General features: G+C 36.1%; 3 protein-coding genes and 1 long non-coding RNA gene across 5 annotated transcripts; 3 read left to right on the top strand and 1 right to left on the bottom strand.

The window, feature by feature from the left end:
- The first annotated feature begins 41,912 nt into the window (after window positions 1–41,912).
- On the top strand, window positions 41,913–45,128 carry LOC133834817 (uncharacterized). Its single transcript, XM_062264571.1, has 7 exons — window positions 41,913–42,181; window positions 42,271–42,302; window positions 43,043–43,140; window positions 43,249–43,331; window positions 43,511–43,588; window positions 43,695–43,796; window positions 44,538–45,128. The coding sequence occupies exons 1-7, from the start codon at window positions 42,086–42,088 to the stop codon at window positions 44,826–44,828; spliced, it is 780 nt and encodes a 259-aa protein (XP_062120555.1). The 5' UTR covers window positions 41,913–42,085; the 3' UTR covers window positions 44,829–45,128.
- A 3,886-nt stretch (window positions 45,129–49,014) lies between these two features.
- Window positions 49,015–52,520, bottom strand: LOC133834816 (uncharacterized). The gene is made up of 4 exons (XM_062264570.1): window positions 51,878–52,520; window positions 51,628–51,734; window positions 50,349–51,536; window positions 49,015–50,215 (listed from the first exon to the last, which is right to left on the bottom strand). The coding sequence occupies exons 1-4, from the start codon at window positions 52,095–52,097 to the stop codon at window positions 49,451–49,453; spliced, it is 2,280 nt and encodes a 759-aa protein (XP_062120554.1). The 5' UTR covers window positions 52,098–52,520; the 3' UTR covers window positions 49,015–49,450.
- A 6,366-nt stretch (window positions 52,521–58,886) lies between these two features.
- On the top strand, window positions 58,887–59,708 carry LOC133780388 (uncharacterized). Its single transcript, XR_009869279.1, has 3 exons — window positions 58,887–58,981; window positions 59,067–59,117; window positions 59,606–59,708. It is a non-coding gene; the product is annotated as an uncharacterized LOC133780388 (long non-coding RNA).
- A 587-nt stretch (window positions 59,709–60,295) lies between these two features.
- Window positions 60,296–63,179, top strand: LOC133780387 (nucleobase-ascorbate transporter 2-like). 2 transcript variants are annotated; one of them, XR_009869278.1, is made up of 7 exons: window positions 60,296–60,598; window positions 60,707–60,754; window positions 60,857–61,133; window positions 61,686–61,782; window positions 61,999–62,175; window positions 62,309–62,409; window positions 62,978–63,179. XR_009869278.1 is itself a non-coding variant. In XM_062220164.1 (6 exons), the coding sequence occupies exons 3-6, from the start codon at window positions 61,741–61,743 to the stop codon at window positions 62,994–62,996; spliced, it is 339 nt and encodes a 112-aa protein (XP_062076148.1). In that variant the 5' UTR covers window positions 60,499–60,754; window positions 60,857–61,133; window positions 61,686–61,740; the 3' UTR covers window positions 62,997–63,179. The 2 variants fall into 2 exon arrangements, 1 of the variants encoding a protein (XP_062076148.1); XM_062220164.1 differs by having other exon boundaries at window positions 60,499–60,754.
- Window positions 63,180–72,089: the final 8,910 nt, after the last annotated feature.

The following is a 72,089-nucleotide window of genomic DNA, read 5'->3' as shown; positions in this document are numbered from 1 at the left end:
ATTCCTCAATCAAGACAAATTTGTGGTTCTCACATATTAATACAATGTTCAAGTTTGGTTTCAATTTCATCTAGTTTGCACCAGTCAACTTTTCATTTGAAAGTAAAGAAGATAAAGGATTTGAGCTAGACGTGATTGTTGAAAATAAATAAATAAACAAAAATGAATGTATGCATATAATAAATATAAGTTATTTTTGGAATAGTAAATGTGATGCATGAATGCAACAATTAAAGAACACATAAAAAATAATTACTAATTCCACGATTAATTAATTTGATCATTAATGGACCGGCCTTAGGGTAGGTCAGACTAATTCCAAATTAATTTGAGACAAGTTCTTAAATTTATAAGTGAAAACTTAAATCAACATTTCTCTTTTGACTTATAAACAACCGCTTGTTTGGTCAAGAATGCACTAGTCCGCTCGAAAGCCTAATGTACCTTGTGAGTGTAACCCATTATTTTAGATCAATGACTTAACTCAAGAGTGTGCCTTAGGGTCAGTCAAACTTGAAATACATCATTAAATCCTGTTCTTGAAAAAGAAGTTTGCCTAGAGAATAACACAGTCGGAAGCCTTCCTTAAGGGACACAAGCAAGGGTATTGCAAGGCCCTCTCCATGCTGCCTTGGTGCTAACTAATAATGGAGACCATGAGACTTATTGTCATAACTCCCTCTCCCAGTCACTATGTATAATGACCCACTAATCTAGACTCTTGGACCATTATCGAACTATACATACAAAGTCTTACTAAAACATACATTTGCGAAAATACCATAATTTATTATAAACTTGTAGAAACAAAGGTTACTTTCATAAAATTTAGTAGGATATGGGTACCCATTGTCTTTACAACAAAAATAACTTAAGGGAAAAGAGTTACATAGAAAATGCGGAAAATACATTTAAAACCATAAAAACATAAACAAGACTACATCCTCGAATCGAATAACGCTCGGCCCCTTGACTCCATTCACCATCGATACACATCCTCTAAGCGTCACGAATCTTTCCGCCTCTAAAGCTTATTTCCTGCACATAAACAGAAAGGAATGAGCCTAATGCCCAGCAAGGAAAAATCTAACACATAGTCATACACATAAATTTCATAATAACGTAAAGACATATCATAACACATAATACACTTATTATAATGGCCATTATTACTTGGGGTCCCTTAGACTAAACAAGCTTATGCCCATGAGATTAGTGGGGTCCTACCAGCTAAATAGGCATATGCCCACAATCTTTTTGGGGTCTTGTTAGTCAAAAAGGGCATAAGCCCAAGCCTACAAACATACACATTCATAACATATTCATAACATATCATAACATAACACATAAGATAACATAAACATAAACATATAGATTCTAGCCTATTTTCCTTACCAAAGTTACCGGGATATAATGGACTGAGTTGGGACTTTTTGGAACACTCCTAAAACCATAAGAAAGAGTGAGTCTAAAGAAGAAGGGAGATGAAATGAAAGGGATGGAAAGACTAAACAATTAAAAGTCACACTTACCAAACTTATGTGCTTCAAGAACTTAGATCCCCTAACCAAAATGAAGATTTAAGGTTAGAGATTGAGTAGAAGACTATGAGGAAGAAAATAACATAATACAGAAATGAACTAGAGTTTTGGTTACCTCAAAGACTTGCAAGACCAATCTACACCTCAATCGAAATACTATTGAATCTCACTTCCCAAAGTGTTTGATAAGCTTATGATGTTTAAGCTTATGATTTTCCCAAACCAGGTGTTTATACTCTCACACTCACTTAACACTAGCAGCCTCTGAACTTAGAGCAAAAGGTGAATAATGGCTGGGTACTAGGTCCTATTTATAGAGTTTAGGAATGAAAGTATCTTGATTTTACTTGAATAAAAATAATGGCTTTTTAGGTGAAAATCATTTGAATAATCGTTCAGCAGAGGCTGAAGACTCGTTCAAAAGATGCTGGACTGTTGAAGGAGTTTGAATGGCTGAAAGGAAAAGAATTCAAAAGTGTTTGAAAACATGCTGGTGGAGGCGATATATCGCCCCCTATAGGCGATATATCGCCTGGACCACTGTTCCCGAGGCGACCGTGCATCGATTCGTGTTTTCCATATCTACGTGCTGCGATATATCGCCCCCTATAGCTGCGATATATCGGCATACGCTGAATATTTAAACACGAAATTACACAATTTTAGCTAAGTTTGAATGGGGTAAACAGCCTTGACTAAGCCCTCAACGTATTCAAAGCTGCTGACTGACCCTATAACATTCAAACTTTACTCCATATTAAATTTAATCCTCAAAAATACTTAATCCTTAATTACCCATTCATAACATGTGCTTAAAATCCTATTGGTTGATATCTAAACCTTATAATATAACAACTATTATCCTTAATATCAGTCATATAATCAAACCTTAGGCTATACTTAATATTCTTAAACTATAGGTTAAACTTAGAAAATCTATAAGTACTACTATGAGTGTCCAAATAATTCCCGGTCTGAACCAAAAATCCACAGTAACAAAGATAATGCTATAAATACTATCATACTATTATCTATCTTAGCTAAGTAAAGTTCTTGGACTCTACACTATGTTAAAATATGTGTTTTCTCAAAACATCCTATGCTTTTTAATTGGTTTGTAAAAATAAAGTAATCTATTTTTTACCAAATGATATTCTAATAATTACTAATCAAATTAAGCAAAATTAAAATTATAGAACTATGCCCTAATTAATTCAATTTTAATTTGCTATAATTACTAGAAATATCATTTGTAATTAATAAAATAATTTTATTAAATACTAGAAATTAAACAACTTTTAAAATCTATTTCCGCTCTTGAACTAGTTGAAACTAGATTTATTATTATATGGTCCATCACATAAAGCATATAATCACAAAGGACAATCCTAAGGCATGTTTCTACTCATTAGAGATGCATGCATAATTTTAAATATGCATGCATCTCAAATGATATTCTAACAATCCTAAGGCATGTTCTAGCATTCTAGTGCCAAAGTTTTGTTCTGTCTATCTCTAAGAATTTTAATGCCCATAACATACTTGGCTTCTCCCAAATCTTTCATTTGGAATTATTCAACTAACCAGTTCTTTACCTTTGATAATGATGGTACGTCATTTCCAATCAGTATTATATCATCAACATAAAGAACAAGGAATACTACTACACCATCTTTGATTTGTTTATAGACACAAGGCTCGTCAACGTTTTGTTCAAAACCAAACGTTTCAATTGTGTCATCAAATCTAAAATTCCAAGATCTAGATGCTTGTTTGAGTCCATAAATTGACCTAAGAAGCTTGCAAACTTTTTGCTCTTGACCTTTTACTTCGAACCTTTCTGGTTGAGACATGTAAATGGTTTCGTCAAGGTAGCCATTCAAAAAGGTTGTTTTGACATCCATTTGCCAAATCTCATAATCCATGCACGCAGCAATGGACAAGAGTATACGAATGAATTTTAGCATGGCTACAGGAGAATAGGTTTCTTCATAATCAACCCCTTATTTCTATGTGTAGCCTGTGGCTACAAGCCTTGCTTTGAAAGTCTCCACTTTCCCATCCACTCCTCTTTTCTTCTTGAATATCCACTTGCAACCAATGGGTTTGATATTCTTAGGTGGATCTTCAAGAACCCAGACAGAATTGGTATACATTGATTCCATTTCTTGGTTCATAGGGTATTGCCATTTGTCCTTGTCAGAATCATTCATTGCATCTTGAAATGTCAATGGATCGTCTTTGTTTGTGTCAGACACAAGCATTTGAACTTCGTGTTCATAGCGTGTGGGTTGCTTACTAACCCTCCCACTACGACGAGGCTCTCTACTATTCTGACTAGAACTAGAAGTTTCCTCTTGCCATTTTTCATTGGTTGTCGCTGATGACTTTGCAACTTCATTTGAGACCATCTCCTCCAGTACAACCTTACTACGAGGTTTGTGATTAATGACATAGTCATGTTCAAGAAAAGTTGCATTTGTCGATACAAATGTTTTATTTTCTTTTGGACTATAGGAAATTCAACCTCTAGTATCTTTGGAATATCCCACAAACATGCACACTTCAGAGTGTGATTCCAACTTCTCAATATTTCCTTTAAGCACGTGTGCAGGACACCCCCAAATTTGAAAATGGTGTAAACTAGGTTTACAACCATTCTATAATTCCATGGCTGTCTTCTGGATAGACTTAGATGGAACAACATTCAATATGTATAGAGCACATTGAATCGCATAGCCCCAGAATGACAGTGGTAATGCTGAGAAACTCATCATTAATCTAACCATATCTAGTAACGTTCTGTTCCATCTTTCTAAAATACCATTCTGTTGTGGCGTTCCAGGTGCAGTGAGTTGGGATTGAATACCATGCTCACGCAGATGGTCCTCGAATTCAAAATCCAAGTACTCTCCTCCTCGATCAGATCAAAGAACTTTTAGTGATTTACCTAATTGCTTTTTAGCCTTTGCTTGAAATTCTTTGAACTTTCCAAAAGTTTAAGATTTTCTTTGCATTAGTATATGTAACTATATCTTGAATAATCATCAATGAAAGTGACGAAGTATTCATAACCTCCTCTTGCTTGTACATTAAGTGGACCACAAACATCCGTATGTACAAGCTGAAGTGGTTCTGTAGCTCTTGAACCTTTAGTAGAGAAAGGTCTCTTGGTCATTTTGCCTTCTAGACAGGATTCACAGACAGGGAGAGATCCAATAGATAGTTTTCTTAAAGGACCATCTTTAAAAGCCGATTAATTCTGTCTAGACCAATATGGCCCAATCTCAAGTGCCACGGATATGTTTCACAATCAGAATCAGTCTTTTATCGTTTATTAGATCTAGGATTAGTTGTTTTAAATAATTCAGAATTATAAGCAGATTTCTCTTTAGCTTGCAGTTTATGAAGTCCAACAATAGATTTTGCAGAACATATCTTAAAACCATATCTTGAAATAACAATCGAAATATTATTAAAATAAATTTTAAAACCTTGTTCATGCAACATAGAAACAGAAATTAAGTTTCTAGAAAATCCAGGAATATAATAAACGTTCTCTAAAACAAGAAATTAATTCTTCTCAAATTCCAGACGGGCTGTCCCCACTGCTGCTGCAGAGACAATCTGACCACTGCCTACACTCATAGCCACCTCTCCATTAGCAAGCTTCCTCGTTGAACTAAGAATATGTAGAGAAAAACAAACATGGTTAGTGGCTCCTGAATATACTATCCAGGATGAGGAATTGTCTTCCACTAAACAAGCTTCTAACACAAGTAAATCAAATTTACCTTTCTTTTTCTCTTTTAGATTAGTGAGATACTTTGGACAGTTTCTCTTCCAGTGACCATCTACTCCACAATGAAAACAAGTCCCTTTAGGGTTCTTCTTTTTGGAGCTTTTGGTGTTCTTGTTTAGTTTGCCTTTGGATGACTTTTTAGGCTTCCTTGAATTCTTGTCTTTTTCTTTCTCCTTGTCCTTTATGTTTCCATTTTTCCTCTTTTTGGTTTTAGCCTATGAAGAGGATGGGTTAGAATCAGCAACATTTGCTTCTCCTTCTTTCTCATGAAATAATTGGTTGTGAAACCTTTAAAAGCTGGAGAAAGAAATTCAAGTATATGCTCACTTGAGTTCTTTCATCAATGATTGCCACATGGATAATGGCGTCATGCATATAACACTTTGCTTTGTTGTTTGATAAGATCCAATTATCAAACTTTTCCCTTGCAGTTTTGGCAGCAGTAGCGGGGGGGGGGGGGGGGGGGGGGGACTTCAAGACATTCCTCAGTCAAGAGAAATTTGTGGTTCTCACATATTAATACAATGTTCAAGTTTGATTTCTATTTCATGTAGTTTTCACCAGTCAACTTTTCATTTGCAAGTAAAGAAGATAAAGGATTTGAGCTAGACATGATTGCTGAAAATAAATAAATAAACAAAATTGAATTTATGCATATAATAAATATCCGTTATTTTCATAATAGTAACCGTGATGCATGAATGCAACAATTAAAGAACACATAAAAAATAATTACTAATTCCACAATTAATTAATTTGAACATTAACGGACCAGCCTTAGGGTAGGTCAGACTAATTCCAAATTAATTTTGAGACAAGTTCTCAAATTTGTAAGTGAAAACTTAAATCAACATTTCTCTTTTGACTTATAAACAAACGCTTGTTTGGTTAAGAATACACTAGTTCACTCGAAAGCCTAATTAAATAGTAGAAATTAAACAACTTTTAAAATCTACCACTCTTGAACTACTTAAAACTAGATTTACTATTATATGGTCCATCACATAAAGCATATAATCACAAAGGACAATCCTAAGGCATGTTTCTACCCATATGAGATGCATGCATAATTTTAAATACTGTCAAAAATGCATGATAAAGTATTAAACAATTTAATCACATTCAAACATTTAAATAAATAAATACAAATTAAAATAAATAAATAAATGTGGGCTGGGTGCCTTGTGTACTTCTAGAAAAATTATAGCACTTGCAAAATATACGCAAAATTGTAAGAGACTAGATAAAACCTAAAGAGATCTATATCTTCAACTTTGGGCCTTCATAAGTAGTCTTGATCCATTACGCCATTTGGCTTATCTTAAACAAATTTTAAGAATAATTAACTTGGGCTTTAATGCCCAATAAGTTATTAGGCCAATTTTTGAATTTGGGCTCAAACAATTAATTCAAAATAAAACAATTTTTAATTATGGGCTAAAATTAATTAGGCCCATAATTTAAATGGATAACTTTAGATGCAAGCAGTAGGGTTTAGAAACCCTAGGGGCGGCTGCATGTGGTGGCTCGGCGGGGCACGACAGCTGGGAGGTGTGCAGATGCTGGCTGGAGACTGGCGCATGGGCGTGAAAGACTGGTAGGCGTGGGTGCGCGCGAGGCTGGCAGCACAGATGTGCGTGGTGCACGCATGACAGGCACGGGGTACGCGGCAGGCCCAGGTGCACGGCTGGGTGAGGTGCGTAGGGGCACGCAGCTGGGCGAGGCTCGGGCTTCGGGGCACGGAACCCGAGGCTTGGGCATTATAGAATTTTTTCAAATAATTTAATGCAAAAACTTAATTACAAAAAATTTCTATGCCCAAAATGGCTTACATTTTTCATCTAGAAATTTAAGAACAATTTCTAAACCCAAAACACCATATAATTAACGACCCTTAAGAATAAACTTTAAACATACATACAGCCATCCATTCACGTATATTACAATAACATAAGAATGCATACGATGCCCACACAGTAATTAATGTATGCAGAGATTAATGACCGCTCTGGTACCAATTGTTAGGAACGAGTTTCCTAATATGCAGCGAAATGGTGGTGGGTTGGCCCAGTGTACAACAAAATTTTTGTTACATATTTAAACTACCTTTAAATGTGCGGATCCATTAATATACATACATGAATCATAAGCAAGAAAATAATAGAAAACATACCTCTTGATGCCTATCAAGTGTCCTTGCTATCTTTTCGTAATTTGAATGAACTTCCTATCCAAGTTGCTCCCAGGTACTCACACCAAGATCTTCCACAACGTTCTCTACACCTCAAGAAGTGTGTGGGCACTTAAAGAATAAATGATGGTTAATTTCTTATTCAACTTGATGTACTCAACACATGAGATCAAGAGAATAGGCTTGAGATTGGTTCTTTATCTTTTTCAGGGAGAGATAGAAAAGTATCGTTCTTTTCTTTAGAGCGAATTCTCGAGTATCTCTTAATTTTCTGATAAGTCTTACTTAAAAATAAAATATTCAAATTTTAAAAAATAAATCTATAACCAACTTACAATTTATCTTTTAATTAATTAATTATATTATTAATGAAAATATCCAAAAACTAATTTTTTTTAATTTTCCATTAATTAATTAAATAAAATTGAAAAACCTATCCCTGTCCATGGACTGCGTGTGGTCGTGTACCACCCTATATTTTAGGGATATTTGATTTTTCTATTTTTATTTAATTATTTATTCAAACTACTTTATTAGATAAAAATTTAACAACCTGATAATTAATTCAAATTTGAATTAAATATCTTTTTAACTAATTATCAAATATAATTAATTATTTGAATAAATATCAATCTTTTAAATTCAAATCCAATTTGAACTTATCAGATTATTATCTCTCACTCAAATTAAGATATTTAATTAATTCTACCAATTAATTAAAACCAATATAAAATTTGAAATTAAATATTTAATTTATTATAATTTCGAAAATTATAATTAATTAATTATTTAATATAATATCGAAAATTAATTTCATTATTTAAGATAATTTCAAAAATTACAAAATAATTAAATATTAATTAATTTTGTTAATTACAATTAATTTGTAATTAATTAATTAGTCACTATTATCACATAATTGCATATTTGGCCCAAAGAACAAATTTCTTCTTAAATATGTCTTTCAACAATTTTTCCCTTTATATCAACTCTTGCCTTGAATAGTGTTGATAGAGCCGCTGTGGGGACCTATGGACCTATAATTCCAAGCTCCAATAAATTTTAGATTATTAATTAAATAATCTTAATTTATTAATCTCATGATTACTCCACTATAAATATGAGACTGCACTCTTGTAATTATAGACATTTCATTTCCTGAGTACTTTATAAAATAAAACGTCCATTGATATAATCATTACATACAAATTAATCATCTAATAATGGTTCATAATTAATCGGGAATAAAATTACTGTTTTATCCTTTTAATTATATCTTGTTTCCTTAAGTACCAATGACTTTACTAGTGAAGGTTAATTCATTACTAAATTATGAATTTGAACTCAATAACGTTTTCAGTCCCAAAAGTCAACTCTTAAGAGAACCATTATTCAATCTCTTATGAGAAGGTATAGATTCCATATCTGTATACTATGTCCCCAGCCATTTACATTAATGAGTTCCTAAAATAAAAGTTTCTAGCCTGATCATTCTGACAGACCCTAACGAGTGAATCAAAGAATTCATATAACATAAACAAGAGTTCATAGTAACTTCAGGATTAAGATCTATTTGTATATGATACTTCGAAATGGTATTGAACTAAGTATTAATAAAGATATCTGGTCCAGTTCTATATATTCTCTAATATATAAAGTACATCCACTAAAGTGTCCTACTATACTAGTGATCTGGATCTAGATCACACGTATTCATAATGCTAGTGGACCGTACTTGCATTAATTAATCTAAAGATTCCATAACTTTATTTTACTGCGAACTATTCAAGTTCATTTATCTCAAACACAATCCTCCTGTACCAATACGTGGTTGAGATCACATATATGAACTTAGGAATTTTTCATATATTTACTTAATATTATCACATAATAATATAGTCCATAAAATATATGCATAACAAATTCAATTTATTTATTTATTTCTTAAAACAATGTCAACTAAATATATTTTTAGGGCACAATTCCCAACATCGAGTGGTACCAGCATCATCATTGTAATGTCCCAAATTTCCTAATGTGGCTTAATGCTTGGATTAGGGGGCCAGGATAGTCATAATTGATTTAATATGCAATTATATGATTATGTGAGTTATATTATTATATGATGATAATTGCCTGCATGTGGGCCTACTTCTTATTAGAATGGCATTTTCGTAATTTTGGTCCCTAAAGGGCATAATTGTATATTTATGTTCATAATTGTGATTTATGGGTGAGACCACATTATTATGTGGATATGTTCGAGGAGCTATTCGGCATGAGACGATCCTAGGATGCAAGTTAGCAGTTTGGTCATAAAGGGGTTAATTACTGGGCTCGGGGTGAGTCTGGGGGTAATTTGATGATTAGTACATCACCGAGAATAGATGGGTAATGGGATATGATTTAATAAATATTTGAGAATATTGGGAATAACGGGAATCGGAGGACGTTAATTATGATTAACGGGATAGGTGGGATGACCGTTTTGCCCTTGGGTGGCTTTGAAGTTTTTAATGACCCTAGGGGTATTTTGGTCATTTTGACCATTAGATATGTTTAAAGTTTAGAAGGATGTGGAGTGTAATAGGCAGTAAAATAGAGTTCTTTCTCCTCATCTCTCTCTCGATCATATCTCTCTCTCTTGGGTTGGAATTTTAAAGGAAACTAAAGGGTTCAACTTGAGGATTTAAGGCTTGGGAGTTTAGGATTGTATTGCAACAACTGAAGGGTTCAATTCAGGGATTGAGGTAAGGTTTTTAGCTTGAATTTTTAAGGTGTTTGCTCTATTTTTAAGGTTATGTTTAAGCTTGATGTTTGATTATGTAATTGGGTGTTTGATGATGTTTCAAATGGTATAAAGCTTGGGTTTTGATGTTAGATTGGGGGATATGTTGTATAAATATTTGGTTGTGATTTTGGGATTGATTTGGTGAAGATTTGGCTGAGTTTTAATTGAGAAAAATGCAAGGGAGCTGGGTTCGTGGGGTCAAATCATGACCGAGTTCATGCAAGTCGCGACTTGAAGGTATCCCAAAACCTCCCCTGGTCTCTATCAAGCAGGCGCGCCACGACCCACAGGGTCAAGTCACGGCTTGCCCCTAGCACCCCAGATAGGGGGCTCTCTGTCTTGGGGGCGTGTCGTGGCCACTGGGGGGCAGGTCGCGGCCCTCCCATCCTTTTGTGCCAGGTTGGGTTTTAACTAGCCTTTAAGTGCAGGTTTTCATTTCTCTAAGCTCAAGATCGAATCTACTAACTGTTTTAGTAGAATTCAAGGTCCTGGGAGCGGGGTTTTAGTCCATGAACCTTTTATTGCCTATTTCATTGATGGTATTTCATATTTGGTTATGACTAGTTGACCGCTAAGGGACTTAAGGACTGATCGTTCTCAAGGTTCGTTCTTTTATTATTTCACGCTCGAACCAGAGGTAAGAAAACTGCACCCAATATGTGACTTGCATGGTTATTGATGAGGCATGTTGAGTGTTCTATTTATGGACATTGGTTGCATTGTAAATGTCTGGCAGCTTTGCTTACTTGTGAATGACACTAACTTATTAGTCTGAAACGACATAGGTGTTTAGTATTAGTCTTGAAGTTCTGACTTATCAGTCGTGATCGGCAGTAGTACTGAACACTGGTCATATGGTATTGGCTTATGAGTCAAGAGCAACATTAGGGTGTTTACCACAAGCCGAAATGATTAGATCTAATCAACATGAGCATTAAATGCTTGACCGACCTATTGGTCGAAGAAAACTAAAGCGCTTGTCTAGTATAAAGGCTAGTTACTTAGAGCTAAGGCTATAAGGCTCAGGTGACTGAAATGTCACATGGCTTGGGGCGTAAAACCCCAAAGAGACTTATTAGTCATCTATTCAGAGAGACTTTTTAGTCATCTATACAGAGAGACTTATCAGTCATCTATCTATATAGACTTATTAGTCATCTACCCAGAGAGACTTATTAGTCATCTACCCATAATGACTTATTTGTAATGACCCAACTATTTCTAAGACCTTGGACCATTAAAACTACTAGATATTGCTACTACTTTTTGAGAAAACATACATAAGAAATAATCATAACTTTATTAAAACTCCAAAATAAATATTGTGCAAATTACAAAATAAAATGTAAAATGTGGTATGGGTACCCATTATTTAATAAAACATAAAACATAACTTTAAATCAATTGTTCAAAAACTAAATGCGAAATTACAAAATAAACATAATTCAAAAGACTAATAAATAAACGTCACCCTCGATCGACACGCAGTCCATTCATTCCACTCATCCTTAACACATAAGCCAAACTACCAAGAATCCTTCCGCCTTGCATATCATTTTCCTGCATCACACTAAAAATAAAGGAGTGAGCCTAATGCCCAACCAGGAAAATCTACTAACAACATACATCATAAATCAAAAGCATAAGAGTATATCATAACCACATACTATAAAACATATATCATAACTCTAACTTATGAAAATAGTAATATTGGGATTTGCTATCTAAGCAACTATAAGCCCCAAGTAACATAAAAAAAATATTGGGGTTTGCTAGCTAAGCAACTATAAGCTCCAAGGATTACAAGACATATTCATATATATCATAACATAAACATATCATAACATATAGGCATATAAAATCTATCCTATTTTCCTTACCAAAAGTCAGGATATTTGGGAACAAGAACAAGATTTAGAAAATCCTATAAACCAATAGTTGAAAAGGTGAGAATCTCTAAAGAATAAAGATGAAATGAGAACTAAACCATCAAGAAGAATCTTACCAAGAAGGACCTTAAGTTTCAAGAACTTAAATACCTAATCAAGAATGAACAACAAGACTTAGGATCTGAATAAAAGATACTAAAGAAAACTAAATAATTATATAAAACTGAACTTAGGAATAGAAATACCTTGAATGACCTTACGGATTGGTCTAAACCTCAATACCGAAATCACACTATTTCTCACTTCCTAAGTGTTTATAAAAGCTTAGAATGATAAAGTTTTAACCCAAAACCCAAGTGTATCTCTCTATAGTAACACTAGCACCTTGGAGGCTCTGATCAAATGCTTGAAGAATGAAGAAAATGGCTGAGCACTATGTCCTATTTATAGAGTTCAAGGAGTGAAGCTAACCCCTTTTAATTTGAATAAATAAATGAATATAAAATGAAAAAGATTTAAATTTTTGTTCAACTGACCCCCAGAACTCGGTCAAAGTCGTTCAAAGGCAGGTCTAAGTGGTTAAGGGTATTTTTAAATTCATAATCATAAACTTGTCAAAAATTATTACTAAGGGTGATATATCGCCCCCCCCCCCCCCCTATAGGTAATATATCAGCTCTACCCTAATCCCGAGCCCTCGTTCAAACATTCATGCAAAGTCGACGTATTTTCCGTATCTTCCGTAGGCGATATATTGGCCCCTAAGCTGCGATATATCGACATACGTTGATACATTAAACACGTAATTGCATTTTTTTCAGCATAATTTGAATTGGATAAACAAATTTGATTGAGTCATAATACGATCCTAAGAACTGCTGGAAGGTTCTAGAGCTTCTAGATCTTTCTTTTATTAAAACTATTCATCAAAAATACTTAATTCCTTAATAATTATGATTATGACAAGTGTCATGCTCTTATTGGCTCTATCTAAACCATAGGTTATAATAAATAATATATCTAGGACCAGCAATATTAAGCAAACCTTATGTTATAATTAATATTCTTAACTATAGGTTAAACTTATAAAATCCAATACTGTTGCTATGAGTTTCCAACTAAGTCCCGACTTGAAGCAAAATCCACAGTAACTAACATACTACTAACTAATACTAACTACTACTACTACTACCATCTAGCTAGCTAAGTAAACATTATGGGACTCTACATTAGTCATAATCTGATTAGGGCTGCATGTAGCGTCTCAAAATTTTACTTAGCTAGATAGTAGTAGTAGTAGTAGCTTGTAGTATTTTATTTTTCATGATTATTGGTTCAAGCTGGGATTTAGTTAGAAACTCGTAGAAATAGTAACGAATTTTATAAGTTTAACCAATAGTTTAGAAATATTAATTTTAACATAAGGTTTTATTAATATAGCTAGTCCTAGAAATGATATTTATTATAACCAAAGGTTTAGATAGAATAATTAAGAATGTGACACTTGTCACATGCATGTTTATTAAGGATTTAAAGATTTTAGATGAATAAATTAATAAAGGATAGATCTAGAAGGTCTAGAACCTTCCAGCAGCTGTTAGGATCACGTTTTACTCAGTCAAGGTTGTTTAAACAAACTTCAAGTTTGCTGAAAGTGTGCAAAAACATGTTTAAAATATCAACGTATGCCAATATATCGCAGCTATAGGGGTCGATATGTCACCTATGGGTGATACAGAAAACACGTCGACTTCGCACGAACGATACCACGGAGGCTCAGGACATAGGTGCAGGCGATATATTGCCTATAGGGGCGATATATTGGTTCATTGTGGTATTTTTGAAACTTTGTGGAATCTGAGCTTAAAACAGCCCTCAACAACTTGGACTTGCTCTTGAACATTTTTGACTGAGTTCTAGGCATTTGTTGAACAGAAAATTCACATTTATTCAATTATTATTCATTTATTTATTATTTTTTTAAAAGGGGCTAGTTTCACTTCTTGAACTCTATAAATAGGACCTTTCACTCAACCATTTCATTCATCATTCAAGCATTCTTCAAAGCCTCCAAGCTGCTAAGTTTATTCTAGAGAAAAAACACTAGGGTTTTGGGGTTAAAGGCTTTTCCATCTAAGCTTTATAAACACTTGGGAAGTAAGATAGAGTGATATTTCAGTATTAGATTGAAGTTCTAGTCTATCCAAGGTATTCTTATCCTCGGGTTTAGTTTATAATAGTTCTTTTATTTTCTTTCAGATCCTAACTTGTTATTATGGCTTTTGATTAGGTGTTTGAGTTTCTTCAAACTTAGGGTTTTCAATAAGTTTCTATCTTGGTGGTTAGATATTCTTTTCATCTCTATTTCTTTAGAAAACATATGATTGTTACTGTTTGGTTTTAGGATCTTCCAATCTCATTCTTGTCTCCAATATCCTAGTTTTTGGTAAGGAAAATAGGTTAGATTTTATGTGTTATGATTATTTTTATATGTTATGTTATGTTTATATGTTATATGTATATTTGTATATATTTATGTTGTAGTCGCTTGGGAAATATAGTTGCTTATATAGCAAATAAGCAAATCCCAAGATTTTTATCATTATCGTAGATTAGAGTTATGATTAAACCTACCTCGAATAGTTGCAAGAGGACCTAGATGGTTTGTCATATACTATTTTGTAATCTAACCTACCTCGATTAGTAGACAGAGGACCTAGATGGTTTTATCACATACTACGGTAATGATTTAATTGCCATTAATATTGTAGTTCTATGTTTTTTTTATGATTTACGTTTTTACGACATATGTTTTATTATTTATGTTTTAGTCTTATGTTTTATGATATGTTTTAGTAGATTTTTCCTTGCTGGGCATTAGGCTCATTCCTTTTTATTTTAGATGGTGCAGGAAAATAATCTTGGAAGGCGGAACAGATTCATGGTAGCTTTGGCATGTGTATTGGGAGAGGACTGAACGAATGGGCTGCTGGAAAAAGATCGAGGATGAAGTTTATATTTTGAGTATTTTTTAAATTATGAAATTATTTTTCCGCATTTAGTATTTGAACAATTAAATAAAAGTTTTGCTTTCTTATGATGTTATGTAATAACAATGGGATCCCGTATTTTGGATTTTTATAATAAAGTTTTATTATTTTATGCATGTGTTCCAAAATAGCAGTTATGCTTGGTAGTTTTAATGGTCCAAGGTCTTAGAATTAGTTGGGGCATTACACTGCAAGCCCCATAATCAATTATTTATAATGTATACATGCAGTAATAAGTTTTCTTGGTGATTCTTGGCTCACGGGTGCTATGTGGTGCAGGTAAAGGGAAAGAAAAGCTCACCCAGCCTTGAATGGAGAGCTTAGGTGGTGATGTGTACATATGCGACCGCTTGACCACCACGGCCAAGATGTTTCTCAGGGGAACTAGGGTTTAACCTTATTTTTGACGCTTAGGTCGGCAGGTTGTAACTTTTATACTGTAATGACCATTTTGGATTGTAAATAACTTTGTAAACACTTTTATGGGCCCATGTACAGATTAATATTTTAAATAAAATATATCCATTCCTTGTGACCGAGATTTTCACCCTGGCATGTTAATAACACCTATATGCACGTTTACAACCTAATGACTCGTTTAGCGAGTTAGGCACTATTTAAAGTACACAGTGTGACAGTCTTTGGCTATCCAGGGTGTTACAATCATCATCAAAAATCAACCTGAGTAGGAGGTGGCAGAGGTGGCAAAGCTGGTGCCTAAAAGAACTGTGGAGGATACTGGGGAAGTGGGGGCACCAGTTGTCCAGGGTTTTGCTGTGACAACAAATTAGCCATTTGAGCCATCCAGGCTTGTTGTGTTTGAAAATAACTCTAAAATTTCCCCTGTTCTTGCCTTCGTTGTTCCTCTTGTTGCCTCCGCCATTCCTCCTATTGCCTCTGTTGTTCCTCAAGCTGCATGCGAAGTTGAGTAATTTCTTCTAGGTTATATTGTGTCTGATTGGAACTTGAACCAGAAGAGATATTAGACGCTCGTTTTCCACCAATAGCCTTCAGTCTTGGTTGTTGGCTATATCCTCTCGTGTGACGAGATCGCTGACCTAGTACCTCTGTCATAATGTGTAGGTCTCAAGGAGCAGAGTTGGTGAAGTATCACAAGAAGAAGTAGACTCAGTAGTCGGCGTTGGCTAGGAATTACGAATCTGACGCATCTCCTCCTAGTAGTCAAAATAAAATTTGAAATCAAGTTAGAAATATACATAAATAATATATTAATTTACTAAAAATTAATTTTAACTTACATATTTATTCTTCGTAAACTCATTTCGCCAATTTTCACCTTTGTGATGGAATTTTTCGAAGGTGTCAATGATACTTGAAAGCTCTCCAGTCTCCGAATTAGCCTAGTTAATAAATAGTGTAATTATAAAAATGATTATAGAATTAATTATTTAAAACAAATGATATTATAATAATTTACCTGATCATGAAGGTGAACTACAATAGATTTTGATCCCCATCCTTCTTCTATTGGCATTTTGCTCCGATTTGCAGCATTTTGATTAGAATGTTTCTTCAAAACAATATTATACAATTTATTCAGGATTTGATTTTAGGATTATTTGTACCTGATGTTTTTCAGTCGTCCAGTATGCGATCAGAAATTCACAATCCTCCTGGGTAACTCCTGTGGCTGGACTCTTACTTGCTATCTTAGCACCCATATCCTCAACTTTTTTCTTCCTTCTTCAAATCGGCCCTATAATCTCGAAGACCCTTCATCATGGTACAGGCAAGCTCATCCATGACTTTAACATTGTCTTTTGGATAAATATATTTGATCTGCAAAACATTTAAGCATTGAAAAAATATCATAATTTTTAAGAATATAATACGATTAATTGTGTGAACTTTGCAATGAATATAATAGATTTATTACGTCCAATATGTACAACACTGCCTGGATGTCTGTTGCAGGCACTTGTTTCCATTCAAGACACTGAAGTGACACAGTAGCTCGAACGATGAATTTGCAGAAGTTTACGAACATCTTCCCATGTTTATGGATAGGCGTCCTAGTGTCTTCGCTGAACTCAGGAGTCAAATGAGTAACCTTCAACTTACGTAGTTCCTCCTCAATTACCCAGCTAGTGTAGGCCTCTCTCACCCCCTTTTTCTTGTTACTGACATTACTTGCACCCCATGAAGAACTAGGAGCAGATATACTATAAACACAATGTATTTATTAAAATATGACATTGAATTAGCAAGGAAATACATTGAATTAACAAGAAAATATGCATTGAATTAACAAGGAAAATCAATAATTCATTTCAAAATATGAGTTCAAAATTACAACTCGTCATCATCGATTTTATCGTTAACCAATACACAATTGTCATCACTATCAGTTTCTACATCCACTTATTCTTCACTAGAATCCTCATATTCCCCCAACATTTCATCTTCAAAGTCATCATCATCAACCAAAAAGTCATTTGAAATTTCTCTTTCACTCATGAGAATTACATCATCAATTTCATCAACTTCGGTTGGGGCGACATCCTCACGTATGAGGTCAAAATTTTAAGTGTGGAAGTTGTACAACTAATTGAATTCTTGATGAGTTGTTTTCTTGGAGTATTGGAATAGTGTCCTCCACTTCATCTGGGAAATCCCAAACATTGTGCGGGATGTAAGTGTTTATGAGCCTCCAGTCAATGCCTTTTTTTTTTCAAATCATTGATGTAATAGATCAACTTCGCTTGGGATGCAAGTATAAATGGTTCATTTTGATACCATTCACGATTGACATGAACACTAGTAAAAGTAGGATCACTTTCAATCCTACCGTCGCTGACATTTGTGTCAAACCACTTACACTTGAACAGTAAACGCACTACATTCTTTCAAATAACTCAATTCAATTACTTCTTGAAGGATAACATAAAAATTGATACCATCTTCATCAAGCACCATAACATCGCTATTCTGCGTTTTATGATTTATATCTCTGCTCTCAATGAGAAATTTGACACCGTTGACGATACATCCGGGATAGGAAAACACAACAGCCTTTCCTGGGTTCGCAATGGCATACAACTCATCAGACACTTGATATGGACTAATTTGCCGAAGTTGATTAATCTACAAAGTGAAAATTAAGGGGTTAGGGAAGTTGATTTATTTGTAAACATGTACAAGATTATAATAATGTAATTTATGTACTTACTCGATTCTTGAACCAATAGGGGAACTCATTTTCTTGCCTTTTTTTAAGATTAGAATCGCCCATTGTTCTGAGCTCGCTCATATTCTCACCACACAGAACAATTTCAAACTATATGGTATCGACTCTCAACGTATAAAAAATATCAACACTTCAAATGCAACAAGGCTTACTTGACATAATTCTCGATTTCTACACAATTATTCAATATGTACCACTACGTTGTACGCTTCAAATTTATTAGCATTGTATAAAAAAAATTGGCACCAATAGGCCATCCCACATGCATAAATATGGAGAACTCGCGATTCGAATTGTTTGCAATGGCATCATTGTTTCGTTCTGGTCGATTAAATCTAGTTTCCACACCTCGAAAATACCTAGAACAAAACGTTAGCGCCTCATTAACCACATATGCTTCAATAATAGAACCTTTTGGACGGGCCCAATTTCTAACATATTGCTTGTACAAAGACATAGAGCGTTCAATGGAATACATCCACCTAAAGTGCACTGGTCCACCTAGAATTGCTTCTTTTGGAAAATGCATAACTAAGTGGACCATGATGTCAAAGAAAGTTGGTGGAAAAATTGTTTCTAATTTACAGAGGATGTCTAGAATATTTATCTGCATACTCTTGAGATCATTGACGTTCAAAGTCCTGCAACATAATTGCTTGAAAAACACACATTACTCAATGATAGTATCTCGAATTTCTTTCTTCAAAAGTTTTTGGATACCAGCTGGCAACAGTCGCTGAAACAACACATGACAATCATGAGACTTTAGGTCGGATATCTTACCATCTTTCTCGCTCACATTTTTTGACAAGTTTGCAGCGAAACCATCTGGAAACTTCACAGACTTGATAAATTTGCAAAAATCACGATGCTCGTCAACACTGAGCGTGTAACTAGCTAGCAGCTTCTTCCATTTCCCATTTTCAGCTTCATACAACCACAACTCTTCACGAATTTTCAAGCCTGCAAAATCAGCTCTTGCTTTTTCTATGTCTTTAGACTTCCCTTCAATACTTTGAAAAGTCCCCAATACACTACCACAAACATTTTTTTTGATGTGCATCACATCAAGATTATGCCTAAGTGAGAGATTCTTCCAATGCCCAAGTTCAAAAAATATACTCTTCTTAGACCAATTAAGTTCGATATCAAAACGTTTATGTTTGACACCCCCAAATTGCTTGTGTTTTCCAGGAAATTGAAACTGTAGATGCTCCAACTAAGCCAAAATAGCATTCCCTATTAACTCTGGAGGCCAAGCTCTTTTTTCGTTCTTTCCATCAAAGTGTTTTTTCCCCTGCCTGACATCACTCGTTTCAAGAAAGATTCTATGCCCAACGTAACCAACTTTGTTGCATAAGCCAACATATGGAGTATGTTCATTGCATGGCGGACACGCCTTGTACCCTTTTGTGCTCCACCCTGACATTAAAGCATATGTTGGGTAATCATTGATAGTCCACATAACTGCGACACACATAAAAAATAATGTCTTGTTGTAAGAATCTCGAGTTTCAACACCTATCTCCCACAATTTCTTAAGCTCGCCAATTAACGGTCTCATAAACACATCAATGTATTTTCCAAGTGCAAAAGGCCTGGAATCAAAAGAGACAACATCAAGGACTCTGATTTAATGTACTTCCATGGCGGTAAGTGATAAGGAAATAGGATAATCGACCACATGCTATAGGAGTTGCTTATATTGCCAAATGGATTAAATCCATCAGTAGCCAACCCTAGTCTCACATTTATTGGTTCGGCTACAAAAGACGGATACAGGTTATCAAATTGTTTCCATTCTTCACCATCCACAAGATTCCTAAGCACACCATTTTCTTTGGGTCTCTTAGAGTAAGGCCACCATATATCTTCTGCTAAATGTCTACAACTATAGAGCATCTTCAATCTCGGGATGACAAGAAAGTACCACAACACTTTATGAGGAATATTTTGTCTTTACCGTTGTTGTTTTGCCATCTGCTTTCCCCACAAATAGGATATACATCCTTCTTCTCATTCTCCTTCCAAAAAAGTGCACAATCATGATTACATGCATGAATTGAGTCATAACCTAAACCAAGATTACACAACTTCATCTTCGACTCATTATGAGACTTCGGTAATTTTGTTCCCACAGGAAATATGTAACGCCCTGGTTACTCCAAGACCGTTACTGTGATCTTTGAACCGTGCTTAACTCGCTAATCGAGTTCTTTGGTTATAAACGTGCATCTAGGTGTTATTAATAGGTTAAGGTGAAAAACCAATCAAAAGGAAAAGATATATTTTATTTAAAACATAAAACTGTTCATGGGTCCATAAAAATATTTACAAGCTATTTACAATCCAAAATGTTCATTACAGTTTAAAATTACAACCCGCCGACCTAAGCGGCAAAAATAAGGTTAACCCCTAGTCACTCTGAGAAACTCCTTGGCCGTGGTGGTCAAGCGGCCGCATATGTACACATCGTCACCTGAGCTCTCCACTCAAGGCTGGGTGAGCTTTTCTTTCCCTTTACCTGCACCACATAGCACCTATGAGCCAAAGCCCAGCAAGAAAAATCAATACTGCATATATATAATATCAAACGGTGATCATGATAATCATCCAGTACTTTTACAGCCCAAACAAATGAGTGACTGATGATGTAATTCACTAATGTGGGATCCGTACCCTTTACAAGTGAGTGATTTAGTTGCTAGCTTAACAGGTTAAGTTACTGATGAGCGAGTCATCAATGTCAACCAAATGAGTGACCATGGAGTCACTTTTTTGGGTTTCGTACCCTTAGCCATGTGACGATACAATCACCTGGGCCTTCTGGCCCTGGCTTTAAGTAACTAGTAATAAAACTAGGCAAGCGCTTTTAGTTTTCATCGAACTTGGGGTCGGTCCGGCACTAATGCTCCCGATGAGTCATTCAATGCAGATATCGATCATATCTAATCTTTTATCGGCTCTGCGTTCATGACGCTTATCCCGCTCTTGACTCATAGGTCAGTAACACACGACCAGTGCTCAAAGCTACTGTCAAACCTGACTAGTAAGTCACAGCTTCACAGCTAGTTCTGACACCATTGCCAGTTCTGATTAGTAAGTCAGTGCCATTCACAAGTAAGAAAGATTTTCTAAGCATTTGATATGGAATCAATGTCCACATTTAAACACTCAACATGCCACAATAGTAACCACGCATGTCACATATGGGGTGCAGTTTTCTTACCTTTGGTTCGAGCGAGAAATAGTAAAAGAACGATCGACCTTTTGATTCCTTAGCGATTACCTAGTCATAACCAATTATAGCTTCCATGAATTAAAATCAACAATAATAGGTTCTTGACCTAAACCTCACTCCTGGGACCCCGAATTGTACCCAAACGGTGAGTAGATTAGATCCCGAGCCTTAAGGATTGAAACCCCGAGCCAAAAACCCTTAAAAATTCCCAAAACCAAAATCTAAAGGAGCAGGGTAGCGCTATAATGCTACCCCACTAGCGCCCTAGCACCCAAGACAGACCCAAAAGCCTCCCTAAGTAGCGCTATAGCGCTACACACAGCCAGAAACACCCTGAAACTTTCCCCCTTCGACTCCACCATTTCCAACATGAACCAAAAGCTTCCAAACCTCATTTTATGTCCCAATTGAACCCAAAAACCATCTACACATGTCCTAGGAATCACAACCCAAGTAACCCTAGCCAAATACTCCCATCAATTCCCTTCACCCAATCTAGAAAACCAAACCAAAAATAGAGCAAAGCTAGAGTTTTAATGGCTAAAAACTTACCTCAAGCTCAGATTAGGACCCTCTTCAATGGTGGAACAAAATCCTAAGCCCTCAAGATCCACTTCCCTAGCTTGAATCCTCAAGAACAGCTCAAAAATTCAAAAGAAAAAGGAGAAGAAAAGAGGTATGGGAGGAATGAAATTATGCTCTATTTTGCCAACCTTCTACAACCTTCAATGGCTTATATAAATCTTAAGGTGAAATAACCTTTTTTCCCCAAGGTATTAAGGTTTTCTAAAGGCTCCCAAGGGTAAAATTGTCCTTTCTTACATATTTCGTTAATCATAATTAACACCCTCTAATTCCCGTTATTCTCAAAATTCTCAAATACAAATAATTCATATCCTGTTACCCTTATATTCCCGGCAACGCTCTAATCACCAAATTACCCCGAGACTCACCCTGAGCCCCGAACTTAATCTCGTTATGACTAAACCGCTAATTTGCACTCAAAGATCGTCTCATGTCAAATGGCTTGAACAAATCCACATTATAATGTGGCCTCAACAATAGTTCACCGACATGCATACAAATATACAATTACGCCCTCAATGGGCCAAATTACCAAAATACCCCTATGATGAAATGTGGACCCACATGCATGCATTTAACATCATATTATAATATAATTCACATAAACATTCATATAATTTAATGACATAATAAAACAATTATGGCCCTCCTGGCCTACTAATCCAACCATTAAACCGCAGTAGGGATTTTGGGGCATTACAAAATAGCTCAATCAATATACTGAGATGTTGATCGAAAGAATGATTACTCCACCTATTCAGAACTTTGCAATGCATCAGCTTCACCAATGCATTGAGGGTCAATTTCGAGGAACCTGGGTAAACTTCAGTCCCCATTTCCTTAAACAGATCATCACACTTCTCATTATGGGTACTATCCTTGATGGGGGGATCATGAAAAGATCCATAAGGTGTGTTGGTTGATTCATCAAAATTAGGATCTTGTCTTAATAAATCTACCAACACATCTGCCATCTCTTCATCATCATTCTCTACATCCTCCTCGACCGAGTTTGAAAAAGACTCCCCATGATAAAACCAAACCGTGTACGATGGTTGAATGTCATTTACAAACAAATGGATCTTAATTTTTTGTGGAGTATGCAATTTAGCATTGAAACACTTCTTACAAAGGCATCGAGTAATTCCAGAAGAATTAAGGTGAGCTTCAGCAGCTCCAAAAAATTCATCCACACATCTCCTAAAATCTGCAGACCGTTTGTTTGCAGTCATCCAACTCCAATCGTTTGACATATTTTTCCATATAACAAGTAATCGAAGATCAAAAACATAAAAAATGTGCATGTGTCCTAATCCACCTAGTCAATCCATCACTATCAGGTTCACAAACCTAAAAAAAAAAATTGGACAGAGTTTCCTCTCTTTCTATAACATTTCCCAATTTTACAAGTACCTATCAATTCAACAAACAACAAGCACAAAATTATAATAAATTTTCTCCTTATATCTCCTAGCAGGCAAACAAGCCTAGAACCTACTTCACTATAACACACAAGTTGTAAACCTTCCGCTATCACCGTAGCACACAATATTTAATCTCAGAACCTACTTCACTACGGATGAATATTTAAGATATTCAAACTCTTCTAACAATTCAAATATTATTAAACAAAGAATAATATTCATATTCTTGTTTCTAAACTCAAATAAGATTAAGACATTCATAAACAAAAAATAGATATATTTCTTAAAAGCTTATTGTAAACCTAATCTATTTCATGCTATTAATTTACCTATTATTATACTAACATGATATTACCTATTCATATGACCTATCTAATGCTATTCATATTGCCTATGATCACGCAATTCATATTACCTATCTCATGCTATTCATATTAACATTTCATATAGTAATTTCAATTCAACACAATAATAAAATTAAATTATACATATAGAAACATACTTTTTCACAAATGAAATCTGCAAATACTTCAAATCCAATGCAAACTTTGTTCCTTTTTATGAAAAAAAAATCTAATCAAATTTAAACAAAAATAAATAAATAAATTAAACCACAAATTCAATTCTAACCATAATCTCCTCTTTGACAAATAAAAAATAAATTTTAGAAAAACAAAATCTATCAATATTATTAATTTAATCTATCGATATATCACATTTAACAAAATAAACAAACTATATTGATTTTTAACAAAAAAATAACAAACTATATTGATTTTTAACAAAAAATTGAACACTATATTAATATTTAACAAATATTATAAAAAAAATGAAATACCTAAGAATAGGAGCGGAGATTGGCGCCAACAATGTCGGAATGGTGAGGAAAACTCAATAATGGTGAGGGAAAAAAACCCCAAAAATGTGGTCCCAAAAAAATTTCAACATGAAAAAACTTGTTGAAGAGATTTATAAACAAATAGAGACAAAGAAATAGAGATTTAGAGGGAGAAAAACTAAAAAACAAATAGCATTTAGAGGGACATACCCGTTGGTGGAGGCGGAGGTTTTCGCACTAGTGGAGAGAGAAAGAGAAAAGAGAAGAGGGGAGGAAGAAAGGGGCTTGGGTTGCAGATTTATTCGGAGAGACTTTTGTCGGGGTGTTTCAATGCACCGACAAAAGTCCCTGTTTGAAAAATAAATGGAAACGAAGCATTTTGTGTGCGACACACTTTTGCCAGCACAATTGCAAAAACCTTTCTCACAAAAAATTTGGCTCCATTTTTAGCACGCGGAAAAATTCCCCCCAAAACTTTGCTTTTTTCCACCAAAAATTTGGCGCGACATTGTGGGAATTTTTTTTAACCTTTGCTGATGAGTTACATGGAAGGCGTCGGCAAAGGTCAACTATACAGGTGAAAAAAAGCGCCGCAAAACGTATACACTTTTGTGAACACTTTAGTGTATACAACGTCGACAAAAGGTAGTTTCGCCGGCGTGTAAACACTAATGCACCGAAAAACACTGTTCTTTTTGTAGTGCGTTAAGGGTTAGTTCTGAAACTGAATAGTTATTGAGCTCAAATCTATAATTTTATTATAGATTAATTATTCGCTAGTGAATTAATGGTACTTAAGGATCAAGAGGTAATTAGAAAGGTAAAACGATAAATGTGTATCCTAATTTCAGCACGGGTCTTTCCCTCAGATCGTGTGCAACTTGCAAATAAATGCATGGAAGAAATAGCCAAGGAGTCCATGTACTTTCCATATAGACAACACGATTTTCATGATGGTTGTACGAGCTAGGGATGCATAAATTGATAAGCGCGAGCTTATAGTATTTATAAGGCATGGCCTCCATGATACGAGCTCGGCAGTGTGTTCAGCTCGAGGTGAATTGAATGTATGGCATGTCCGTGGATCCTTGAAGACCCGGATACTTTATACAATCGTTTATGGCCAGCCTATGAAAGTTAATACCCCAGATATTACGAGTCTATTTATTCATGATCAGATCATATCCTAGTATAAATGGGAATATTCCATAATAAATGTAATAAATACGCAAATCCGTGATTGACTCACGGGGTTACCCAAACCTGTCCAAGGAATTTCTCTATAAATATTGAGAATATTGGACAGGAAAGGGGACGATTATTCTGTAATACCGAAACTCTATCAAGATAGAGAGAGAAAAACAGTAATTATATAGACTCATGGACTAGGTGTATTTTAACCATTGAACCACGTAAAAAGAACAGTGTTCTTGAGAGTTATTTTCTTATTTCAGTTTACCATCAAGCACTAATTCAACCTTGTTATTTCTTAATTCACTGCTGGCGAAAAACCGCGTCAACAGTTTGGTGCTTTCATTGAGAGGAAAATTAATGCTTTCATCAAAATCCCAATAAAATCTCATCATGGTGGTCACTCGCTCGATGCACAACAATGAGATGGAACAACCTGGTGTGCAGGGGTCCCACCATACCGTTGTTTCAAATGAGCATGGCCCTGAAGTTCAGCAACGACCGGGAAAGCAACAGGTGGGCCACGACGATACTGGGAGTTTAGCGTCATTGCTGCCGAATCCAAACCCAGACTACTTAACTGCAGTAGAACTGAAAACACATGCAGTTAAGGAGCCATCTTGCTAAGGAAAACAGGCAAATCGAGGGGGTTTTGGCCCAATTACCCCTTCTTGCAACCGACGTTAATGTCGGAAAGAGGCAAAGTGGATCTCATAAGTCCCACAAGAATAATCGATCCAAACCAAGTCGGTCAATCAGAACTGCCACCCCAAATTCTATGCACACATCGTGAGAGAGCCAAAATGCTCAACCTAGTGGCCCTCCCAGGGGTCATCGGCAGGTCAGTTGATCGGTTAGAACTGCGACCCCAAGTTTGATACCACCATCGCATGCACATAGGAATACCCATGGAAACCCACGAGGAGGAGCCGAAGCAGGCTCACAGAGACAAAATGTTTCAACCAACCCTCATGTGTCACGATCGGATCGCCAAGTGCAAAGAGCTAGAAATGGCGAGGCAGAGCGACCGCAGGCTAATTGAGTTCGCCCTAATGGGACAAGAATTGCCTCGCCAGTCAGGCACCCACCATCACCCATAAGACATCTGACACTGCCTCGTTCTGCACGGGACATTCCTGTTCATGGAAACAACAAGAGAAATCCTCCCCCGTTTGTGCGGGACATTCCTGCTTATGGGGACAGCAGGAGAAATCCTCCTCCATCTGTGCCTACTTATGTCCCATGGACCCTATTCAATAGTCTGGATCCTCAGCCTCAACCGCGAGTAGTGAGCTTCGCTAATGGAAGTTATTGGACTGGGAGCCATCGAAGTGGCAGGTCCGAAGGCGATCTGAGAAATCACCTGAGTTCGGCTCAGAGTCCCCGATTTGATTCACAGCCTGATCTTCGAGATCGTTTAAACTCGCAGAGAAGAAATTCAGCTCGAAATGAAGGAGTTAGTTACGCTTGTCACGGGGGAGGTCCTTCTGAAGTACGCGATAACGGGAATGTCTCACAAAACCAAGCCTGAACTTGGAGGGACAACAACCCACCGAATGTGTACGATAGGACGGGAGCTTTTGAACAGCCCTAGAATAACTAAGGAACCAGGGACCAAACCCTCGAAAGGTTAGCCCAGATGGAGGAGCTGATGAAAAGGCTTCTATCGGAAAAGGAGAAAGATGAGTGTGACTCAGAGGATGAGCTCGAGATTTTCGCCCCGAATATTACAGCGACTACATATCCACAGGGTTTCAGGATGCCACATTTGTCAAAGTTTGACGGAGATGGAGATCGTCTGACCACTTAGGGATGTTCAACACCATGATGATGGCCCACAACATCGAGCCCGAGCTAAGATCCTTAATATTCCCCTCGACTCTGATTGGGCCAGCTAGGCAGTGGCTCAAACAGTACAAGAAGCATTCAATCAGCTCGTGGAAAATCTTTTCCGCTGATTTCAAGAGAGCATTCAGGGTTTCTCAAGCAGCTAGGATTAAAGCTGACTCTCTGGCAAACGTAAAGAAACAGCCCGGTGAACCATTGAAAGCATACCAAAGTAGGTTTGCCAATGTTGCTGCGCGAGCTAGAGACGCCGACGAGAGTTCTAAGCTCGTGGAGATGAGAATGGGAATCCTTGTTGGAGGTGACCTGTGGCAGGAGCTACAGAGGAAAGGAGTTAGTATTGTTGATGAGTTCTTAAACTGATCTCAAAGGTGGGTCAACTTAGAAGAGGCACGAGCTTCCATCGCAGGAACCAGCCAAGTCCCTGTCCAGCCCATTGGAGCGGTAACAGATGTAACCGTTGCCCAGAATAACCAAGGGGGAAATAATAAAAGAAAGGGAAATGGTGAAGGCCACCAAAACGAAACAAAGAAAAACAAGTCTGTGGAGAAATTTAAACCGGTCTACACAACATATACCAATCTCACGGATACTAGAGAACGCATCTTCTTGGAAAATTATGCTCGCCTTCCATGGAAGAAACCAGAACCGTTAAAACATCAAAGGGCAAAGAGAGATTCTTCGAAATTCTGTCGATTCCACAATGATATCAGTCATAATACTGACTGTAGACACTTGAAGGATGAGATCAAGACTCTCATCAGGGTAGGACCTTTAGCTCAGTACGCCCGGAATCGGGCAACTTCCAATTAGCCTGTTGGACAAAACGCTCCGTCAGCTCTGGAAATTCCAGTGAATCAGACCGAAGCTCAATTGAATCAGGACAATCATCCTTCGATAACAGAAGGAGATATAGCCACCATTTCAGGAGGACCTTCTCTGGCAGGCACGAGCAGAGGTGCCCAGAAGAGGTATATCAACGAGCTGAAATCCCATAACGGAGTCCAGTTTGTCCTGGAGCAACGGTTGTCAAAAGAGTAGCTATTGGAGAAATAACCAATCAGTTTTACAGAGGAAGATGCTAGCCATGTTCAGGTCCCACATAACGATCTTCTGGTGATAACTGTTCAACTCGCCAACCGGAGAGTTAGGAGGATGCTAGTAGATAATGCAGGTTCCGTGAATCTACTCTTTAGGTCCACCTTAGAAAAAATGGGATTTTCTCTAACCGAGCTGAAGGCCACCTCCATGATTCTAAATGGGTTTTCTGGTGAAGGGTCGACAACTATCGGAATAATCGAGTAAGTGGTAACATTGGGTGAAGGTCCAGGAACTGTCTCCAAGCTTCTCGAGTTCGTGGTCATTGACTGTCCAGCCACATACAATGCAATTTGATGGCCTTCAAAGCCATAACCTCTATCCGCCACTTGGCAATCAAATTCCACTCATCTGTGGGAATATGCATAGTCAGAGGCGATCAACTCACTATCAGGGAATACTACAGCATTTCCATTAAAGGAAAATCACAACCTGGGCAGCAAGCAATGGCCATAAATGACAGAGGTGAGGAGTCCCCTGAAGTGGAAGTTGCCTCTGGGACGGAAGAACCTCAAGGAACAAAGGATAGAGGCGTCGCCCCAAATGATGACATTAATCCATGAATAGGCAAGGACAGGACAGAGCTCCAAGCTATTGAGGAGCTCGAGGAGGTAAAAATAGATCCCACGGATGCTTCAAAAGTTGTTAAGATTGGAAAAAATCTTGGCGATGATAGGAAAAAAGAACTAGTTAAATTTTTGCAAAGGAATCTAGATGTTTTTGCCTGGTCTCATGAAGACATGGTAGGAATAAGCCTGAGTGTGATCATGCACACCCTAAACTTGGATAAAAGCGTGCCTAGGAAATCCCAAAAACAGAGACGTTTGGGAACAGTTCGAGTTGAGGCATTGGAAGAAGAAGTAGCTCGATTATTGAAGTGCGGGTTCATTTGTGAAGCAAAATATCCGATCTGGATCGCAAATTCTGTCCTGGTACCAAAGCCGAATGGAAAGTGGCGGACTTGCATTGATTTTTTTGACCTAAACAAAGCTTGTCCTAAAGATTGCTTCCCATTGCTGAGAATTTATCAGTTAGTAGATGCTACCGCAAGACACGAACTCGTGTCTTTTATGGATGCGTACTCTGGATATAACCAGATCGAGATGAATCCTGCGGACCAGGAGCATACTAGCTTTATGACTCCGACGAATGTATACTATTATAAAGTTATGCCCTTCGAGCTGAAGAATGTCGGGGCTACCTACCAATGGTTAGTTAACAGAATGTTCGTTGATCAGTTCGAGAAAAATATGGAAGTGTATATCGATGATATGCTAGTCAAATCCAAGACTGCTGATAACCATGTTTTCGATCTAAAAGAATGTTTTGAAATCTTGAGGAAATAAAATATGAGGCTAAATCCCCAGAAATGTACTTTTGGAGTAGCGTCAGGAAAGTTTCTGGGATTCATAATCAATACAAGGGGGATAAAGGCGAACCCAAAAAAAATCAGGTTATTTTGGAGATGCCTTCGCCCAGCTCGCGTAAAGAAGTTCAGAGCTTGACTGGAAAAGTGGCGGCGTTAAACCGATTTATTTCAAAGTCCACTAACAAGTGTTTACCCTTTTTCAACTTGCTCAGAGGAAATAAGAAATTTGAATGGACTTAGGAGTGTGAGCTGGCATTCCTCGCCCTAAAGACACATTTGACCGAACCCCCAATATTGTCTAAGCCTATATCTGGAGAGCCCCTGTTCCTATATTTGGCCATGATAGAAAATGCAGCAAGCGCCGTGTTAGTTCGGGACGAAGACCGTGCTCAAAAACTGGTGTACTATATAAGCAAAGACTTCTTAGGGCTAAATCACGGTATCCGCTGATAGAAAAGATAGCATTCTGCCTGATATTAGCTTCCAGGAAGCTTAGTCCATACTTGCAGTCCCATTCAATCCACGTCATAATCGACCAACCTCTAAGGCAGGTTTTGCAAAAACCTAAAGCGTCGGGACGTCTTTTAAAATGGGTAGTAGAACTCAGCTAGTTCAAGATACTATACACACCACGAACCTCGATCAAAAGCCAGGCCCTTGCTGATTTTGTGGCTGAATGCACTGGATTTCAAGAGGAGCTTTTGAAGCAGCCGATGCAGGAGTTATGGAGAATATTTATGGACGGCTCATCTAATGAGAATGGATCTAGAGCTGGGATCATATTGATCTTTATAGAGGGGCATCGATTCCATACAGTGCTGAGATTCAGATTCGAAGCATCAAACAACGAAGCCGAGTATGAGCTTTGTTAGCCGGGCTTAGAGTGGCAAAGGAATTGAAAGCAAGGGTCGTCTAGTGTTATAGCGATTCCCAGATCATGGTCAATCAAGTGTTGGGGGAATATCAAACGTGTGGTGCCAAGATGGCAGCTTACCTAGCTAAGGTGAAGAGAGAGCTATCAGAAATTTGAGTACGTTACTGTCGAACAGATCCCTCGCGAGCAGAACACTAATGCTGATGCTTTGGCAAGGCTTGCCACCACCAAGGAAGCTGAGACTTTGAACGTAGTACCGGTGGAATTTTTGGAGAGTCCAAGCATGCAGAAAAAGTGGTAGAGGTCGATATGATTGACACAAGGCCTGTAACACCGCAATTTGCTAATAGGGTTTAGGACCTTGATTAGCGTGCCTGGAGGGCAATAAATGAGTTAACATGTTTATATATATGAATTTAAATGAGTATGTGATTAGAATGCATGTGGGCCTTGTATGCATGATAGGGGTAAATTGGTAAATTTAGCCCGTTGAGGGCATAAATGTGATGATTGTGTTGTGTGAATTGTACCACGTGAGTGTGGTGGTATCAGTGTGATTCACGTGCCGAGATGGTCCTAAGGAGCTAGTTAGTTTAAAAGTCACAACGGGATTGTATACCAGGCTCGGGAGGAGCCTAGGGGTATTTTGGGGATTTTGTAGTTGGGTTCTTGTGAGTTAATGGTAACTGGTAATTTGGTCACTTGTGTAACCATTAGTAACCGCTGAGAGTAACAAGTTTGGTTGGAAGAAGTGGTAGAATTGTAATAGATAAGAAAAGACAAGAGAGCCCTTGAGGTTTAGTTAGGAAGGGATATGTAAGGAAGGGTAAAATGGTCAATTGGCTAGGGATAGATAAGCTTGAGCTGAAGGGAAAGGGTGGTTCACGTATAACACTTTGTGATAGTGGTTTATGCTGAATTTTGAGACCTAGAGATAGAGCAAAAGAAAAACAGAAGAAGGAAGCTGAATTTGAGTCCTGGAAGGAGAATCAAGGGGTTTGAAGTAATCAAGATCAAGCTTAGGCCAAGGTTATTCAGAGGTAAGAGTTAGAACTCTGTTTTGTTGAATTTAAGTCTGAATTTTCAGAGATTGAATGTGGAATCTAAAGGGGATATGGCTGGTTTCACTTGGAATTCAACTAGGGCAATCAAGAGGAAAGAGGTTGGAGGCTGGATTTGAGAGGAGTTCAAGCTGAGTTTGATTGAGGTAAGAATCCTTAGCATGCTTAATTTTCGTATCTGGTGTGGTTTAGGATTTTAGAGGCATGATTTACAATTTTCAAGTTATGGTTTAAGTCTTGGAAGCCATGGTTTAAGTTTCTGAAATTTGAAACTCAAAAGTGGATTTTTGAATATGATTGTGTGATTGGGGTTGTCTATGATGTTTATAGGTTGTTAAAGGGTTTATTTGGGGTTTTGAGTTGATTTTGGGGCTTAGGTACTTGTTTGGAATGATTTGGAATGGTTTAAGCTCGGGAAAAACGCAAGGAAAAACCTAGATTTCTGGGTTCGCGAAGGAGCGCCGCAGCCCTGTTCTTGGGCGCCGCGGCGCGAGGCTGATTCTGGGCAGGGGAAGCTCTCTGACTTTCTGGGCGCCGCGGCCCTCTAGGGCAGCGCCGCGGCGCTAGGCCATTTTTCAGAACATGAGATTTTGTAATTTTGAGCTTTTGCTCCAGGGGTTCGAGGGATGTCTTCGGTGTATTGTTTTAGGGATTTGGGGGTTCCGAGAGTGTGGGATTGGCCCCGGAAAGTGGATTTGGATTGGTTAGCATTAAAGGGTGTTTTATGTGTATTGTGATTAGGTCTTTGGAGAGGCTCGGGTTAGAGGACCGTGCTCGCGGCTTTGGGGCATCGGAAGCTCGGGATACAAGTAAGAAAACTGTAGCACCCGTAGAGCAGGGCTTGGGCCCATAGAATTGTTGCAGGGCGCGGCCCTAAATTGTATCATTGCTAGGATATAGCTTAATATGAATGATTGTATATTTGATTGTTATTTGAGAATGCTAAATTTGGTAAAAGCAGAATGAACGGCGAAGGGCCGAGAACGGCGAAGGGCTGAGAACGGCGAAGGCCGAGAACGGCAGTGGGGCCGGGAATACCACTTAGCACATGGAGTGCTCGTGGCTAGGGTGAGACCCCAATGGATACATGGGATAACCTTACGGTGTAGACCGAGATCCCAGGCTTTGGTAACGCTTCTGGGACGGCATGGCCATATATGTGTTAGATTATATGGACTGTCTAACTAGATTTGAGATATCTGCTGTAATAACTGTATATTATGCATATGTTATGTACTGTTTGAGTTTTCTTGCTGGGCTTCGGCTCACGGGTGATCTGTGTTGCAGGTAAGGGCAAAGAGAAAGTCAACCAGCCATGAGTACGGAGAGTGTGGGGGCGGCGCGTACATGTTCGGTCTGCCTGACTGTTTTGGTTGGGGATACTTTTGAGAAATGGCTGTACAAACCCTAGTTTTGATGGTTAATTACCTATAAACTTGTTTTGAGTTGTAAATATTTTATAAACTAAACTATGGGATCCCGAATGTTAAACTCTTGAACTTTTGATGAAATAGAGTACTTTTTAAAGATTACAGCCTAGACTTTCACTTAATCACACTTTTGTTTTAAAAACCTCGTTTAGCGAGTTGATTGCACATTTTAACCTCACTTAGTAATGGCTCTAAGGTAGTAGGGCGTTACATGGCCGACCTGGATGACCCCCATAGTGGAGTACCTTACAATAGGAAGGATACCTGAAGAAAGAAAGGACGTGAGAAAGATACTCTATCAAGCTCCAAGATATGTGATAATAGATGGAACGTTATATCGACGTGGTCATTCACTTCATCTTCTATGGTGTGTTCTGCCAGAGGAGGCTAAAACCATTTTGCAAGAGGTGCATGAAGGCTTTTGTGGAGATCATGCTAGGGGGTAAAACCTAGCCTTGAAAATATTATGGCAGGGTTATTTTTGGCCCACTTTAACAAAAGATTCCATCTCTCATGTTCATAAATGCGACAAATGCCAGCACTTCGCCACAATCACCTGAGCTGCTCCAGTCGAGCTGACGATGATCTCATCCCCATGGCCATTTGCAGTATGGGGCATTAACTTAATAGGATCCTTGCCTATGGGAAAGGGAGGAGTTTGCTATGCAGTGGTGGCAATTGATTATTTTACGAAGTGGGTAGAAGCCGAGCCTTTGGCAACCATCACTTCAAAGAGAGTCCTAGACTTTGTGGTGAAATACATTGTATGCCGATTTGGGCTCCCTGAAAAGATCATGTCAAATAATGGAACCCAGTTTGACAGTGATCTCTTCACCAATTTCTGTGAAAAGCATGGAGTTATTAAAAGTTTTTCTTCGGTTGCATATCCACAGGCCAATGGACAAGTCGAGGCTGTAAATAAGACTCTAAAGGCGAGCCTTAAGAAAAGGTTAGATGAGGCCAAAGGAGTATGCCCAAGCAGCTCCCGCAAGTACTTAAGGCATACCAAACTTCCCACAGGACTTCCATAGGACACACTCCTTTCTCCTTGACTTTCAGAAGTGAGGTCGTCCTTCCCGTCCAAGCAAAGGTAGCCACGCACAGGCTAAGGACATTCAGCCAGGAGCTGAATGATGAGTTGCTTAACGCGTCTCTCGACCTAATTGATGAGGAACGAGATGATTCACAACTACAGCTCGCACAATACCAATAGAAAATCACTCGTTATTTTAATTCCAAGGTCAAAAGGCGTAGTTTTGGTTTGGGTGACCTAGTTCTCCAAAGGGTCTTTTTGGCGAACAAGGACCCTAAAGACGGCGCTTTAGGTCCAAACTGGGAGGGACCCTATCAGTTCGTGGAAATCTTGCGTGAGGGAACTTTCAAGTTAGCTCGGCTTAGTGGAGAAACAGTCTCACAGACCTGGAACGCGATGCACTTAAAGAAGTATTATCAATAGTATTACCAACCATCTATGTAAGACTTAGTTATAAAATCCATTTAATTAAATAATGAGGGATTGTTATATAGTTTTTCCTGTTCATATGGTTTTAAATATTTTTCCTTTATAAGGTTATTTATAAATTAGTTCGTGTATTAATATTTATAAAGGCAACCAAGAAAGTCTTCACATTCTGGTTACTTGGGGGGGCATATAACCCGAGGTGAATCAGAGCAAGGTTGCAGATTTAAAATTTAAAATTCTGGATACAACTAGGTACAAAAATATCCTGGATAAAACCAGGTCGGAAACTTAGAAGCTTGGAAAATTGATTATCCGACAGATTTTTAAGAGCACGAGGTGTCAATAAACCTAGCACGAACTAAGCTCAAATTACTTAAAACCCTGGATACAACCAGGCCCAAAACGTATAAGTTAACAAAAACTGAATATTCGATGGCTTTCCTAAAAGCTCGAGATGTCAATAAACCTAACGCGAACTAAGTTTGAAATATTTAAAACCCCAGATATAACCGGGTCCAAGGCCTGACACATAACAGGTACGATATAAATCAACACATTAAATTTGGAAATAACCAAACTCGAAATATCTATCCCGATCTAATGATCGATTCCTAAAATCCCGAATGTGCAAGTATAAGAAAGCATAAACATGAGGGATAATCAAGGAAAAGACAAATAGATTCAAAGTTAGATATATGAATTAAAATTCAAGTTGTCCCGAGGAGAAAAACCTCGAACTAAGCCCAAGGGAAAATTGTTTACAAACACATACAAAAAAAAAAGGAAAGAGAAATAAAGAAGGCTTCATCAAGCCCCTCCAGGGCGTTCTGAGGACGTGACCTCCTCAATCTCCTGCTCACCCACAGTGGAAGCATCTGTCTCCGACGGCTCTTGCAAGATCCGAGCTTTGAATTTCTCAAGGTATGGATCCCACAGCTCGAGAGCCATGAAAGAGAAGTTGCCATCCTGGTTAAATGCCCAGCAATGATACAACATGTCTTCCATGGCAGACAGTGAGGCCGCTTTCTCTTCTTTAATCGCAGCCTCGGCCTCTAGCTACTTTGCTTTGGCCTCAGCAACCTCGACTAGTCGTGGCCTGCTCGTTTTCTTGAGACGATGCAAGGGCGAACTTGGCATCATACTTGTCCTTTTGAGTAGCTACAAAGGCAGCTTTGGCGGCCTGCTCTCCTTCTTGAGTAGCAGCCAGGGTGGTCTTGGCGGCTTGGAGCTCAGCCTGGAGCTCATCATTCCTAGCCCTTGCTCGGGCTATACTGCGGTACTGAGCTAGGGTCGACTGCAAAATAAAGAGACAAGTTAGACGCATGCTTGGGCAAAATGAAAAGAAGAAATTCACTAAGGAACGATATCTTACTATGAGGGTCATCCCCAAGGCTGACTCCAAGACATTCTCCAGGCTCCGCTCTTCTATCGTCCTCAGATCCCTTGGGCTGGCTTTGTAAACGTGCTCCACCATGTGTTTTGTCATCTCGTAGAGGGTCCCCCGAAAGGTATCAGGGATCTTCTCTAGATCTTGAGGATCGACTGGAATACGCACAGTAGCAGTAGGGACAAGAAGAGCTGGGGGATCAGCTTATATTACCTTATCCCGAGCAGGCACAAATTGGGGAAGAGGAGGTGGAGGAGGAATCCTTTTCTCTGTCACAGAGGAAACCAAAGCTGCTGAGCTCGTACCTTTCCCCTTAGCAGGGGATTTGGAGGTGTTTCCTAACGCAGGAGGCATTTTCTTCGTAAATCGGGGCTTCTTTATGACAGGACCCAAGCTGGACTTTCCACCCTGGAAAGTGGTACAGAGGTTAGGAGCTCTGGATCGTTCCATTTCTTCATCTGAAAAGAATAAGAAGGGAATTAATACACAAGTAAAGTCAGAAATTTACATAAAAGAAATAAATAAAAGTCCTACTCTCCGGGATGGGGGAGTCTATTATCACGACCTCCAGCCTTGGGATTACTAGAGGAGAAGGGGAATCTAAGTCTAGAATTTCGTGGATTATGGGAGGTTCGGGCTCAGGTTCTACCTCGGGGCTATACTCATCTACATATTGCCTAAAGCCAGGGGCAAAGGCACCCTGGAGCATAGAGGGCCACGGTCCACGATTGGTCCCATACTCCTAAAAAATGGTTGACCTAAAAGTTGAGGTGTTATCTACGACAATAGTACCTCTAGGGTAACTCATATCATGGCGCAACACTAAGTGGTCCACACACTAGAGTATGGTAATGTTACGAACTGGATTGGTAGGGTGGCGGTGGATGAGCTGGTTTGGGTTAAATCTAACTAGCCTAAAGTCAGCAAAAGCCCTATCTAATTCCCTATAGGGGTATGGGTTACCTTGGCCAAAGGGGCCGGCTGCTGCCCCCGATGCAGCTCGTTCTAGGTCAAGACCTCGAGCAGCCTCGGGAGCGCGCCTCTTTTGCACAAGAGGCACTTCATCTTCTTCTTGTTCCTTGCTTTCAGCGGCCTCAGAGTCTCTTTTTGGGGGAGGTGGGAGCTCATGGACTACCGGAAGGTTAGCCTGTGTCCTTCTTAAGTCCAAAGTCTGGCCTTTACCGATCAATTGGCACGCCAGCATCGTGACGTCATTCACAAGCTGGCGATAATCCTTTTCGTGGGGTGGAAGCCCGGACAATGTGTCATACTGACCCCAAGGGTCGCCAACTTCTCTGTCCTTGCGAATATGGCTACACAAAAAATGGTAAACTCGATTAGTATAAACACAAGGAGTATGTCTATCAAAAAGAGAGAATGACTTCGCAAGCTAAGAAAAGAAAGAAGACTTACGAGGACAGTTGAAATATCGATGCTCACAGTTGTGGAATCCGTTCGACATAAAGAATTGATCCTTATAGTCGTTGGGGTGGCTGGGGAGCTCGATAACCGAGGCTGAGTTTGGGAATCTGGTGAAGTAGTAGAATCCGTCACCTCGCCCTCTTTGCTCCAGGTTGGCCTTAAGGCAGAAAAAGTAGAGGATATCTGCTGGAGTGGGGACCTCCCACTGATGCTTTAAAAAAAAAGGTATTTCAACCCCGCCAAAAGTCGGTATGAATTTGGGGGGAGCTGAAATGGTGCCAATTTCACGTAGTGAGGAAATCAACAAAATATTGGTCTAGGGGAAGGAAGGCCCCCACCTTTAAGTGCTCGTCACTCCAGGCCACGAAGTCATTCTGAAGGGGTGCACAGCTCCATTCCTTTTCGAACGGAGGTCGGACAATGAGGACCCCTGACCCGACCTCTATGTTGTGGCTTAGCATTATTTTATTGACCTTTCCTTGGGTCGTGATCTTGGAGACGATCGTCTCTGCCTCGAAGAACGCATTGGGGTCAATCATGATCTCCCTCTCTACCAAAGAATCGAAATGAGGAAGAGGAGATTCGGAGGTGATCTCTTTTCCCTTGTTGGTTTGTTGAGCCAACGAGCCAGGTGAATTTTTCTTGGGTACACTCTTCTTTGGTGTCATTAGATCGCCTAACGAACAAGAATGACGAGTCACTTAGTAGGCGACCTAAGATTTTGTAAGGGTTATGACATGGATGTACGAGGGAGAATGATATATATGATATACGAGCTGAGTTAGTCTCAGCCCGTTGCGTGATCCCACGCACTACCCTACGCTACGTGCCTCGGTTTCCCAACAGATCCCTGACATTTAGGGATCTATGTGTTAGAAAATTCGGGCACTACTGTCCTTGGGGGCGGTTTAGAGAAAAACCACCCGAGAAACATGTTTCCTAAGCAATCTGATTTTTGAGCCCTAACCCTTCGTCTTCTATATCCTGAATGGGTATTTCCTATAAATCACCATAGACTACCCAAATTTTCCCAGAAATTATCCAATTCTACGAATATCATAGTTTGAAGAGATGTTCTAAACCTTCTCAGTAAACCTAAAGTTGAATCCTATGTGCCAAAAACAACGAGAAAACACCCTAATATTATCTTCGGTGAAAGGTAGATCAGCATGGTAAATAAAACGCAGAAATCAGTAAAGAAAAAAAAATTCTTCGAAATGAAAAGACTTACAGTGTGATCGTCGGTAGAAGAAGCATATTTCGTAAGGAAGAGTTCCTGGAAGATTCCTGAGTAATCAAACAACTGGGCTTCACAGAGATTTTGAAACAAAAGATTTTTGGTTTCCTTTTCTCTGAGAATGAACAAGGGTTTGAAAGTGCAGACAAGAGAAGATGAAGAAAGATTTCGAATAAAAGGTGATGAACTATGGAAATTGTCTACCCTATTTATACGTAAACAACATAAATCAATTTGAACCATCTGATTAGGTCAATACAAGATCTGAGAGCTATGTTTCAAAGGACAAAACGGCGGCAAAAAGTTGACAAGACAATTATTGCAATCCTCAAAACCCGAACAGACGCCAATTGTAGTGTTCCACGTGTCCAGTACTCAAGTAGTTGGCATGCATGGTTTATTGCTATAGAAGTGTAAAAGTCCCTATTGTGTAGGTCAGAAGATGACGTCATAAACCACGAGCAGGGATTTGGGGGGCAAATGTATATCCTAATTTCAGCACGGGTCTTTCCCTCAGATCGTGTGCAGCTTGCAAATAAATGCATGGAAGAAATAGCCAAGGAGTCCATGTACTTTCCATATAGACAACACGATTTTCATGATGGTTGTACGAGCTAGGGATGCATAAATTGATAATCGCGAGCTTATAGTATTTATAAGGCATGGCCTCCATGATACGAGCTCAGTGGTGTGTTCAGCTCGGGGTGAATTGAATATATGGCATGTCCGCGGATCCCCGAAATCCTGGATACTTTATACGATCGTTTATGGATAGCTTGTGATAGTTAATGCCCCAGATATTAGGAGTCTATTTATTTAATGATCAGATCATATCCTATAGTATAAATGGGAATATTCTATAATAAATGTAATAAATACGCAAATCTGTGATTGACTCACAGGGTTACCCAAACCTGTCCAAGGAATTTCTCTAAAAATACTGAGAATATTGGACAGGAAAGGGGACAATTATTCTGTAATACCGAAACTCTGTCAAGATAGAGAGAGAAAAACAGTAATAATATAGACTCGTGGACTAGGTGGAATTTAGCCACTGAACCACGTAAAAATACCAGTGTTCTTGAGAGTTATTTTCTTATTTCAGTTTACCATCAAGGACTAATTCAACCTTGTTATTTTCTTAATTCACTGTTGGCGAAAAATCGCGTCAACAGTAATCTTGACCAGCTCTAATTAACGAACCAATAAATGGAGGACAAAACTAAATTTATTGATTATATCAATGGACTATAAGAGAAAACTCTGTAAATATAACTCTATAATTACTTACAATTCCATATTTATAGTGGAGTAATCATGGAATTAATAAATAAGATTATTGGATTAAAAAGTTTAATTAATAATCTGGTTTATTGGAGCTTCATATTATATGTCCATGGTCCCCAGGTCACCTTTGTCCTATACTTCGAGGGTAAAGATGTTAAAAGAAAGATTTGTAGAAAGAATGACTTAATTGCAAATGAATTAATTTTTCAGGACAATGGAATAATTATGTGATAGTCATGGGCAATTGCTTCATTATGAATGAATTAATTAACTATATAGTTTTTATTTTGAAAAACTTTAGGTTAAAATAAATATTAATCTTGTTTGGTTTAATATATAAAGAGAGATTAATAATTATTTTATTTAGAATAAGATATTTATTTATTTATTTAAAATTGATATTTTAAAATAAAGTTAATTTTTAATTAACTGATATTTATTTTGGGATAAATATATTGTCTTAAATATTAATTAAATAAACAAATAAGAAAATTAGAGATAACCCTCGTGTGGTCGATGTGGCGCCACACACAGGATTTCCTATCCTTGAGATTTGAATTTTAAATTTCAAATAATTTATTTTATTTTATTATTTATATTTAATTATGCTTTTTTAAATATTATTTAAATTAAATAATTAAATAAGGTTATATTTATTTTAATAAAATAAAGATGAATTAAATTAGTTAATTATCTTTAAAAACCTGAAAATAAGTGATACTTTTCAAGGGTCATTGTTTTTCATAGACTGTCAAACTCTATCTGTGAAAAGAAGCTATAGTTTTCCTAAACCTGAAAACTATTCAATTCATCTTCGCTTTATCAAATCTCTCTGGATCTAATGTGTTGAGAACATCTAGAAAATCATAAATCAACATTTTGAATCCTACGTGCCCATACACGTCCTTATGTGTTTGATGATTGGTCTGGAAGATCAATGTGTAAGCTTTCAGAACTTTAATAGGAAGATCTTTGATTTTATACAAAAAGATTCGATGATACCTGATAAGCAATATATGTATGATCTTGAATGATATTAATAATTATTAAAAAATGTCATTCGCTACTGCGTATGTTTGATTTGCTCTTTTAATGCTAACGTACTTAACAAATAACTTATTATTGAAGTTAATAAAAAAAAACACTTATCAATAAAGACCTAAAACATGCCTACTAAGTTAACCTAATATAGAGAAGTACTTATGTTGCAAAAGAAAAAGTATATAATTACGATAAAATAAACTTATCATTGGAATTAACAGAAAAACACTTATCAATAAGGACAAAAAACATGTCTACTAAGTTAGCCTAATTAAGAAAAGCAATGAAACATGCCTACTAAGTTAGCCTAATTCAGCAAGAGAAATGATAACAAAATCACTATTTTAGTAACATTGGTACTTATGGTGCAAAAGAAAAAGTATATAATTACAATAAAATAAAAATACTAGTATTTATGCTACCAATTATCCTATATAAAAAAAAAGATTATAACTATCCAAATATAAAAAATATACATGTACACTAGTTATAATATACAGTAAAATTCATGGTGTAAAATAAAAATGTATTTTAAAAATAAAAAAAAATGAATTGGGAGTGATTTAAACATCTAATACCCAGTTAATGTTTTGTTTTCTTTGAAAAGAAAATAGACAATTTTAGGATAATTTTATAAAGATAATCCACGTTTAGTTTCTCGTGCCCACGTTTCTTCTCAAAATGAAAGCAAGAGCGAGATTCAAGAACTACACTAACCATTATTAAAATGAATTAAAAATAAAAATTATCAAGAAGAAGAAATAGAGGCGAAAAAGATATCTGATTCAATTGACGTCAAATTTTGTACCAATCGAACGAGAATGGGTTCGACTCCATCACCAAACCCTTCACTGCTTCCTGAGATCGGACCCGATGGCCTCCCTCGTGAAGCCCCTGTCATTGCCTACACTGAAAAGGTCTCTCTTTCTCTCCATTTTTCTTTTCTTTGATTTAAATCTCAAGTTGTATGAGCTTCATTTTCTTGAATTATTGGTTTTCATGGCAGATAATTGAGGCAGAACAACTTCAATTAAGGAAGTAAGTTTTTTTCTTTTCTCACTTTTTCACATTTTCACCAGATCTGTTACTGTTTCGTTCTCTGAATTATTGTATTTATGATTGGATAAATGGTGTGAATTATACTCCCCTAATTAGTTGATTCAGTCACTAAGTGGGAGTATGTGTAGATATACAAAACGAGGAATTGGTTTACTAATGAGAAAAATCACTTGGAAAAAATAATAATTAATTGGAACTCAGTGAAGCTTCATTTGACTAGTTGTAATAATATAATGTTAAAGTATGCATGTATGATCAAAATTAGCACTTGAGCGGTCGAGGATAGAAAGCAAACTCAGTTTAAGTTGCATTTCAATCATTATTTTTTTGGATTATTCGAAAGGATTCAGTGATGTGATTAAGGATAGATTTGAGATAGAATTGGGGTTGCTTTGTATTCTAATATTATGTTTTATTTAAAATTTCCTTCGTAGGCGAAGTTTATTAATCCTTAATAGATGGTAGATAGAGCAGAAGTAAGAGAACTGGTACCCCTTTCCTATCTATTTATGTGTTTACTTGCACAATTTTGAAAACAAATTTTGGTGAATTGTTCACATAATTTATTAAATTAGGACAAGAGGATAATTCAAATTTGATTCCTTAATATTTTCTTACAAATCCTTTCCTTTATGATTTTTTTTATAATGGATTAGTAAATATCTAATGATAGTTGATAGATTCCATGATTTACAATTTGACATGATAGTATCTTCTAGATACATTGAAGAAAATTACTCTAAAATTCGTGATGTTGAACGAGAGCTTGCGAGTCTTAATATGGAATTGAAGCTCACAGCTGGGCCAAAGAAAGCAGGTTGGTTCACCATCATGATTTTGTTTGTTTGTTTTTTTGGTGTTCTTGTTTATTTCTATGGTTGAGTGATTGTTTTCCGACGTTTTTCCATTATGCTGTAACTTTTAGCACTTGAACATTTAAGAAAGAAAATTGAGATATCCACTGAGAAAATTCGTTTGGCCAAGGTGAAGGAAGAGGAAGCACGGAAGGTATGTTGTTATTAATTATGAGTTTACTGTGGTACTTTGTACATCTCTGTTGCATATATTTGAAATATGATCTTGCCATGTTGCTTCCATTTGTAGAGCATGGCAAGTCTATGATTCTGCAATATATTTGTTAAGTGTGTCTTGTGTTCCTTTTTAAGGACTTGTTTTGTTTACTTTAGATGTGGGAAGCAGCATCGAAGGTGGTGAAGGATGAGGAAGAAGTAAAGCAAAAGCTTTGTGAAGACTTAAACCAGCTGGTATAATATCTTGTTCACATGTGGCTGAATTTTCATTTTATATTTTTTGGATGGGTAAATGTGCTTGTTGTCTTAACAAATTACTTTTGAACTACTTCTAAATTAGGTTCAAGAAAGCAGCCAAACTCAGTTTGCTAGGCTGGAAGAGTTAAAGAGAAGATTGGAAGCTTTGAATCCTGGTAGAGCATCATCAGCTTCAGTTTCTCATGTAAGTTCCAATTCTATTCCCAGTTTCACATTCATAGCATAGTTAATAGCTTGGATGGATCCATCTGCCAGCTCCATACCTGGATTTCGTTTGGTTTGAAGTCTGATGTAAAATAGGCATTAAAACTCATCCTTGTGAAATATGATGGGCAATACAAGATAGCTGTTGTAGTGGGCTTTGTTTCCCGCTGGTTAATGGGTTCAGTTCCATTAAAATTTTGGGGTTCTGAGTGGTCTTCAGTAGTTTTTTTTTCTTTCTGGATTATCTTAATTTAGTTTAGCTCTTTTTTATTTTTCCTTTACAACATTTTGTGAGGCTGAAAACTTTAGAAAATTGCTGATATAAAGTCATGACTAATTAAACCCCAAATCTTATGATAAACTTTGACCCTCACTGCGTGACTTAAGTAATAGCTTAAGATAGTCAACCTCAAATAATGATTGACTCAATTTTGAGCAAATCGGTCAAGTGCACCACTCTAAGGCATGGATCAGGCTAAACTCTAGAAAAATTTGAAAGACAAAGGGGAATCATTTTCTTCTGGTTATATGGGTAAAAATGTGGCATGGGTTTAAACAAAATATGAAAACAGGAATTGCATTTTGTGCAGTGGCTGTTAGTTCTTTGCAAGATGTTATTATTAGAACTTTAGTAAAAATTCATCTCCACTCAGAGTCCATGTTAAATATATTTTGGCGTAGAATAAAGATGTTGATAGTTTGCCTATGGAATCCTTTCTAGGATGGGGTCTCAACAGGACCACCTCCGACTATCATTGCAACAGATGCTTCCTCAGCCACTAATTCAACCGAAGCAGGTGGTGGGGTCAGAAAAAACATATCTAATGAAGGAAATGCTGGAAACGTTCAAGCCGTGAATGGGATCAACCAACATGTTTCCGTTGAAGGAGAAGGAAGAGGAAGGAAGAAAAGCCAAGGCAAAGGAAGAGGAATTGGGGCTGTGCCTAAAGGTAGAGGATCTCCAGCTCCAGGTTGGACCGGTGCTGGTTTCGACGTCGATGGTAGAACTTAAAACATAAGTGTACCAATTCAGATTTGCTATTTAAGCCGCTGAACCAGATTGGTTTTGCTATAATCACTGGACGCAAGTTCAGTTATTCTGTTCGTTTAGCCATTGTTTTCCTTGTATTTTGTTCCATTTGCCTAATGCCTATAGTATGTGCATATGAGTGAGAGAGAGTCCTTTCTAACAATTATATCTAGTCGTGTTGATGGACTTTTTACTACACCAACTTTGTTCATTTTGATGAACACAACCTCTCGTTTATTTTATAAAATTGTAAAAACCATAGAAAGAAAAGTTTATTATCAATGTGTTGATGCCAATACGCCTTAAGAAATTGACTTTTCGAAAGGCCATGGGTCGAGCATTAGTTCATTGTTAAAATTAAACCAGTCAGACTGACACTGTTCTGTCCGTACCATAAATTGTAATTATATAATAATTAGACAACTATGTGATGCGATTAAAATTATGTATGATATGCCAGAAGGACCACAATCAATTTGGTCCATGGATGGTAATTGGACCACTTACCCTGGTTTAACGAGTCAGCTATAGGCTAAGTTTGCAGAAACTAGTGTCTACACTCATAGATAATCATATAAATTAGTATTATATATATAATATATGTCCATATCTTGGTCTTTGGTCTATCCAATGTATACGAGAGAGTAGGAGTTAAGCCACTGCACCCTATTAGGTATAGAATAATTATAAGTGCAGTGGGTCATGCACAAGCTCAAGCCCAATATTTATTTTGCATTTAGAACTTCTGGATATTTTTAGGTCACTCAGGTCTCCTCAGACCGTGCAGGTATAGTAATAGTTTAATTTCATCTCTTACAAACTAGCTACTAGGCCTCTAAATTTATTAGCCACATCAAGGGAGTTTTAAATGTGCTACGTACACTTGGATGGGAACACTCTTTCCAATATCGGCATCTCAACCTTGCTTTTCAAAGATGAACCACATAAAATGATTTAAAGAAAAATATTAATATATATTTATATATTCCAGCACGATGATTTGGGCATTATCACTTTTTAATTGCTATTTGTGCTTCAAAAAATATTTAAGCATCCCATTTAAATTAAATAAATAAATGAAATTATTTTCCTTTTATGATTACAATATAGATTTGAATCATATAATAAATATATATCTATCTATATATATACATTTAAGTATTTAAAAAAATTATTTTTTCAGATATATACATCTATAATAAAACAAAAAGACAATTTTTTTTCTTATCAGTTGCTCTTCAAATATTTGATTTATTAGTTTACTCAAAAAAGATGAAAAGTTGACTTCAATTTTTGAAAAAAAAACATTAATGTTTTATCATTTTCCAAGAATATAATATAAGTTGAAATTATTTCAAAAGGCTAACTAAACTAGACAAAACCATAAAATTGAAATTAAAAAAAAATATTGATGTCGTATAAATAAAAGACAAAACTCGTGTGTAAGAATGGAAAAAAAAAAAGCGTTGAATGGTAGTTTTGAATTTATTTTTCAAAATATTTTGTTTTGTATTGCAGTTTTTTCTCTAAAAAAAATAAAAGAAACAAAAATTGCATGATCTTTTTTTAAAAAATGTATAATATGTCAATTTTTTTTAATAATGGTAGTATATTTATAAAATACTAAGGTGTCTGTCAATGAACTGTCCTGTCCGTATATACATTATGGATTGAGAAGTACTAAAATTACCCCAATGTTCTCAACGAATATATTCTTTAGTAAGATTAAATTATTTTTGTCACGAAAGCATATGTTAGTTTTTAGAGAAAAATTAAAGATGGCTTTCATGCAATTCTTTTGTCAGTGATCTCTAGTCAAGCTGCAAAACAACTTTATTCCACCTAATATAATTTAGTCGATTTATAAATATCTCAGCTTCTCTATGGGAAAAAAACCAACCTCATCTATGGTGACTGGTGAGAAATAAATTAAGCTTTCGCAATTTACTCTGACCCTTTAATGCATACACCTGCTATATGTGCTAAAGCCATTCATTCATAAATTTTCAGTACATGAGAAAACTGAATAGAAGTAATTAAAGAATAACAACTAAGACTTGATGGAGTTAATTCAGACAAGATTTATAAATGCTTGAAAAAGTAGCAGCAGTAGGATTTGATGCCCTCGAAATATTAACAGAAGAGAATATATATATATATATAAATATATATATATAGTTACAAATTTATTTTCAATATATTATTCACACTCTTTATATACATATATATATCGATTCAAATTTAAGTCTTGATCAGTTGTCTAGCTAGAAATATATTACAGATATTTAACGAACATGGTCAAATATTAATCCATCTATCCATTCAAAATGAAAGCCGACCATGTCCATACCAATGTAAATAGCCATTAAATGAAGGCCAAGATTATGCATATGATTATTACAATGCGTTATATGATCAATTCTGAACGATCTAGTTCAATTTAGTAAGTACAAAATCTTGAATCAAACTAATTTAGATACATATATAAATATATATATATATATCACAGAATGGGAAACGTACCGATCCATAAGTTAAAAAGTTTAACTTAATACAAACAGTTCTCAAATCATTTATTGAAAACCTCTCGAGGCCTGATCAGTAATAGTCAACTTGTCAACTCATAATTAAAACCTCACAACGTCACCGGCCAATCCACATGCACATATATAATTTTGTTCACATGATATATATATAGCTAATAGTTGCTAGTACTAAACTTTACATTTGAATTTCCCGCTCGATCGATTAGTTTTAAGCCTTACATGGGTAATAATATATATTTATATATAATCTTACAATATAATGAAATTTCAATACGAGATATAACTATTATTGCTGAAAATAATGTTTGAATAATTACATATGGGAATTATTATTCATACATATTATATATATATATAGTCAGGACTCAGAAATCGATCTCTCTATCATTTAACGTCTTTGACTGTATATATAATGTCACATGTCATTCAATTCCCTCATCACCTGAACTGACTCCATAATGTTCTGAGCTTAAATAAGTACTTGTGATAATTTTTTAAAAAAATTATTATTCCATTCTTTATTTTTATATATTCTTTCTTATAAAATAAAAAAAAACAAATAGATTTGGGAATCTTTTAACGTCTCTAAGCTCTTATATATATAAATTACGATTTTGCCCGGTTGTGTTCTTTGTTATATGTACAATATATGTAGGTTTCTCTATGTTACGATTGGCCTAACTTCAGTCTGCATTATTTAAGTGGTACTTAAATATTTACAGAGAAGAGCGGAGCAGAGAATAGTGTTTCACATGAAAAAAAAAAAATATTGCAGTATTTGGCATTAATGGTTCGAAGAGACATTATGACAAAATAATGTCTGCTTTCTTATTTAATGCAATGTCTCATAATTTTGATGCTGCTTTCGTTTTCAGCTCATGCCTTCATATTTGTTTGAATCTTTCACCGGTCACACATTTTGTTGCAAAGGAACTGTCAAGAATTACATACGGTTGGTAAAAAGTCCCATCAGTACAGTGATAAAATGATAAAAAAAAATTAAAAATAACAGAACATCATTCGATATATATAGTTAGAACTTTTAGTTATACACATTAGACACTATATTTATATACATTAATATAAACAAGGTACAATTATTTACAACTTTATTTAGGTTCGACTTTTGAATGATGCACGTCCATTTCTCGGGTATGCACAAAACCATCTTTTTAGTTATTGTCTTATTATTACTTTTTTTTACAAGCTCAAACTCCCATGAAATAAGAACCAAATCCTACATATGATTCTCCTATATAGCATATACCTTTTGAACGCTATATATAATTATAAAATGTAGCATTAGTGATTATTATCCTTGATTAACGTGTTCAAAATTTTGTTTATTTAAGTACCAATATCTCATGATTTCTTAACAATATATTAACAGTTTTCACTAATCAGTTAACGTTATCCTCATTTTCTGCCAATTCAAATTTATTATCTAGAGACCATCACATCACATGTGCATCCATAAAAGTACTACATGTTCATGTATATCTATCTATCTATCTATCTATATAAATTTGTATATCTCTATATTATCTTAAGCTAGCTTCGTCATCAAGTCATTACGTACAATGACATGACAAAAGGCTAGTAAGTAATATATATCACATGAGCGATACTATTAAAAGCTGAAACATTACCTTAAAGTTTCTTAAAGTTAAAGTTGAAAGAAAAAAAAAAGTAAGAAGAACATAATAAATCATGACCTTATCAAACAAAAACTCGAATATTAATATACAAGAAAGCGAGCGAGCGACAGAGAGAGAGAAGAGAATTGCTTGAAGGGATTCCTCTGCCAATATTGTTGTCTTTTGAGAACTGAAGAGGGCGCGCGAGGCCTTGTCGGGTGGCCAAGACTCTGTCCTACGTGTCAACCCCTAAACCACTTTACAAGTCCCAATAATATTCATAAAGAGGGTCCACCGTAAACCCCAGCATCATATAGCATCTCATCACGTGAAATACTATGGACCCTCACCCACCCAAGTATGGAGAGTTGTACTCAAAACTATTCATCCCATCACTTAAACGACATCGTTTTTTTTTCTTCTAGTAGTACGTGAGATCTCCAACCATTACCATTGTCGTTTCATGTAGTATCGTGTGTAGAATGTCTCTTTCAATCTCCATCACTAATCCTTCTCCTTCTTCCTCATATGCCATCTCACTTTGGACCTTCAACTGAGGAAGATCTCTATCGATTAACCCATCAATATCTTCCAACACCTGGCAATCTGTGTTGGGAAAGCTCTCAACTCTCAAACACAACGTGTCGATCAACTGGGAACCATGCATGATCCAAAACTCGGATGATCTTGACCGACCGCGTGTGTTGATCCATGGCTTCAAGTTCATATGAGGCTTCAATATCTCGACCAAGATTTCGTCAATGACATCGAACACTAACCTCCGGTTCGACCGAAGACGAAACTGGGCTGAAAGATGGGTGAAAGTAGAGGAATCTTGGAGGTAAAAGGAGTTCTCAAGGCGGTGAAAAATGGATTGGTCCAATGGATGTGAGGGAGAGAACCAATTGGTGAAGGACACGTGGGATGTTCTCACTATGCCTGTACGGAAAAGTATTCTGGATATGTACTGGTGGAGGTCTGACCTGGCGCCGCAGCTGGTGGCGGTGGTGTTTGGTTTGTCGACGACAGCAACTGCGGCGGCGGTGACGACGTCGTTTGTAGTGTCTCGGGGTTCGAGCACGTGGGACTCTGTTTGGGGTTGGTACTTTTGGCTCTGAGAACTAGATAACTGTGACGACCTACGTTTCGATTCTTGGGCATTATTAGATACCTCTGCTACTGTTGCCTGCTTTTTTCCAAAAACGTAACGTAGGTAAAGATAAGTTGATAGAATTATGACCAGAGAAATTCTTAAAATTAAAATAATAATAATAAATAAGGGTTTAAATTAAAATAAGGAATGAATTATAGTTTTGGACCTGTTTATGAGAGATGGGACTTTTCTTGACAGAAAAGAGAGTTGGGACATTGAAGTTAAGAAGATTGTTAGACAAAGGGGTCTTCTTGCATTTCTTGTCAGGAATATTGCTTCTGGTAGTGGTTGAGGAACGAACAAATGTCTCTTCCTGCATCTTTTGCAGCCTTGCACTGAAGCCTTCACGCCCAGCTTTTTTTGATGATCTGCTTTTTTGAAACGACGTCGTCGTCGTCTCATGGTGGCCTCTCTCTTGCGTTTGCTTTGACTTGACTGTAGCTTTGACCGGCGCAAGTGAAGATGATGAAGTTGATGATGTCATTGGTAATGGCCTTGAAATTTGAATGGTTATTTGATCTTTACTGGCGCATAAAGATGTTGTTGTTGTAGCAGCAGTAGTGGTACAAGTAGTACTGATAGTACTACTACTAGTCTTGGGGTCTGCGAATCTGAGCCTAGGAGAGCAGGATGTGTTTGATATTGATATCGAGTAATTCTTTGCTCCACATGCTTGGTCATCAAGTTTAGCCAAAACCTTTGAGACTTTCTTGGATTTGAGCTGTTTACCAAGTTCATCTTTGCTCTGATATTCTCTGTTCCTGCAAGTGTTTGTTATGTCCAAACCAACTTTCCTGCTTACACTTTCTTTGACCTGCTTGACAATCTGTCTAGCGTAATGACCTGGACTTCTAGTACTGCTCTCGTAATGATGGTCTTCGTGAACTCTTAACTGCTTTCTTCTTAAAGCAGATAACTTTGAGAAGTCCAAATCATCAGTACTAAGACTAGCAGCGTTGTTATTCTCTTTATTGATTTGAAGCGATAGTCGGGGGTGATAATCCACGTCTGACCTTCTGGCCAAAGATATTCTTGGAGTCTCCGGTAATGAACGAGTGCCGGAATTAGTAAGATCAGCACCAGTGTCCATATACTGTCTGGCTTTGGTTTGGGGCTGAGGCTGGCGAGGTCTCAGAGGTAATCTCTTAAGACGATTTTGGGTTGAATGAGAGGCTGGTGGAGTAAAAGTTGGGGAATTGGTTTCTGGAAGAAGGTCTAGGCCCATTAATCTTGCTACCAAGCTTGGGGTCTTGGTACTTGGAGAGCTGCTAGTCTCTGAGGAAAAATCACTGATAGCTCCTTCAGCTTTTGATGATGATCTTGACCCTCCATTTGTTTTGATTTGAATGCCCACCTGGATTCTCAAATACCCTCATGAATATTTTAAAAATATTATTAAAATAAAATATGCAATGTGTAGCCTTATAATTAATTAAGACTCTTACAGCTGGGATATTCAAATTGAAATTTTCTTTATCTTCTTCTTCCTCTATGATAGATGATAGTGAAGTGCCCTCGTCAGATTTCAAACTGTTCCTTGGTGCCTCTATACCTGAATGGATTTCACAAATCCCAGCCATAATAGTAAGTAGTCTAAACATGAAAAGAAAAGAGAAAATAACAGTAACAGTAATAATAATAAATAACATTCATTATAAGACATGATGAGACTAATACTATATATACATATACTACCTTTTGGACTAATGGGTTCCTGGGGCTGAATGAACGGACTGTCTGATTTGAAAGAGGGTTTAGCCTCCTGGTTTAAATTAGGCAGCTGAAACTGCTGAAAATCAAACAACTGAAACACCGCACACATGCAACCAGCCGAAGCAGTGACTGCGTCTTTAGCTACTGCTTCTCGTCCTCTCTTTGAGGATTTTCCACCCCAATACCAGTACTCCTTCCCCATAACTTTAGCAACTACTTCACAGACCACAAAGCTTCGTTCTTCTTTAGTTATTGAGTTATATATGTGTGTGTGGTGGATTTGAATGTGTTGTTATGAGACAGAGAGTTTAAGCTTGAAAAGGTGAAGAGTTTTGTGTCTCAACTCCTAAAGTGACATAGGAATGAAGTTTTATTATGGTGAAGGAGTGAAGAGAAGCGAGAAAAGCGGATCCATATGAAGCATAAAACAGCTCCATTTGATTCGGGGAATTAAGTAGTAAGTACAACAAAAGGGTTGCTAGTAATCTATGTACGGTAGTTATATAATTATTTAGTTTAGTACACCCACCTCTACCTTCTCCTTCTCTCTCTTACATCAAATTATTTATTTATTTATAATTTTTTTAGTTATAATTTTCTACAGTTCAAAACACTCACTCCCAAGTTTTACCAGACCAAAAATCAGAATCAACCCTGCCTCTACCTTCGCCTTTATCATCTCTTCTCATTGGGAATTGAAACCCAAATAAATTAAATAAAATAGAAATTGAATTAGCTGACGATAGATGACCACCCCTGACCCCATTACCTCCCACATATATATAATAAATATACTCTGTTACTGTTATTTAAGCTCAATTCACAATGTGATGATTCCCCTCATGTCATTGCCAGCCACAGGACCTGGATATTTTTTTACTTTTATTTTCAAATACGAGGTGGGGTTTATTGGGGATCCCCAGTCTAATCCAACCCTTTTGTTAATTTTAGGATTATCAAGAGATATATTATAAGACTCATTTATATATATATATATATATATCCTCCATACACTATAGTTTTGCTTGCTTAAGACTACTCCCTATTTTTATTATCTTGGGCCATGAGGAAGTTACTCCGACCAAATCAGAACAAAAAGGACTAGGCAATGATGGGTCCAAGGACTTTGGATACAATAATTGACAAGTTACAGTCCTTTATAATCATATCATCATGCCTAGAAATTTAAAATCTCACATAATTGAAAGTTGCATAATATATAGTTTATATATTTGGTTTTGGTTAATGAAAAATATATACGATAACGAGTTGAACTTATAATCACTAATGAGTCCTCATAAGGACCTAAAATGGTTTCTAATTCCGGATCCGGAGTGGTATAGTTCATTTAATTGGCTCATGATCAATTGAGCTGGAAAGCATTCAAAATGGGGCTCTGAAAAGTCAGGCATTTCAGGGCACAGTCGGAAACTTCCAAAGAGTTTTTCAGGCATACCTAATTATAGATGAGGAAATATAGTGCAAATTAATCATGGTAACGTGTACATTGTTGCCATTCTAAATATTATGTGCATACAACGTGTATGTTTGTGTCAACAAGTTTTTTCCCCTTTTTACCATGCACCCTAGTTTTAATTGGGGGACTTTATGTCAATTGTTGCTTTCGATTTTCATGTATGTTGAATTTCAATTCATGGGTGGTCACTGATGCAATGAGTATAACTTATATAACTATGTAGATCTAAGAAGAAAAAATGAGGCAAAATATAAAATTTGAAAATCATATAGAGATATGATAGCATAGATAGACAGGTACGTGGTGGACCCTAGGTAAGGTTAGGATGTGCATCATGTGATGGTACATTGGCGAGTTGTATATATGAGCATTAAGCAGGGGCTTCTAGTTCTAACAGAGGTAGTTGGGACAAAACGACGCTGCATGGGGCCCCAAAAACTTCTAATAAAATCCGAGTTGCACGGCATTTTCAGGCGCATACTTGCAGCTCCAATGGCCCTGCTTAGCTTATAACGACACTTAATTGGACCACACGTACCATATGAACCCAACCTATATGATTCTCTTCTAGTGTTATACCTTAAAATGTTTCTTATTCTTTTGTTTTTTTTTTTTTTAATGATCGACTTTATTTACTTTTCAAGGGTTTAATTTGTTCTCCAATGCAACTCCCCAAAAAATCACTAACACTATAACAACACTTATTATTAGATATATATATATATATATTGACTCTGAGCAAAGGAATAAAAAGACAAAGTGATTGATTAAATAAGTTACAATTCTATTGCCAAAATTACATGTAAATGTAGAAAGATGTAGAAGTAGAGAGTAAATAGAAAATACAACTCTATAACAAAAGGATACAAAGAAACTAGAAGTAGTAGAGAAAAGATGTAGAGAAGATTACAACTCTAAAACCAAAAGTGTAAATAGGAAAATAAAGAGAAGAAGATGAAAAGCAATAGTCGTAAAGAAGAACAATAAGAAAAAAAACAAACACTCTCACTCACACAACTAAAGTGAATTGCATTGGGGATCACCAACTTGAACAAAATTTACAATCTTTGTCCAAAAGTTTATTTCCCCATATCTCAACCACTAAGGGAATCTCTCAAATGGAAATAACTCTTTGGAATAAACAAGCATCTAGGTGATTTTCTAGCCAAGTGCTCTAGTGGATAGAAAATAGTGTTTCAAATAAGTGAGCAATAGACTCATATTTATAGAGTTTTGAGACACCTCTTGAATTTCAAATTCTACCAACCACATGGTTGTTACCAATGTTTAATTGGATATTTTATGGAATTGAAATAGAGATTCGGGAGTTACTTGGTTTTTTGAAACGTTTAAAATTGGATAAAACCAAAGTTGGAAAAAAGGTTGTCAGCCTCCACTACAACAAAAACCAATTTCCATAACACAAAATTTTAACACTTTTAAAAAAGTATTATAATAGGTAAATAAGTGTATAGGTATAGGCGGGGGACTTAATATTTTGGCACCTAATGTTTCCCCAGTCCCCCCAAAAATTTCACACGGTCCCAATTGAAAAAAAGAAAGAAAATAACCCACACATGGTCCCCAATTCCCCTCTCTCTCTCTTCGTTTCTCTGTACATCTCTCTCTCGCTTCGTTTCTCTGTGTTTACCCTCTCTCTCTTCGTTTCTTGACCACATCTGCCCAGGAGGAGGACGATTAAGCTTCGGTTCTTCTCTGCCCATGAAAGGTACTATTTTCCTCTCTTCGTGTAAATGTGTATGAATACCTCTGCCCATGAACTTGTTCACTTTCTTTTAGTTTTTCATAAATTTTAGGTAGCATAGTATCTCTGTTTTTTTTAATTCCATTTGCAGCTTAGAAGTCATCCTGCTTTCTCTGAATTGTTAGCCCAATATTCACAGAGCAGCTATAGGTAATCTGTCCTTGCTATTTTTGACTCAGTGTTCAAACTGTGTTTTATAATGAGTCGGTGATAAGTTCAGTGCATTCATTTACTAGGATTCTAATAGTTTCAGTTATACAAGTAATTTTGTGAAAACTCCCTTACAAAGGTCTTGCATGTGGTTGGAGCAGTGTCACTTGGCCCAAGTTGGGTCAGCACCATAAGAGAGAATAAGTTGTTTTCATACCTTGCCTTACTTCTAACCCCTGTATATTTCTCTAAGCATTGTCACGGCCTTGCAATTTGTTGAGTCTAGCTTGCATATACATGTTCGTTATTTTTGTGCATTTGATTTTCTTTTATATATAAGATGCTTATATGCTTAATCATTTCATTGTATCAGTGTAGGGAAATATATGATATGCCTATGTATTCTAAGGAATATAAGAAACCAAACTATATATATCTAAGCTCATACATAGAGAGTTGGAGTTGTTAAATAAAAATGACTTTTCATTTTATTTAAGCTCAGTTATTGAGAGTTATATTATATTGTTAGAGTCAAAGTTCATACATCCAAGAAGTAATTTATTTTGTCATATATATTGTCAATCATTTTGCATCATCATCTCTTTCTTTCTTTGGTTTGAAACCATTTTAGTCATACAAAACTTTTCTATGACTGAATCTCCAATTGGTTTGAAATATATTTATGAGACTGAATTGTAAACACCCACAAATGTTTCACCAATACCCATTTCCATAACACATGAATATAATAGAAATGAAAAAGTATTATGGTAAATGTTATATATGTAGCAAATGAAAAAGGCAGTAATATTTTGGGAGCCCGCCACTTATACATTTTTTTTCAGAAAAAATCACACCAATTTCAGACTCACCATTTTCTTCTTCGGCTAAGCAAAGTCCGAACTCTATCTTCGGTTTCATCATCCCTGCTTCAAATCTGAGCTCACATCTCCTCCATCCCTTAAATCACAGCCTCCATCCCTCATATCTCCTCCATATCTCTCTCGTCTTTCTCTATCTCTCTGTCATTAGGGTTCCATTCGTTGGGTTGTTTCACTCCTCTTCGGTCTTGGCAAGCCAGGTAAGGATATATAGTTTTAGGTGTTATTGATCTGGGTCATTGGTTTTTTATGCTAATTGAGCTTAATTTGGGAATAAATCTAATGGGGTTGTTTGTTTTTCTATTTCCCTCTCGTGTCTTTCTCTCTACCTGCGGCCTTCCCCGACCTCTGCTCTGACACTCTCTCTCCATATTTCTCGGCAACGGATAGTCCAGCAAGCCGAGCAGCGGAGGAAGCAGAGCACCCACCAACGGTGACTTCTCCAACAGGCTCTCAGCTCGCTCTCTCTGACTAGCAGCGGCGCAGGAAGGAACTCCTCCAACAGGTTCTATCAGCTCTCTTCTTTCTTTGTATTTAACTTTTTCTTTGTTATTATCGAATTGATTGAAAGCTGAAATAGTTATTATTGAGAAGATTGAATGCTGAAATAGATAATATAGAATTGAGCAGTGGGTTTATACTTTATATTTTTGTGAGTAATTGATGTGGTTGCTGGTTTATATATTGCTTAATATCTTGTTTCCACTTGAGAAGATTCATTTGGACATTTGGTTTCAAATCTTTTATTTTGCTAAGCTTTTCATTTTTAAAGCACACAAGTGTTTGGCAAAATGTGTCAGAGAATATTAAGAATATTTGATGTTTTGAACTTATTGTTTGTTTCACAAAATGTCTCAGAGAATTATAAGCATATTTTAAATGATTGTTTGTTTGAATAATAAGCAAAGGCATTTGACATATAAAAGTACTAAAATTAAAAAGCTCCATTCAGAAAGCATCGATTTTTAAAGCTACTTACTGGGTTAGGAAGATGTTCTGTTTTGTTTTTGGTCTCACACGACCAGCTACCATCCGCATTGATCAGCACAAATCCAACAAGATTCTTGACAGATACAACCACTGCCCCTCTGCACCAAAAACAGAAAAGTAACAAGTTAGTGAGCATATTTCACAGTCAGAATACTAATCTGTGATTGTATATAGCTAAAATATCTTGAAGGGATCTTGACTATATACCTCCAAAACTATATCTACATATTTCACAATCAGAATACTAAAATCTAAAATTTCTGGTAAGGAACGGTAAACTATTCACTCAAGCATCATTCAAGACAAAAAATCCAAATAAACCCCTAAACGGTGTAAGCCTTATACCCAGCCACCATTTTCTTCCTCTGCAACTCAGGATCGTTCAAGCTCCAGCTTGGTGCACACTCGGGGCTCTACAGCGGAACGGGGGTAGAATCGCGCCTGGTGTTGGCTCGCGAATGGAAGTCGCATTGGGTCAAAGGCACGCAGAAATGGGCTCACACCTAGGGTCACTTGGTTTGGGGGTTGGGTTCACAGGTGCCTGAGATTTAGAGCTTGGCTCAGAGAAAAATGGTTGAGAGGATGGTGGTTAGGTGGTCGGAGCTGAAGCATGGATTGACTTCGGAGACGAAAGAAAACGGGGGAGTTTTTCTGAAAAAGAAGAAGGAATTAGTAAAAAAGTATAAGGCAGGCGGGTTCCCAAAATAAATTACCGCCCTTTTTTTCCCACACACACATATATATAAATATAAATATACCATAACTCTTTTTAAATAGTATTATAATGATGTGTTATGGTAATGGATGTTTGGTGTAGTGTACAATAATCATATGGTAATCTCAAGCCTGCTTTTCTTTTTATCTTTAGGCCATTCATTCCATATCAACTAAGCTTCAATTTTACCCTGAACAATGGTGTTCTTATGAATTTCTACAAAACAAAAGACTAGGAATCACAGTCTTTTTAAAGTGTACTAGGAAGAGGGCACACAAATGATGTAAGCCAATCTTTTTTGTTTTTTCTTTTTGGGTAGTGATCTTCTTTTTATTGTTTTTTCTCATGTATAGTACAATCTTTCCAAAGCTTCTTTTTGCTTCTTTCACTTTAACTTTGTTTGCCTTCCATGAAGGTTGGGCGTAAAAAGGTCTAGTTGAAGCAGCAAAGAGAAGCTGGTAAAAGGTCAATCCCCTATTTTTTGTTGTGTTATTTGAATTTATGTCTTTCTATTTTCAGTAAAACCTGTAAGTGGTTGACAATTAGTTTGATTCAGGTTAGGATTAACAGTAACTTAACTCAATCTAGTTATTATGCTTGACCACTTTCACATCAACAGAATAATGCCAAAAGCTTCCCCCTTTCATACAAAAAAATAGAGAATAGAACTAATACAACAAAAAAACATAAATATATACATATAGATATATATACAGCTTGATTCATAGAGAGAATGCTGAGAGAGTGAGCCAACTAGCCTAACAAAATTTCTATGTATAACATAAAAACTGAATAAACTACACACACATACAAAAAATGCTTGTAAATATACAGTAGCATATGTAGACAAGCTTTTAGATTTAGTTCTTTTCATTGCCTCATTTTGTTGGAACTTTTTAAGTCTTGGTCAACACTATCATAACATCTATATGTACGCTCTTTTGTGTTTCTGGCTTGTAAGTGAATTTACTTGCACCTAATTCTTAAATATTATTTTATTCTGTTTTAGCTACATGATTTTGATACGTGCATTGGAAAAAATGAAGAAGCTATTCAAATTGATCCTCACTTTGCTGAGTGTTATGGAAACATGGCAAATGCTTGGAAGGTAATCTTTATTATCTTTTATGGTTCCACTGTCAAGTATTTAGCCTGCAAGCATCTAATAGACAGTTATTATGTTTCTGCTGCAGGAGAAGGGCAACATTGATGTTGCAATCCGCTACTATTTAATTGCTATCGAGGTTTGTTACAGCCATCAATCTAGTCCGTAAGTGGGGTTTTTTTTGTGATGTGTTTGCAATATATACTTTTTGAGTTCAAATTATATTTTCTGTTTTTGGCTTACAGTTATTAGTTAACTCCTAATATATTCTTTCCACTGGTGGGGGTTTTTATGTTAATTAAAAGAGTTAATAATCAATTCTTTAGCTGATGTAAGTTGGTGCTTGCTTAAATTATTACTTTAGTGTTGATAAATTCTAGTGAAACTTAACCAACCTGGCTATAGCAAACACTCCAACTAGGTTGTTTTGAAGTATTGGGTAGAGTCAATTTGATGGGAAGGTTTTGGTTGTTATATTAGCTAATATCACTCCTAGTACTAGGAATCTTACACCCAGTGGCAGAGCCAAATTTATTTTTTCGTGGGGGCATGATCATCAAGAGCAAAAATATATATTCTTTCTTTGAATTATTTTTTCCATATTATACTGATTGTTTTATTTTGCAGCTCCGACCAAATTTTGCTGATGCATGGTCAAATTTAGCAAGTGCATATATGTGTAAAGGGCAGTTTAACGAGGCAGCTCATTGTTGTCGCCAGGCTCTTGCACTAAATCCACGTTTGGTAGAATTTCTTTCTGACTCTTGACACTTGGATATTCAATGATTTAACAAAATCGTTGAATAGAACATAACATTTCTTCTTAATGTTACAGGTTGATGCACACATTAATCTTGGGAATTCGATGAAAGCTCAAGGATTACTTCAAGAGGTGAGGAATCCATGGTCTTTTCTTTCTTTCTTGATAGGTCTGATATTAGGTGTACATGGTTACTCTACAAAGTTTTACCTATTTCCTAAATCTCTACACTCTTCCATGATTGAATACAACACACACACACATATATATATACTAGTGTTCAGGTTCCTCTGTACTCCAATATCTATGGAACTAATTTATTATAATTACATTATTATATCAATTTGAATTTATTATTTTGTACGAGTTTGCTCAAACCGTGTACTATTTTTCTTCTATATGTGGTTTTTATTACATGAACAATAATATTTTTGAAAGGTTAATATTCTCCAAAGGTTTGTTGTAAGAGACATTCTTTGTTGATGACACTGTGAAGTTGACATAGATGTTATGCATCAGGGAATTCCAGAACAGGCAGATGTTCCACCAGTTGCCCAAGTTCCTGCTCAGGCAGCAGCAAACTCCCCAGCAATCACTCCTCCAGTGCACGCATCATAACCTGCTGCTGCACCTGCTATTGTCCCTAATGCAAATCCACTGGATCTCTTCTCACAGGTAGCTATTGTTCTACCTCTTAACTTTTGAATTCTTCCCTCAGATAGATGCTCCTTTGAAGTTTGAATTGTATTTTATGATCATCTAATTAATAAAATATATTACTATTCTTGAATTAGGGCCTACCAAATGTGGGTGCAAATGCTGGTGCTGACAATTTGGATTTTCTTTGAAACAGTCAACAGGTACTTGATTTTTTTTTCTTTCTTTTTTTCTCTGATCCATATGGAGCTTTACTCTTTTTTATTGCTGTAGTCATGGTTGAATTTTTTTTTCTCTAACTTTCATTGTAGTTCCAAGCATTGCGAGCTATGGTGCAAGCAAACCCTCAAATTCAGCAGGTTAGGCTTCTCATAAAGAAACAAAATGCCTGTTGATAGCTTGGTCATTTTGGTGCCAGACGGACACTAAATAGTACTCATGCTACACTTATTGTTTTGCAGCCTATGCTTCAAGAGCTAGGGAAATAAAATCCACATCTTGTGCATCTCATACAAGAGCCTCAAGCTGACTTTTTGTGCCTGATAAATGAACTTGTCGAGGGAGGAGAAGGGTGAGATGAATGCAGTTTTTTTTATTATTTATCAATTTTTTTTATCTACTTGACACATGCTAATTTTTCATTTTTATTATACAATCAGGAACGTTCTGAGCCTAATGGCTTCAGCCATGCCACAGGCTATGACTGTAACTCCTGAGGAGCGGGCAACCATTGAACGTGTATGTTTCTAATCTTTGTTTAACCTCTGTGTAGTCCCTCTCTTGTTTGTGCTTTTATCCAGGAGCCAAGATGGCTACTCAAGAACATTTATTGCATTTTTTTTATTCTTAAACAAATAATTTAGACGGTTGAAACCTTTACTGCACTGTTTTATAGTTAATTTTATTATAATGTTTCAGTCAGTTCTATGTATCAACAACCATTCAGATCAATCACATTTTAGGACCATAATAAATAAAAAAATAGTCAATTGAACAGAGGGAAAAACTCTAGTGATGGTTAAAAATATAGAAGTGGCTGTTAGACAAATTAATGCGAAAGACTTGGCACTTGATCATGCTATACATCTGTTGCTCGCTGGTATGTTTGCCAAGTGTTTGTGTATTGGTTCTGATTCAATTTTCTCACCACAATCACTTGAGTAGACAATGAGGGACTGCTTTTGAGTACTTCCCTTGGGGTATGTTCATTTCTTCATTTATTGATTCTTTATGTTATTTTTCTTCTATTTCTTATTTTAAAGTGTTATTTGTTTCATTTGGAAAAACAAGGGAGGCAGTATTTCTGGGTTTTCAACACTACATTTTGGCCCTTGGAACTGCAGTGATGATCCCTTCTTTCCTTGTTCCTTACATGGGTGGTACTGATGTGAGCTCATTTTTCATAAAAGACCAATATTTCTTTTTAAGCAAGAAATTAATATAGTTTGTGAGCGGATCCTTTAATGTTTCCTCATACTAATTTTGCTCATCCTCTTTTCTTTACTAAAGTGATAAAGTCAAGTTTTTGGAGTTGTTTATGTATCAAAGTTGAAACTTTGTTAATGATTTTATGAACCATCTTTGAAAAATAAAATTTCATCAGGGTGATAAAGTCAGAGTAGTACAGACTCTACTGTTTGTTGAAGGAATTAACACACTTCTTCAAACTCTCTTTGGAACTAGACTGCCTACTATTATTGGAGGGTCTTATGCATTCATGGTCCCTATTATATCTATCATTCATGATTCATCATTGGCTAGTATTGAGGACCCTCATATCGTAAGTGCAACCTTTCTATTCTTGAATAAGGCATTTCATTTTCCTTGATATCACTAAAGCATTCTTTTATGGCATGACTTCTTTGCTATCTATGTGTTGTAAGGAAGCTTACTTTTCTTGTACATTTTTCTAGAGATTTCTCAACACCATGAGAGCAGTCCAAGGTGCTTTGATAGTAGCATCAAGCATACAAATTATCCTAGGATACAGTAAAATTTGGGCCATCTGTTCCTGGTAAGATTTATCTATCTTGGAATTAGAGGTAGTTGATTCAGGTATAATGCTGAAACCTGAAAACAACAGTATAATAGCTTATGATTCTTGCTATTCAAATGGTTCTTTAGAGGGAATAAAAATTGGATGGTTCCTATTCCAAGGGGGAAAACAATGATTCCTTTGTTTTTAAGTGTAAAGTGCAGTACCAATCTTTCAAAATCCTGATATTTCTATGCAATTTATGGTATTGAACTTGGTTTGGTCACATTTTTAGTCTTATTGAACCATTTTCTCTAGTTCAGACATGATATGGACTAGTCCTTTATGAATGCTGAATGGACATTTGACCATATGGTCCCCATGCATTTTTCTGTTGAAATATGCTTTACTGTACATTGGCTTTAAGGTTTGTTAACTATTTTTTGCACTTTGGAATTGGCACAAATGGGAATCTTCAATTTGTTGTGTTTTGATTATTTAAAAAATTTCCAAGAGTTTCTTTTCTTGATAGGCTTGTTTGATTTTTCTATAAATTTTTTGGTTTACCTTGTTCTTTCTATTGATATTTTTTTTCTTTATGCTCTAGGCGGTGTGTTTTGCTTTAATGGGCATTGGCAGCTCATTTCATGCTCAAGAAACTGTTGTGAGTGGGTAATTGGAGAGTCGAGTGTGGTAAATATTGTTCTTTTCCTGTGTACTGTGTTATGTTTGGGGTCATTTGGGACATGTTACTTTCTGATTCTTTTGAGATCTGCATGTAAAAGCCTCAACTTATCTGTTTGCATACATTTGTTGAAAACACCAGGTTCTGGCCTTTAGGTACTGTGTGACTTCAGGCCATCAACTACAGAGGTTAACATAACAATAAAGCTTTTACTTGTGTTGCTTTTCTCGATAGTGGAGTTTTGTTGTCTCAGTTCACGTTTTGGTGGCATGATAGACATGGAATCTGTCGAGGACGTGGCTAATATTTCTAATGTGTCTAGGATTACTACCCATTCTTTGCAACTGTACAATCATTGCTGACCACTGGACCGTTTCCCTGCAACTATACAGTCATTGCAACTGTTGTTTATTTCTTTGTGTTGAAAGTAGTAACTTCTAACTATGTTGAATATTTAAGACTCCTTGAATACTTAAAGAACATTTTGTTGTTGATGACAGTGTTGAATGTTTTAAAATAATTTGTGGATTGTTAATACAATGTTAAATGTTCTTACTTTTTGTTATTTGAAAATCAAGTTCATTTGATGATGCTATATATATTAGAAAGCTAATTTTAATTATATAAAAAAATTAAAATATAATAGAATAAATTAGTGTTATATAAATAAAATATATAATGAGAATTTAAACTTATCTAAATATTAAAATAATACAAAAATCGTGTTATAATATCTATTACAATAACACTTTTTATGCAAAGAAGTGTGTTATGCAAACTTCATTATATAACACAAATAATGTGTTATACTAAAGTGTAGTATAACAGAAAAAATGTGTTATACTAAAGTATAGTGTAACACAAAAAATGTGTTATACTAAAGTGTAGTATAACACAAAAAAAGTGTTATACTAAAGTGTAGTATAACACAAAAAAAGTGTTATACTAAAGTGTAGTATAACACAAATTTATAAGTATTAAAATGTGTTATATAATCGACTATAAATAACATAATTAAACATTTGTCTATATATTAAAATAACACAGAAAATGTGTTATCGTTGATAGTATAATAACACATCTGTATAACAATGATAAAGTGTTATGTAAAGTACCCTGACCTACGATAACATAGTCGGTCTTAACACATCATAAAGTGTTATGGTATGTTTTGATAACACATTTTTGGTGTTATTAAAAGCATTTTTTCTTGTAGTGATATGTAACATTATTTACATGGAGCATAATTTCAATATTCAAGGAATAAAATTGAGAGCAACAAGAGGAAAACCTCTATCCCAAATAGCAAATAATAGATGCTTTTAAACTTAAAGCATGTTTTTCAATACAATGAGCAACTATATTACTTGATCTAGGCGTGAGTGATAGACCTAAGCAAGAGCTTTCTTCCAAATCTTTTTTAATATCCTGAACTAAATTACCCAGGCCATCATTTGTCTTTTTTGAACCATTTAGCAATCTCACAGCCACCAAGCAGTCCGAAAAGATGGAAACATTACTGATCATATATGTTTTAGCAGCTTTTATTCCTTCCCAAATAGCATGTAACTCAGCAGCAAGAGGTGATAAAGGTCTATTCATGAAAGAACAAAAAGAACGTCTTACCTCTCCCTGCCAGTCTCTAATGGTTCCACCTGAGCTACAACAACTCTTAAGATGATCAACCGCAACATCCACAATTACCACTGTGTGGCCCACCCTTGGTGGCTTCCATTTGATGTTGTCGAGTACCGGTTCCTTTTTTTTTCCTGTTGTCTTCCAAGTTGTTGTGAATCTTGTGGTTGCTTAGCAGCTTTTGGGTCCACTCCACCACCTCTAAGCTTTTGGAGAGAAGTGATTAGGCAACTAACTATTTTGGCAGTAGCAAAGTTGCCATGTTATTGTTACAAACAACCCAAAATTCATGTATTGAGAGATTTTTATAAAGATTGGAGAGAAACATGATGATGTCTGGGTTAGCCGCTTCCTTTAGAGCACCAAACCACCCATTTTTTTTCCAAGCCTCCTAAGTAGCCTTGCATTCCCATAACACATGAGTGATATTCTCATCCATTCCATGCTTTCTGCACCTCCAACAATTTGGGATAGAGTTCCATTAGGTTGGTAGAGGCTTTCCTGTAACCATCTCACACTCTGCCCCCACACACATATTCTTTTACTTCACCTCCACACTTGTGTGTGAGTTTGTGTTTGTGTGTGCCTTAACTAAGTTTCTGGAATAGACTTGCGTAGAGAGACCCCTCAGTCTCATGGTTTGGCTTGTTGTTTCTATTCTTAGTTTTTCTTCTTTGCTTGATTTTCTGTTGGTGTTTTGTTCTCTGTTCATGTACTGGCCACTTTACTTTGTCTTTATAGTTGTTGATTCTCGTTGGTTCCCGCTAGTTTGAGTAAAATGGTGATTGTAAGAGTCAACTGGTGATTAAAAAAGGCTAAAACTTTATATAATGAAGAAAACCTCTAGTGTTTGGGTGACGTTTCCGTAAAAGCCCACAACAAAGTTGTCAGGGTTGGGTATTCAAACTCCCTTGCAAGATGTGTTTAGTCTATTGTTTTGTTATTTATTTTTTTGGTGGTGGCTACGGACACGAACCACACCCTTAGGCTTTGAATGCTATTGGTTTAAGTAGTTGTGTTCTGTTTTTGTTACTCTTTTTCTCAGTTTCTTATGGATATATGGTTAAAATTGAAGACTTGTACTTACATAATTAATAAAATAGCTTCTTTATTTATTTTCCAAAACAGCCCTGCATTTGCCGCAACTTGCAATCATGGAGCAAAGTTGAACCGTTTTTATGCCCCTTCCAACAAAAAATAATTATCATTTATGTACTATTGTATTTTAATTAATTTATTTGATTAGTGATAGCCAAAACTATTATTATTTTATTCATATATTGCATTAGTATCAGAAAATATTAAAAGTGGGGTCATTAAAATCTTATTTTACATGTATATGCCTAACTGTTGTAGTAATAAACGATTCAACTTTGCATAATACATAGGGGTTTAATATATATTTATATATGTAGTATTGAATGACATGTACAAATTAAAGTAAAATATATATATATTGAAATGACACCATATTGGATGAAATAATGACATTGGAGACCATATTTTGTGTATGAAGGGTGGTGATGGTTCTTTTTAAAAAAAAAAAACAGAGCTTTATTTCAAATTTTATACTTTATTTATGTTTGTTGAACTAAGTTCCATTCTTATCTTCCAAAGCTTAATATTATATATATATATTAACTTGTTGTTTCTTTCAATGATGGACAAGAACATTAATCTTAGCAAGAGTGATCCTAATCCAATTGCTTTTATTCTTTGCTAGAACTTTAATAATTGCATTGTGGTTAATATATAAAGACAGACTTAATATATATGGAATTAAGTATATATTATACCAAAATTTGATGTTGTGGTCACTTAAACATCTGAAATGATTTAATATTCTTAACACCATCATGGCTTTTACGGGTGCATGTGTTGGCAATTAAGTCGTTTTTGCTAACAATTATTTGTATATATATATCCATCTTTTTTGAGTGTTTAATCCTTTTGTTGATTTGTTGTTTTCTGTTATAATTATATATGAACTTGTGAATTATTGCTTTACCATTTAAGGATTAAAAAAATGTCTTTTGTTTGTGTATTAGTTTCTTACATTTCTCTATTTAGATGATAAAGATAATGTAATCAATATTAAGTTCTTAGCTTCTTGGGAAAATGAATAGATTTATACTACTTTAAAGCTTTGAATGATATATGTAAAGATGATTGAGCAAGAGATTTGCAAAGAAAAAGATTAAGGGCTAAAAGGATAAAACTTTAGAAGGTAAGCTAAGCATTTTTTTCTTTCAATTTGCTCTTCCAAAACCCCTCATTCATGAGTGGGTTGGTCTGTACAGAGACAATATTATATTTTTTGTTTTTTGGTCATTATATTTTGGTTCATTAAATGATATCCACCTCACGTCATGGTGTAAGAAAATACATATGACCACCTGTAGTTAAAACACCGTTTTAATTTACAAAGATCACTATGGATTAAATCAAGTAAATCATATGATCTTTCTACAATAGGAAATAGTTTCTTTATCATATTTTCTTTAACACATGTTTCACATGTTTCATAGTTTTTAATGTTTTATGCAATCATACCACATTTTACTACTTTTTTCATGGTTGAAAAAACTATATGAGATAGTCTAAGATTTCATAAAAATAAAGAATCATACTCAAATATAAGCAGAATTAGCATATTTATTGATAGCATTGAAAATTGCATCATTGGTGCACAACTTAACTATACACTCACAAGAGTACTCCTTTCCCAAAAATACAATGGACTTTGTAAGAATTAGTTTACCGGACTCAAAAACAACCTTAATGCTAGGCTTGCCAAGAAAATCTCCACTTAACAAATTTCTACTCATTTCGGGAACATAAAGCACATTCACTAATGTGACATTTTTGCCGGAGGTGAAAAAGACTTTAATGGTACCTTTGTCAAGTACCTTGGATTCGACATCATTGCCCATTTGAATCCCATGGTTGCCCTTTGACTCTTCAAAGGTCTTGAACAATCATTTTTCATAGGTGACATGGACGGTGACACATGTGTCATACCACCACCCTTTCACCTTGCCTTGGATCGCATTCGCCTCACCAAGGGTAGCAACTATATTCACCGCTTGAATTGCAATCACCTTAGGTCCTCATTGGTCTTTTCTATGCCTGCACTCTTTAGCATAGTGACCATTTTTCCCACACACAAAGCAAGGACCTTTCTCGCCCTTAAACTTGTTTGGGTTGGTTTTTGGTCTCAAAGGTTTCTCATTACCCTTCTTGCCTTTCTCTTTTTTTTTTGGAATGTTTTGGTTGTGACATTGCATTTGCTTTGGAAGTCTCTCCATTAGACCCCTCCGCAAGTTTATCTCTCCATATCGATTCCTCCTTGATTCGAATATTTTTTTAGATTTCCTCCAAAGAATAATCTTCATTTTTATGAAGGTTTCTTTTCCTATAGCTCCTCCAAGTTGGTGGTAATTTTGCCACTATTGCACCAACTTGAAAGGCCCCATGAAGCTCAACCTTCAAAACTTTCAATTTGTTAACAATTATTTGAATCTCATGAATTTGAGGAAGAATAGGTTTATCACCAAAAAAATTGAAATCAAAGTATTGAGAAATCAAAAACTTTTTGGTACCTTCTTTTGGGAAACTTATACAGGATCTTTATTTATTTTCATGTAGATCTAATATTAAACAAATTAATATGAGATAACCTAGAACATGTTTCTAAAATTGAATTCAAAGAGAAACAACGATAAGAATACTTACAGTATACGCAGCAGAATGAATGAGTCATTCCTTTAGTTTCTCTAACCCTTATATCATTTCTGTCGCAGAGTATTATCAAGAAACTAAACTGGTCTTCTATAATCTTCACAGTCTTCTAAAGTATCCTTAGAATCACTTAGACTAGAGTGGGCAATTCTCAACACATGACATAGATACAGAGAGAAGAAGAGAAAATAGCAAAGAGGCTTAGAAAATGACTTGTGTTTATAGAGAATCTAAAACCTATCAGAAAATCTGACTTGTGACTTGTCAAGCTTGTGTTTTGACTTCTCTCTAAGCACTCCTTTTATAGACTCAATTAGGCCATTTAATTTAATTAAAAAATCAATAAAATAATAGCCAATTAGAAGTCCTATGTCGAAATTATCATGGGCTTTAGCCCCGTGAAATTTCTCATTTGATTATAAGCCCATTGGACTTAAAATCAAGGCTTGTATTATTTTCTATTGATTTAATTAATTAAATAATTATTTAAATCCTTTATCAAATTAATTATTTATAATTTGAACCTTGATTTAAACTTATTTATTAATTTAGATACCAATTTTTCTTAATTAATAAATCTGTCCTAATTTATCTTTTTATACGCCCTAATTTTCCACGGGCTATTAGCGAGCTGAGATATGGCATAATTATATCAGCCACGTGGATGCCACGTGACCGGAGCTGCTGTTATCAGGTCCTACCTCTTTAGCTCGAGGTAGCCAAAAGTTTATTAAGATTACTAAGGAGCCGAGTCAGAGGTATGAAGACCGCGGGTTAAGAAGGCATCCAGCTCGAGGCACGAGCCTGAGTTGGAAGCTGTGACCCTTTATAAAGTCAACCACGCAATGTAAACGTGCATATATCAGACATCACGTGTCTGATATATCCCTGAATTCTCGGACACGCAGCATAAATGTGCGTGTTCAGGCACCCACGACTGGGTTGGGCCGTGCAGCCCATTATCCCCCTTACCTATTGATTAGACCATACTTCATTTGTCAGGTTTTAGGAATTAATCATGAATGTCACAGAAGTGACATGATGGGTAAGAAGGTCACGGGATGACCCCCATTTCCAACCCCCAGGTGTCCTCTCCTATAAATATGGAGACCCTGGGAGTTGCAAAGGGTTGGATTCTATTGTGTAAAGAAATACCCTGTAAAGAATACCATAAATATAGCAATAATATTAGCTGGTGGAGTAGAAGGATTTTAACCTTTGAACCACCTAAAAAAGTATTCGTATCATCAGTTCATTTTAATATCATTCATCTGTTTTGGTTCATTACTTAACACTAATCCCATTCTCTTATTTTCTTAATTACCTGTTGGCGAAGAACTGAGTCAACACTTTTCTTCTCAAAATTATATAACTCTGCGAAACTATCCAAAATTGACCTGGTCAACTTTGATAATTCTAATTGATAATTAAAACAATTAATTGAGACTATCTAGATGATTTTATCCAAAGTACAATGGGGACCATGGGCCTATGAAATTAAGCTCCAATAAGTTATCATAAATCTAACAAATAAATTTACTAACTTATTAATTCCTCATGACTCCACTATAGACTCGAAATTGCACTCTTGACTTCATAGAGTACTCTATAACAAATATAGATACACTATTAATTATCCATTGTTACAGCCATAGTTGTCACTCAATCCTCTATAGACGGTCTCCAATGAGATGGAACTAAAATACCGTTTTACCATTCATTGTATTTTATCCTTGAACCAAACTAAAAGGAAACAATCATTTCACTTCTTCATTAGAAGCTATAGATGTTCATATCTATGATTAAATCTCCCACTCAATTATACTACCGAGTTCCCAAGATGTAAGTATGGGCTATTTGGTAGGGTAAGCTGGTAACGAACAAGTCAAAGAACTAAAATAATACAATTAGCTAGAATACTAACCACTCAGAATTGAGATTGAATTGACCTACAGTCAACTATATGATATGACTAGAATAGATAATAACAGTATGTTTACTTATCTTATCAATTTTCAATATCGGTCTTGTCTGATGTAACAAATACATCCGATCTTATCTACTTTGCTAATGTTCTGGAAAGAACATAACACTACAATGTGTAAGTAGATCATAACGTAGATTGGCAAGTCAGTGTAAATCTCGTGCACTGACTAATCTTAGGACTAACTTATTTTGAACATATAATCATATTTATATTCCACTGTGATTACGTCACTATAAATACGTTTAGCTATATGCTCGGGATTTAATAGAAGTTTATATTAAAAAATAAACATGAAAATAAAACATGTGAGCAAAGTGATTAACCAAGTCAAAAAATGATTTCTATTCTTTTACTGATAATAAATGAGATTACAAAGAATTTGGGTTTTAATTAGGGCATAAAACCCCAACACCTTCCTCTTCCACCTTCAATTTTGTCTTAAGTGCATCCCAAATCTCCTTTTCCGACTTGGTTGCAGCATATAGGTCATAAAGCCTACCAAACAGGGCGTTGAGGATATGAGCTCTACAAAAAAGATTGTCCTCCTCTCTCTTCCTTCTTTTCTCCACCACCTCGGGAATGACTTTGTTGGATAGTGCTAGGAGAGGTTCAAGGGCAGACTCTAGAATGTAGGCGATCTTGAGAGTAGTCAAGAAGAATCTCACATTGTCTTGCCACCTAGTGAAATTGGATTAATCAAACATATCCAACCTCACTAGGTCTTGGTTCATGATCTTGATGGTCTCACCTTCCGCTTTAATGGAAAAGAAGAACTATTACAACTCTAAGCAAAGGAATGCAAAAGACAAAGTGACTGATTAAACAACTCTAAAAGCAAAAGATACAAGCAAAAGTGTAAATAAGAAAATAAAGAGAAGAAGATGAAAAGAAATAGTGGAAAAGAAGAACAATAAGAAAAACAAAATAAACACTCTCACTCAAACAACTACAGTGAAGAGCATTGAGGATCACCAACCTGAACAAGGTTTATAACTTTTTGTCCCAAAACTTATTTCCCCTTATCTCAAGCATTAAGGGAATCTCTCAAATGGAAATAACTCTCTGGAATAAACAAGCCTCTAGGTGATTTTCTAGCCAAGTAGTGGATAGAAAATAGTGTGTCAAACAAGTGATTAATAGGCTCCTATTTATAGAGTTTTGAGACACTCTTTGAATTTCAAATTTTACCAACCCCCATGGCTGTTACCAATGTTTAATTGGATGTTTTATGGAATTAAAATAGAGATTTGGAAGTTACTTGGTTGTTTGAAACGTTCAAAATTGGATAAAACCGAAGTTGGAAAAAATGTTGTCAGCCTCTCTGGTTGTGGCCTAGTATATGCATGGCTGAGGCCGCTAGCTTCTATTACCTAGGTCGTGGCCTGGGACAATCATTGGCAGTGGCCACAGAGCATTTCAACCACCCAATTTTTCAAACTTTTCCAAAACGTTCCAAATTCATTCTCACTTGATTTTGTAACTTCCATACACATTATGGGAGTTAAAATCACATCTCTAACAACCATATCACTTATGACTTTGTGAAATTCAAACTCAAACTCAAAAATGTATAACATATAATCTACACATTATTGGGTAATATTTGGGAGTTATAAGTTTGTAACTGATTTTGCAACCCCAAATATGTTACACATTTGGATATTCACACTA

The sequence above is a fragment of the Humulus lupulus genome, chromosome 5 (genome assembly GCF_963169125.1).
Source record: "Humulus lupulus chromosome 5, drHumLupu1.1, whole genome shotgun sequence".
In the NCBI taxonomy this organism is placed as follows: Eukaryota; Viridiplantae; Streptophyta; class Magnoliopsida; order Rosales; family Cannabaceae; genus Humulus; species Humulus lupulus.
The sequence above is the reverse complement of the archived record's forward strand: the minus strand, read 5'-3'. Positions and strand labels throughout refer to the sequence as shown.

Excerpts from the sequence above, each read along its gene's own strand:
- LOC133834817 (XM_062264571.1), top strand. The coding sequence starts at position 42,086 with ATGGGTTCGACTCCATCACCAAACCCTTCACTGCTTCCTGAGATCGGA. Across the intron at positions 42,182-42,270 it reads TCATTGCCTACACTGAAAAG|ATAATTGAGGCAGAACAACT; the intron begins GTCTCTCTTTCT and ends TTTTCATGGCAG. Across the intron at positions 43,332-43,510 it reads AGGAAGAGGAAGCACGGAAG|ATGTGGGAAGCAGCATCGAA; the intron begins GTATGTTGTTAT and ends TGTTTACTTTAG.
- LOC133834816 (XM_062264570.1), bottom strand. The coding sequence starts at position 52,097 with ATGGGGAAGGAGTACTGGTATTGGGGTGGAAAATCCTCAAAGAGAGGA. Across the intron at positions 51,735-51,877 it reads GGAACCCATTAGTCCAAAAG|GTATAGAGGCACCAAGGAAC; the intron begins GTAGTATATGTA and ends AAATCCATTCAG. Across the intron at positions 50,216-50,348 it reads GTCCCATCTCTCATAAACAG|GCAACAGTAGCAGAGGTATC; the intron begins GTCCAAAACTAT and ends GGAAAAAAGCAG.
- LOC133780387 (XM_062220164.1), top strand. The coding sequence starts at position 61,741 with ATGATCCCTTCTTTCCTTGTTCCTTACATGGGTGGTACTGAT. Across the intron at positions 61,783-61,998 it reads CTTACATGGGTGGTACTGAT|GGTGATAAAGTCAGAGTAGT; the intron begins GTGAGCTCATTT and ends AAATTTCATCAG. Across the intron at positions 62,176-62,308 it reads GTATTGAGGACCCTCATATC|AGATTTCTCAACACCATGAG; the intron begins GTAAGTGCAACC and ends ACATTTTTCTAG.